This window comes from Pavona decussata, unplaced genomic scaffold, assembly GCF_977016875.1.
Source record: "Pavona decussata unplaced genomic scaffold, jaPavDecu1.1 SCAFFOLD_50, whole genome shotgun sequence".
NCBI classification, from domain to species: domain Eukaryota; kingdom Metazoa; phylum Cnidaria; class Anthozoa; order Scleractinia; family Agariciidae; genus Pavona; species Pavona decussata.
In genome coordinates, this window is record NW_028145472.1 from 463089 (window position 1) to 532937 (window position 69849).

Below are 69849 nucleotides of genomic sequence, written 5' to 3' on the forward strand. Positions count from 1 at the left end.
TTGTTTTTGACAATTATTTGCATGGTAATCGAACTTCGTGTCGAACAATTCAGGAGTAATCGTACTCGTAATTTCAAATCGGCCTCGCGTGTAAATTACTCGCCGGATTACTCCCTGAATTGCTCTCCACTTAGTTCAATAAATATACTTAACATGCTCTGTGTACATATGAAAGTGACTCTGACACCTAAACCAGCCCCTTTAGCACTTCGAACATAATTTTAGCTAGAGTGCCTGAATGATTCTTTACAAAATGGCAATCACGGGGACAATATCTTGCCTTTATTTTTTAAGTTCCTTGTCCGTCCTTTCGTTCATCTGACCGACCAATCCAACTCAATTGTATACAGCTGTTTTGACAAAAGTTATCCAAAAAAGGCGTAAAAGCGTAAGCGACAATGCCTAAAGGTAGTCTTGGAAATACCCAATAAATTTCAATAAAAAGCTCAGAATCCATAGTGCCTCGACCGTACAGCGAAGACTTGAAATGGCAGGCAATTGGATTCTGCGCTTTTATTGGAATTTATTGGGTATTTCCCAGACAACCTTTCGGCATTGTCGCGTACGCTTTCACGATTTTTTTTAACCTTTGTCGAAACAGCTGTATAAAAAATTATGCATCAAGCCGATTCCAGCAGTGCTCACACTTGGACCAACCATCTCGTATTTGTCTTCTCTAGTCGTAGTTAATCACAAATTTTGAACTTATCATCGAAAGGAAGTGACAGCCTTGCAATTACGTTGACGTCAAATGCCCCGGTTTCGGGTTATGCTCGACGTACCCTGAGCTGTTACCGATATTTATTACAGGGTTATTACTACAGATTATTACCCTGACATTCGCGTTTTTGTCTTCTCGTAAAAATTAGTACATAGGAGTGAGAATAGTGCTAAACAATTCTGGCTGAATGCTTGATGCTAACGCAAATTAAAAGCCACTCAATTTTGTTGAGAAACAGAAACAGAAAAGAGTGCTAGACTTTTTCTCGTCTCTTCATGTTTTTAGGCCACACTGCGCGAGGCACACGACTTTGCAGTAGGGGATGAAGAAAACTGACTGCGGTTCCCACCCCGCGCTTACTTCTTCGCTTGGGAGCACGCCGCGCGAGGGAACGCGCTCCTTTGCCGCAAAACCGCAGGTTTGTAAGCCAAGATAAACGGGCTTTATAACTCAGAAGAAAACGAGACAACACAACTTCGAGTTCGGGCTCAATTTTATTGCAGAAAAGACAAACTTAGTCTTATAATCATCATCCTTCAGTCTACAGTTGTACAAGGTCATTTTATGATTCTTCTCTTCAAATCTTCATAAATAGAGAATGCACTTTAGTTTGTACTTGGATTAAGTAATAAATCTTACATAAGTTTGATAAACTCATAAACTATTTAACATGTTGGGCAGTTTAGAGAAGCTGGGATAATAAGAACAACAAATAGCACGATATTAAATACGTTTTTCACGTGCTAAAAAGTGACTAAAAAATCCTCTCTTTTCATTACCGTTTGGTGTAATGATAGGAGATAAAACTCTTACCAATCCCATTTTTTTCTCTGTTTACTGTCGTCAGATGGACTCAGTTTTAATACTTTTTTCATAGGAAAAGAATACTGGCGGTAATACAACATTTACACGGCTTCCTGTTCCTTTTTAGAAAGTCGAGAGGATGCAAGCTTAATAGGCCATTTCTGAGTTGCTCTGAACCTCATTATGAAAGCGAGGCTACGTGCAAAGTTTTTGTTATGAAAATTTGTTTTCATTGATATGCATATTTGGAAACAGAAACGACAGAAAACAGAGAAAAGAATGGGATGGCCCAAATAATGAGAAAAATGCACTAAATATATATTAATACTTGAATAATATGCTATAACATAAAACAGATAAGGAAATCAGTAAATATACACTGATGCATATGTATATGTGTTCAACAGTAGTTAACATTGATGACACAGCATATTTATTTCTTCTTTTTTGCACCTCCCTTCTTCTTGGGTGGCTTATTCTTGCCTCCTACTGCAGGTTTCACCATCTTCAATGGTTGCGACTGCTTGCTAACTGCTGCCTGAGTAAGCTCTTGTTCGATCTTTGCTTTGATGGTTATCTCCAGACCCTACAATTGACAAAGTTGCAATAGATTGTAATTAACACGCCAAATTCATACCAGCATTTCACTGGCATGTAAAGGAATGATAATGTTGATGAAACTGTGATGAACACAAGGATGATGACAGAGCTGGAAATTACTGCTTGCCCACTTGAGAATGCGAAAATGAAGCCTGATCCAGGTGAATACAAATTATTCCCCTAGTATGTAGCTTGTTTCCAGAAATGATTTTTAATTTATCAGATGAGTTAATTGGGTTAATAATTCCCCACCACCCTTTTATCACCAGCTGTTTAAATATTCTCAAGAATATGAAATATAAAATGGTTATTTTTGGGTAAAATTGGTATAATAAGATTTTAGAACAAAGCATGGGAATTCAGTTCCCCTCCTTCCGTTTTAAACCGTAGTAATATTACCTCGGCTGACAAAGAATTATTAAACTTACCGGTAAACTTAAAATTTAACCCATACAGGCTCTCATCACTTATTTTGTGACATTACCATTTCAACTAAACACATAACAGCAGGATACTGAACTAATAATTGATTACCAAATTGAATATGTCCTTAGAACTCCAATTTTTGGGGGTTTTTTTGCTGAAAAGTCGGAGAAAGTTACATAGGTTTGCAAAGCTGCAAAATACAGTCAGTCTACTGTCCAAATTTGTTCAACTAAAATTGGCCAGTGTTGAATTAGTTCTCAACTGTGGTGCGACATGATATCCGGACAGGTACCAAAGACTAGTCAAGAGCATTTTGCAGATGGATGAAATTAACCAATTTATTAATGTTTCCACCGTAATTCAAAAAGAAAAATAAACTATACTGGCCTGACTTCATTTTTGCTTTGTCCAGGTGACATGTTCAGACATTTGTCCTTTCAAGGATAAAAAAATTATTTGCAGCCCTGGCTTAGGTTTACATCCTGTGCAATTTAGTCACTAACTCGCAAGTCAGAATAAAGGAACAACGCAGATATACAGATGCAATGCAGCCTTGACACGTAATATGCATATTTTTTCTGACTTGCCTAAAAGTGTTTGTCTTTGCCTTTTATTGTTATTCATTACCATAATTTTTCTTTGTTTGGAATTGTCAAATTATCAAAAGAACATTATAAGCAGTGTTAAATTTACAGAAAAAGAAATCTAACAGCTGATGAATTGAATATTACTGTAATGTTTAAAAAAGTTACATAGGTTTGGTTTACAGCCGGCTGTGCATTTCCTAGCCACTCTAGCTGCCATTAATAAAATTAACGACAAAGAAACCAACCTGGCAGTCTCCTACACAGCCGTTACTTCGCTCATCATAGAACGTGTAACGAGCCAACTAAAGGCTTCATAGGGGTCTTCCAACCTGATATGAAGTCTCTTAGAGTGATTTGTTTGAAGCCTCAATTTTAGCAATTGTATTAAACATGGTTGGTTTATGATTGGAATAAAGAGGTCCTATTATCAGAACCAACCACATGCATACATGCATATATATGTTGTGGTTTAATTTTTTTTTTTTTGGTTTAAAAATTTTCAAACCAGTTTAATTTTCATTTTCACTTTGTGCAGTATTCATTACCATCATCTGAGACAAAAGGAAATAAATATCAAACTGGTTCGAAAATTTTAAAACCCAAAAGAAGTTTTGAGCCACAACATTAATACATGTACACAAATAATATACAAACCACTTCAGCCTCACGGTTTTCACATTTATGGCATGTCAGTTTGCAGATTTAAGTTATATTAACCTAGCAGAATATTTGTCATCATCATCATGATAGCCCCACAACCATGAAACACAAGAAAGCTTTTGAAAAGTGCAAAAAGTATAAAAATTTTTTTAATCTTAGAATGTGAAGTTTTGCATAAAGACGCCTAGCCATGATTTCGAATTAATGAGCGTTATATACACAGTTGGGCATACGAGAAGTGGTTTAGAGGTTTTTGATACAAAATCAGTGCACTTACTAATTACTTCTTGCACTTCATTTAAATCATCTCACCTTTTTCACTTTTGCTGCCTTGATGTTCTTAGATTTCTTTGGAGCAATAGCCCTTGCTGAAATACGGAAAATAAAACGTGTAAATTTCATTTGAAATAATCTGATTTCATATCCTTGGTATTACTGCAAAACAGCTGAAGTGTAAACAAATATATTTTAAGTGTACCCTCGTGTTAGAGACGATTTGTGTACGAAAAAAAATTAAATCAAAGTGAAAACATTTTATATACTTGCCCAAAACATTTTCCTACCTAAATTTATCAGTAATTAAAAGTTAGGTGTCAAGAATTCGATTATACGGAATGGAACGTTCGATCGAACTTGCAGCTCGGAACTTGGAAGGGCGGCAAAGTTTGCATGCGTGACTTCCGTCACAATACACTCAATAACTCATTAAATCCAAACTCTGGGACATTTTGCAAATTGTGGAATACCCACCTCCCTTCTTCGGCCCTAGAGCCTTTTTCTGAGTCTTTTTAGCGGCCGCTGCCTTCTTCTTTTTGCCTTGTCCTTGCGCCATTGTGTCAAATGTTCAACCGTCGCGAACCTTCTATGTTTACTATCGAGCCCGCGACTGCGCGTCTATGGTCAGTGGAATACCACCTCGGCCCAGGCCACTCGGTCGAAATCTCGCGCCAACTTGTAGCAAAACCAAAACTATGTTGTGGATTTCTTTTGGTTAAAAATTACGGATTTTAATGAGGAAAGGGGTTGGCCAGCGTCCTTTAAATGCAACGAGAACTATCTACGTTCCCTTTGGCTCCAAATTACTTGCATAAGTTGGCCAGTGCTGGCTATATTACTGCTGATGACCTGAAAGATGTTAGTCCAACTGAATTGAGTGAAGGCAAGGTTTACACGGTCAGGCCTCAGTTGATCAAAGAGCGGATAACTTTATCCAGGGGATATTAAATTCACTATCCAGTGAATTGAATGTTCTGCAATTCATACATTTTATCAGCTGGATAGCTACTTATCCGCCAGATTAAGTTATCCGCTCTTTGAAGAACTGATGCCTGACTTTTACAGTGTAGCTTATAATATATATATTTTAAACTTAGAACTCATTATTGTAAACTTAAACTTATCGTTTATGTAAATGCTATTTAATTGCCTAAAGAAAAGGGATCAAAGACCCATAAAGATCATTTGAAACCACTCAAATTGAAATGATAAGGTCAGCTCTCACATTTCTATGTACACTTTATAACATTGTATTAGTTTTGTAAGAATTTTTAAGATAGAGGGCCACAAGTTTATTAGTTACCTCAACTATTCCGTGCCACCCTCTCTAAATAAAGTGTATTATTATTAGAAATAAGCTAAAATGTCGTAATCTTTGCAAGTTTACAGTGATCACAAAGAATTGTAACCTGGGCCCTAAAGGGAAGAGGTCACTGTTGGAGGTGGAAGGGAGGGGAGGGGGGGGGGGGTGGGGGGGTTACCCATAAGTATGTATACAGTGCTGATCCACCTGAGTCACATGTGCAGGCAAACTGTGCAAAATGTGCACATTGCATCCATGATCCTTATCTTGAAACTTGTATGAAAATGTTTTCTTGTTTCTTGCACTGAAATTACAGATGTTTCATATCCAAACTACACCTAGCCTGCATTGCTGGTGGTTGTAGTCCACCCACATGTATACCTCACTGGCTTGGTTTTTCTAGATCTCAGCATGTCTGTTAAGACTACTCCTGAAATCAAATCCTGCCTGACCAAGCAGGTTTAACAGGCTAGCCTGGGTAACTGAGTCAGCGCTTTTCCAACATTACATTGCACGTTAGAGCAAAATGGCCCACCAGTAAGTCTTACCCAACTTTCCTGTGTCTGAATAGAGTAAGGGCAAACCATAAAGCTAATTGAATTTTAAAACTAATGCACCAAAATGAATTAATGACTAACACACATTCTCCTTAATGGAGGCATTGTTTAAGGAACATCTTAACTTTTCCCATTCGGGGGAGGGGGCGGGGGGGGGAGGTTGTTAGGGGTGCGATTGACTGCTGGAAATGTTAAACCTCTAAAAGATGTGAAGATCATCCAGTCACCTTTATATGGGATGCCCCCCCCCCCCCCCCCTGCCAAACTTTCCTAGAGCTGGTCTGATGCCCAATCACATAATACTGGTCTCAAACTTAGCTTGAAACACCATCTAACCAGGCCCTGACTTGGCTGATGTAATTGGGCCATTCATCAAGTCTCTGGGTGAGGGGTGTACCTTTTTTTTTAATTTTGTGAGCTAAGTATCTTTCATTTCATCAATGAAACGTTACCCATACAGTGTAACACCTGTAATGACTGGGTAGCCTTGAGAGAACCTTGCCGTATTTAATAGGGGTCTATAATTATTTTTCTTTTACTTTTTTAATTGGGCCCTATGTTTATTCACCACAAATGCCATTTCAAAATATATTGAAATTCTAAGGCTGTCATCAGTAATAATATTTTCAGCGTTTATTCTAGACTACGTTTTTTTGAGATTTCCGCGTCATATGGGCTGCATAAAATTCAGTGCCCAAGGATAAGTACCTGTTTTCTGAAAAAAACGTCACTGACGTTAAGATTGATATGATCACTGCTCTAGTCTATACTTCTCTTAATGTCGCAATTGTCTTTCTCTTCTTCGTTTGTTTCTGTGTTCGTATTGTGCACTTTCTTTAGTTTGCTTCTGAGTTATTCTTTTTTGTTCCGTTTATATACATGTATACTGTAACAATAATAAATGTAAAACAACAAAAACAAAACAACAGGGAATTTACCATTTTCAAGCAATGAGAGGCATTATTTTACAAGTCAAACATCCCAGGTTCTACATTTACATGTACTCACATCCAGTCCTTCTCAGTCACTCAGAATGTTCCAAAATAGCCGCAAACCATCCGGCCCACGTGGAAGGTCAAAAAGCACTCACTCTTTTTGGATTTGGCTGAATAGACTGTACAAAGAAGTTCAAATATCTTTTTGGGCCCCCCTTTCTTTGGCCCCCTTTCTTGAAAAAGGGCCCCCTAAATTTACAGAAGGGGACCCACTGGACCCTTCTTGGCCCAATTTCTAGAATAAACCAGGCTGTATTTAGCCTGCGAACAGGCTTCCCTGGCTAGGCTGTACTTTGAATATGAATGCTCATCCCTTTATGTTGAATATCCTTGCAGGAGCTCAATATCCTTGCATGAGGTCATTGCTCATTCTGTGTAACATAACTAAATTAAATGCTACTACTACAGTACTGCTTATTTACCCTTAATCAATGGTCCAGTCCAAGACTCCTTTTTCAGCTTCCCTTTGAATTTGCTCTCCACAGACATACAGTACATCGTAAGAATGAGAAATCTCTCAATTATATTTTAAATAGACCTTAGGGTGGACAGAGAAGAAGCCCTGAAGATCATTCAAACAGTCAGAAGCTCTACTGGGTCACTGCAGACATCAAATTCAAAGTCACCATCAAATGTAGAAACTGTGTCAAATTGTATTCCTGGAAGTAAGAATGCCTATGACCTTCTACAACAAGAGCAATCATCTGGAAACATTGTCACATTCTGTGAGCAGCTTGATGACATGTTAGGAGGAGGGGTGCCAGTGGGAAAAATCACTGAGTTCTGTGGTGCACCAGGAATTGGAAAAACTCAGATAGGGTATGTTTACAGGAAGAAATAGAAAATGGTAGCACTTGTAAAGGTTACATGACAGTTTATCTATAAATTGCATGGAAAAAGTTCAAGAACTGGTGAACTCCAACTTGCAACAAACAATCTATCACACACTCACTTTTATTTGCATTATTTCTCATTCTACATTCCGTCTATCTAAAATAAGCTACATAACAAACAATCTATCACACACTCACTTTTATTTGCATTATTTCTCATTCTACATTCCGTCTATCTAAAATAAGCTACATAACAAACAATCTATCACACACTCACTTTTATTTGCATTATTTCTCATTCTACATGTACATTCTTTCTATCTAAAATAAGTTACATAATAATAAAAAAATTATTATATCCTACATCATCCAAGCATTACATTTGATGTATCAAAATGCGTACATGTATGTATATTGGCTTTAAGCATAATTTATCACAGCTTACTTAATGTTTCCTAAATTTAGACCATTTCACCCATTTCTTATTCATTGATAAAGAGCCTTTAACTAAGAAAATAATAATAATAATAATAATAATAATAATAATAATAATAATAATAGTGTTAATAATAATAATAAATAATTAAAAAATCTTCTCTTTTCCTAAGCCTGTGGAGAGGGTTCATGTACTTCTTCCACATAGATCCGGGACACTGAGTTCCAGCCCATGTATGCATGAGCTGATTTTGCACCAAGACAATTACCAACCCCGAATCCACACGTACAATGGCCTTGAGGACTTTCTCACAGACTCCTCCAGTTTGCCATTCTCGGTGTACATCTTTTCTTTGGCTACTTGTTATTGCCATATACATGTAGACTTAACACCATCAATGGCTGCTGGAGATCAGAGCACTCTGAAATACCATCTTTTGCAGCAGTCAGGTTGCAGTGATAGAACTATTTGAAGATTCCCATTCAAGAAAACAGGCAATCCAGTTTTGTGTGACATCTCCTTGAAAACACATTCTTGTGGAAATGGAAAAGAAAGAGAGAAAAAAAAAAGGACAATTAACAGCAATTGAAACCATCAGCAATTTCAAACAAACACATGAGGGACTGATGTGATCTGATCTTGAAGCTTGGTTTCAATAGAATGCAATATCCCAAAAGGTGTTAAAGGTTTTTTTTTTATAATTTTGGAGTCCAGTTTTTCTTCTAGAAGAAGCAATCCTGTTGGAGTTTCATTACTCATACGTACGCATAATTATATACATAGCTAGACTTACTTCACCAAAACATTGTCTTGAGTATGAAGTCAGATTTTAGTCTTACAGCTGTACAGTAATTTGTGTAAGGATTTTTAGAATATATCTACCTTTTTTTATATACCAAAATTTATTATTTGATTGTTAATATGCATGGTACTATTTTGATTTATAACACCATAGTGGCGTTTAAAGTTTTAGCTTCTGGTAATTGTGAAATGAAGCTACAAGCTCAATATTTCCCTTGATCAATCCACTGTCCCTTCCATCATTCAGATGAATTCTCAAAATCACACTGATTCCAGTTATGCATAAAAGGCCCTGGAGCTCCTTTAGGACCTGGTAGACATTGACTGCCACAAGAACCCTTGAGGCCGGGAGACCTTGTCTTCCACATGGGCCTTCATCACCTTTGTTTCCCAGTGAACCTGTGGGTCCCTCAGGCCCATGATCTCCATGTGACCCTGATGCACCTGCCGGTATAGGGCTTCCTGGAATGCCTGGAATTCCTGGTGTAGAGAAACCTACACTGCCACAAGACCTCCAAAAATTGAATTTGTGTACAACCTTGTTATGTAACTTAGCAACAAGATTTGTCAATGGACCCTTAATCTATTATTTAATATATTTATTTATTTAATTATGATTTATTCATTTGCTCTTAGTATGCAGCTTGCAGTGGATGTTCAAATTCCCGATGAGTTTGGAGGACTTAATGGGGAGGCCATTTACATTGGTAGAGTCATATTCTTTGTCTTTTTGAGTCTTTTTGTTTCGCATTTCATTTTCTGCCATTTTGTCTGAATATCTCGTTAGAATTCATGTCAAACAAACCATGTCACACCAATCAGAATGAGACTACTATCCACTGAAATCATTGCTTCTAAAACCTACACCTGAAGGTCAACAAGGAGAGATGAATGCATCCTGGGACTAATATTATTATGCTTTCTTGTTATAGAATATTAAAATCTCTCATTTTGAATCATTTTGAAAGCCCTGCTTGTGATGTACTTGATTAAGCTTAATAAAGTAGTTAACGTCAGTTACCAGGAATGTTTTCTTGTTTTAATTTTGTTCTTAGACCTGTTTTTGCCTAGCCTCCCACGCAGACGTTCTTAGAGGTTCGTCACGCGTTCCTGCCCCACGAACGTTCGTGGGACTGGAACGCGTGACGAACCCCTAAGAACGTCTGCGTGGGTGGCTAGTTTTGGCACCGTGAACAGTTAAACTATTTTAATTCTTTGTTTTGACATGCAGATACAGAGGGAAGCTTCATCGTGGAGAGAGTCGTGGACATAGCAGATGCAGCAGTGAAACACATGGAGCATGTTATTCAGTCTTCTGACATGGATGAAACAGGTACAGTGCTGTGCAAGCGACGGAAACGAATCTCGATATTCTTAACTATCTGCTGAAAAAAATATTTTCTTTTTCAACTAAAAAGATTATTTTCCTGCTCTAAAAAACATAATGATTAAAAAATTTCTGTCTCGGAGCAAATAGTTTTTCGGAACGAAATATTTCAAAGTGTTCAGTACTTTGATCTTGTTAATCGATCACGTGATTATCCATCCATCACGTGACCATTGTTTAGCGTCGTATACCGGTGGTCGGTCCAGCCATTTTGGATTTTATGACGTCACACGATTGCTGCTATTATTAGTAAGAAGAACTTCCCTTGTGTAAAACAATCCACTGTAAGGAAAAGATGGCGGATGTATATTTTATCACAATTTCTTCCTAACCTAACTAGCCAATAGGCACACAGGAGCCATATTTTTTTGCCGAAATTTGTCTCTGCACTAACAACATTGTGTATGCTAGGTTTGAAGTTTTTAGAACTTTTATATATTTCAAGAGGGGAGATGTCCTTTAAAGGAGGTCTCTGCGGATATAACAGACTTACTTCTGCAACCTAAGTATATATTTTGTTTTGTTTTCTGTGAACAGAAAGAGCTCTTCAAACCGAAGCCATGAAAAAGTTCCAAGTGGAAAACATTTTATCCAAGATCTACGTGTTTAGATGCCACGACTACATGCAGTTAATAGCGTTGTCGCATGTTTTACCAGACTTCTTGATAGAACACTCCGGAGTAAGCTAGAAAGCTACCTTCTAGCATTTCAGGTTCACTTAGTGGTCCACAGTTGTTGTTAGTTTGAAGGGCCATACAGTAGAGCCTACACAACTTTTTCTGGATGTAAATGCGTTATATGATAAAATGCTAAAAGTTATAGTAACAGGGTTCGTGCTACTCCTTGAAGTCGTTGAAAAGCCCTGGAATTTAATTTTAGATTTCAAGGGCGCTTGAAAAACCCTTGAAAAGAAGAATTTTTGCTGAAAGTGCTTGAAAATAAGAAAACTCCTTGAATTTTTGTTCGGATGGGAAATAATGTAGGATTGTATCAAAGTAATTCAGGGATTAAGCACAGATTTCAAAATCGGGGACAGATTATATCAGGGGGGGCTTTTTTAAGGTTGCTATTGACCAATGAAAACATTTCGAAACATAGTGCAAGACAATTAGTAAACTTGCTTTGAATACTCCTTGAAAACTCAGTTTTTAGTGCTTGAATACTCCTTGAATTTTATGTCCAAAAACCAGCATGGACTACGTAGTAAGATCAGTTTTCAAGATGCAGTGTCGCGACCTCGGAGTATTTCTTGGTTTGATAGAGTGATAAATTTGGGTAAAATTCTAAAACAGGGGAAATGAACGGTGGGTTGGTATGGGTGATAGGTGAAGACGACGACGAATTATGATGATAATCTCTTACACCAAATTCTCAAGGCTATCTTCAAATTGAATGTTTGCTAACTCTACGAGGAGAATTAAGATTTTAAGCTTGACACGTAAAGGATTGCTAAGTATTTTCTTTCTTTCTTTTAATTTTTTTTATCACAGGTAAAACTCATCGTTGTAGACAGTATTGCGTTTCAATTCCGACATGATTTTGATGACCTCGCTTTGAGGACGAGGCTTTTGAACGGTTTGGCTCAAAGCTTCATCAAGATGGCGTGTGAAAAACAGTTAGCCGTAAGTGCGCACACAAAGTTATATTAACCGTAATATTTACATGTGAGGCATGAACCCAACTTATCTTTATATATAATAGGGCTGTTTGAAAAAGAAAAAAATAGTGTCTTTTTCCAGGACACACGAACTGTCCAAACATCGTGAGACGTGTTGGTATAAACAGTGAAAGCTATTTGTTCAACCCAATATTACAGGGCATTTCTAGAGAAGCAGGGCTGGTTTCAGTCCAGTCCAGTCCTGTATATTAGATAAATTAATATTGATAATGACGTTAAGCGAACGTCGAAACGTCGTCGCATTTTAAACTTTTTACCAAGATGGTTTTAAGCTTTTCAATTTTATCTTTTCTTCTACGTAAATTAATATTGATTGCAAAAAAGAAATTTATAGAGACAGTTAGTCCAAATGAAGCTGCTCTTTGTACAAATCACCATCTACTTGAATTTAAATGGTCATCATCGCCTCGTGAAGACATGACTATTTACAGAATTTGCTAACTATGAAGGAATCTGAAGAAGTCCGAGACTGTTCACAGTCCCCCTATTTTTCCGTGGGATTCTCGAGACCGGTATGCTTCGATGGAACCGCCGCCATCTTGGTTTGTAAAAGCGAGCGCGATCTGGGGAGAGTGTCTAAACTACCGAGGGGAGCAGGAGTGGGTGTTAGTATAATGAGGGAGGGGAAGCGAAAAAATAGGGGTTAGCCTCACTGCATGTGTTCCGCTTGTATTGAAATTCACTTCAATAGCTGATGCACTGTACTGTATTTTCATGCCTATCCTCACTCGAAAGACTTTCGCAACTTCATTTTATTTCGCAACTGTACTTTGTTTCGAAATGGTACAGAAACTGTATTGTAACAAGGACTATCGTATTTCCTTCAATTTGACATGTTTATCTCTGGGGGGTATATTTTTTAGTTGATTCAATTAGTCGAGGCGACAAAGTTTTGGCACGCCCCTCGAACGCGAGACAGTGAGAAGCTGTTACAGTCTCCCTATTTTTCCCGCCGCCTCCCAACTAGACACTCTCCCCAGATCGTGCTCGCTTTTACAAACCAAGATGGCGATAGCTCCATCGAAGCGTACCGGTCTCTAGAATCCCACGGAAAAATAGGGGGACTGTGAACAGTCTAAAGAAGTCCACGAGGACACCTTTGAGTTCCGAGGGTTTAGTTAGAGATCTAACCTAAACTCTTATTTCAGATACAGCTGTAATAAGAACAGTTCGGAGCCCAGTTTTTTGTAAAAGTCGCATATTAGCTGAGAAGTGTCCTGGATAAGACGTGAAGGGAAATTTTGCCAAAAGTATTGGATCTATTGTTCATGTATTAACCGTTCAGACAGGGTTTATTAAGTTACGCAATGAAATTGTATGGTTTTCTTCAGGTTGTTTTTATGAACCAAATGACTACACGCGTCAAAACCTCGCAGCTGGGACAGACTCACCTTATCCCGGCATTAGGTAAGATTTTTCTCATGTGGCTTCAAATGTACATAAATCTTGAGAATGATGTATTATTTTAAGTGACACAGGCATACTCGCAAAAGGAAATCCGAGTGCTCCTATCAGGAGTCGGACCTAAGACCTTCCAATTATTGGTTCGGATGCTCTACCACTGAGCTACTGGAGACTCGTGGGAACTAAGGCCATTAAACTTGGTTCATGGGACAAACATCCTGCATACTGCTAGGATTTGAATGTCAATATGTGGCATATGCGCAGTGAAATAAATGTGATGGTATATTTTAAGCCTAGTGAATGAATGAGAATGATGTATTATTCAGTGAGTGACTCAAGCATACTCGGAAAAAGGAAATCTGAGTGCTCCTATCAGAATTCGAACCTAAGACCTTCCGATGACTAGTTCGAATGCTCCACCACTGAATTACAGGGGAGCTAAATAAATCTTGTTAACGAGCCAATCCGAGCCTGTGCCTTCAACAACCAGGATATTGATAAGGCTTATACCAGACGCTTGAAAGTCACGTGAGCTAGCTTCTTAGTTCATTGCATTTGAAAAGCGTAAAGCGCAAGTGAACATGAGATGGAAAAAAAGGAGAAAGATAAAAGCAAATTAGTGCCAATTTGCATGATGAAAGGAAATTTTTTGGAGCAGAGCAAACTATATTCCGTCTTGTGGAGAGAAAGTAATCCGGGAATGTTTGGTATGGAAACTTACACCGATACCAATCTCAAATATCGATACTCTATGTGTACATTAGCATCCATGTTATCGCATATTTGGTATCGTTAGCAGCTCTTCACAATGCCATGAATGCATCCCGGGAAACTTATTTACAGGCTGGGGGTTCATGATGTGGAAGTAACAGGTAATGTTAGTGAACAGAGAATAGTAAAACCAAATGATTGTTCAAGTGCTTAGCTATTAATAGCTTGACTGTGACGTTTTTGTTTCTCTCTCTTTCTTACTTATGCTCGTTATGAAATCGCCGTTCGTTTCGTTTGTTTGTTGTAGGTGAAAGCTGGGGTCATGCCAGTACCATTCGAATTGTGCTGTACTGGGAAGAGAATCAGAGGTATATAAAAGTTTCAGATGGAAAGGAACGGAATAGTTTCTCTTAGCCTCGCCCGGACTCTTTTTAGATTGGCCACGGTCACGGACTAGTCAGGAAAACTCTACCTCGAAGCCACTGAAAAAAGTCAGAGAAGTTCAGTTTTGCTTTACACTAGGTTTTAGAAGGATTTTTCACCACTAAGGTTTGATAATTGACAAGTGCTGTTTCCAAAACTATCTGAGTCAATCGATCGCTGAGACTTTACAGCCAAAGGTTTTATCACGTATGGGCGTTGAAGATTGGTTTATAGTCAGGAAAATCCTGGTGTTGCTATCCGTCCTCCCATAATAAAGCGACTTGTGTAACGCCAAAAGTTGAACTTGACCACATTTTTTACGTTTATGCAAGCCTTGAGAACTGAATACCGGGGGAAGGATTTGCCTGGGAAGTTTTTGTCTGGGAAATTTATGCATCGCATCTCGTTTTATTTATCCACTTAAAGCTGTTTTGTTTGAAGACCGTGCGCTCGTAAATAGTTTTGTTTAAAGTCCTTCTTAACTCTTTTACAAACTGAAATAAGGCTCAGAAATGGCCATCTACCAAGACAAACATGATCAGCAGGAAGAGAGAAAAAAAAGAACAGTAAAAAAAGGCAATCTTTGTGATGTTTTCATTTTGTCCTAACAGGTTTGCAAACTTGTACAAGTCGCCTTCACGACAAGAAATGACCGTTCCATTCCAGATCACGGTAAAGCCAATAATCTCTGAGTTGTTCGTTAGTGTTGTAGTAGACCTTAGTGGTGCCTCAGATAAGAGACCTGGAATTTGAAGAACCTTGACGCTTAACTCTCAATATGGTTCTCGTATTCGGGGCCCATCGATCATAACCTAACCTCGAGTAAATTTGTAAGCCGTGGGTCTATCAACTAAGGTTAAATTATGTTGTTTAACGCATGATTTGCTTCCTGGCTGGTTATATCAGGTAAAATGCGGTAAAAACGTGAATGGCATGGCTTAATGTTTCAGTGGCTTTCATTAAAGGTGGAAAAGCAGAACTGTTAGTGGTGCTTGCAAATCTGCGGTCTTGACTCTATTTCCGCACCATATTATACCTCGGATTCTCAAACTCATTAATAATTCATGCAGTCAAAAGCCAATAAATGACCTCCATTTCGGTCAGGTGGATGAATCTTGATACCCCAATGAAACACCAGATGAAACACCACCAGGTTTTCATCTGAGATGAAACATGTTTTTCATCTGAGATCAAACATTTGCATTTTAATGAGATTAATTTCTTATTGTTTCATTTGAGAAGACATGTCAAAAACTCGGGCTTCGTGCTTTATCACGGGTTCCAAATACCTCGAAACAGATGAAAGCACTCGGCCTGCGGCCTCATGCTTTCATCTGTTTCTCAGTATTTGGAACCCGTGATAAAGCACTCGCCCTCGTTTTTGACATATTACCTGAACTATGGTGAAAACGGGGTCAAGTTTACTGTTCAATATTTCGTGACAGACAACTTTGTTTGTGTTGTGTCAGTTTCTATACTTCTCTGAACACAATGAGTGTTGTCGTTTTCTTAATTTTAGGAAGGTGGAGTGCGTGACTGCTTTGCAAGTGACAAAAAACACGCGCGCTGTGAAAACGGAGACGATGTGCGGGCTCAAGAAAACCATCCCACAGGTGCTACATGTGACATACAAGTGACGTCAGAGGGAACAACTACTTCAGTTACAAGGAAAAGACGATTTGAAGAACTCACATAGAACATCCTTAATATAACATCGCTTAATCGTGTTTAAAACCTTGCTTAACATTCCTGTTGTTTTACGTGTCAAACTCTGGTTCACACACCAAACCACAAGGTCTCAAAGGGGTTTAAGCTTCGAATACCCTGCCCTCCCTCCCTCCCTCCCGCCCTCCCTCCCCTAGCTTCTCCCTAAAAAAAAGAACATTAGAAGGAGTCCAAGAACTCCAAGGACTCAGCGGGCATCGTAATCCACGGCAAAAATGTCTGGAGTCTAAGGCCCATGAGACACCTCCATTGTGATCCTGGAATTATTTTGCAGTGTAGTCGTTTTTAGTGAATTTTCACGTAAACTTCATATTTTCAAGACCACCCGGTGCGCAAGTCAAGGAGCGGCAGCTTTATGCATCACACTGGTTAGAAACTGAGGCAGATAAATCGCAAACTTTCCGTGATGCTCTTTTTTTTTTTCATCTCTTAATCCAATAAGCTACAGTGTACAACTGACTAGGGGAAGGAAATGTCGTTTCCGTCCGTAAAATCCGATTGAAAACTAATAAACAGTGGTTTTAGTGCGGTAAGAAATGCCCTTTTTTTTTGAAAAAATCACGACAATTTCAAAATACTAAGGAGCCAAGATTTTAGCTTTGGTGGACTAATTGTGTGGATGTTAAATGTGACATGGTAACCGGAGCTGAATTATGTAAAACTGGTAAACTCCAACATCTGTAGCAAACAAACTTGCACCGCAAGAAATTCACAACACAGTGTATTATTTACCCGACCTTTATTTCTATGTTTCCCGTTGTACATTACTGTAGGATAAAATTGGCTTTATTCCCTGCACCTTTCAAGCTTCAAAAATTAAACGCCTGTTTTGATAACTTCCACTTGGATATTATTTCCTTAAATTCAGATTATAATCCTTGTTAAATTAAGTGATCATTCAGTCCGCAGTGGGAATCTACAAACACCTTAAAATTAAACCATAAAAACAACAACAACGGGGGGTGGTACTTCTTCCACGTAGATCCGGGACACTGAGTTCCAGCCTGTTGCGGCGTCAGCAGATCCAAAACCAACACAATTACCGACCCAGAATCCCACACGAACAGTGCCCTTGCGGACTTTCTCACAGACTCCTTCGATTTGCCTCACTCGGTGTAAATTCTTTCTGCGACTATTTCCATGTACCATGTACACTACACCATCAATGGCTGCTGGAGCTGAACACTCTGCACCATTGAAGGTAAAATACCATCGCCTGCAGCAGTGATGGCAGTTGTAGATGCGAAGATCTCCATTCCAGAAAACACGCAACCCTGTTTTGTCTGACATCTTCTTGAAAACACATTCCTGTGAAATAAATAAAACAAACAAACAATTGAACTGAAGTGGGAACCATCATCGTTTACATAAATACTTGAAACAAACTGATCTGATCCGGCAGTTGCGCTGTCCAATAGTCAAATCCCATAAAAAAGAAAGGTTTTCCTTACACTCCTAGTTTCTAGTTTCATGGGCAAGCAGTAGTTGCTAAAGACTCTACTCTCATCAAAATGTACATATCTTGATCAGCAGACCACCAGGACTGGTTTATAAGTATACACATCAGACCTAATAGATACTGGGTAGAGGTTTGTTTGTTTTTTTAATTAACATTATCTATTTTTCTGCCAAGTTAAATAATAATGACTATTTAAGTGTCAATTCACTGTGTACTGTGGTGCGTAAATGAGGATACTCTGACCAATTGAAAGTAATAATGTAAACTAAACATAAATACCTTTAAAAGTTCAAACTGGTAGGAAACAAAGGAAATGTTAATGTTATAATGATTGTTTTTGGCTTATCATTCTGTAGTTGAGCGTTTACCTTAATCAATCCAGAGTCCTTTCCGTCCCCCAGATTCTTAAAAACGCACTGTTTCCAGTTACGCACAGCAGACCCTAGAGCTCCTTTGGGGCCTGGGGGACCTTGAATTCCACGAGCACCTGTATCACCCTTGTTTCCACGTGAACCTGGTGGGCCAGAGGATCCTTGTGGTCCCTTGGGGCCAGGAGGACCTTGGTTACCACGAGCACCTGCTTTACCTCTTTTTCCAGTAGGACCCGGTGGTCCAGGGGGTCCTTGAGCACCTTTAAGGCCTGAAGTACCTCGCCTTCCACTAGGGCCTTCATCGCCCTTGTTTCCTCGAGGGCCCATAGGTCCTTCAGGTCCGTGATTGCCGGGTGATCCCGCGGCACCTGCTGGTCCCGCGGGTCCAGGGCTTCCTGGGATACCTGGAATTCCTGGTGCGCAGAAACATGTGCTGTGACCACAGGACCCATATGATGACGTCTGTGTAGTGCCCTGAATGAAGAAGTTAGGAATATTTTTTTCATTTGATTCACTATATATCAAGTGAGTGGATAAATTGTTGGTCGAGTGCTCTCATTGGGTACTTAATTTGCTATTGACCTTACGGCAATGTCCTGTCCTTTGGCGCACTCATCAGCTTGTAGCAAATAAAATGACAAATAGGAGCTGGCTATTCAGTGTCGGTAAAACTTCCACCTCAGTGAAGAATTGCCAATAAGCCATCATGAGATGAAGGTTTTTTTTTTTTTTTTTTTCTTTTTTTAAAGACTTTGTTAAACTGGCCAAATAATAAACTTAAGCTTCACCCCAAGGAAACCTGGATAACTGCCTTTGCTGTAAATATACTTAAATATAAGGAACTGTTCAAATTTTTGCGAGACTGGATGAGCTGTTGGGATTTAAGGGAGGAGGCATACAAGAGAACTGGGTTTTTTGGTTGGGGAGGGGGGAGGTGGTGAAGATCTGTAAATAACGAATAAGCCTGATGGTCAGTTGTTCACTTCAACAATTTCCAGTACCTGATTATAATATATTGTTTAATGGAATTTAAAGTGACGTGTAACTAGTTTCTCTTTTCCTTTTTCAATCATATTTCGTTTAGTGGGCAGCAGGAAGGGAGCTGACTGTTGTCATTTTGTACCTAGAGTTTGTTCATCAAACTCACCTTATTGTCACGTGCTTTGCTGCTGCTGCTGCTGTTGTCATTCGCTGAACACAAGGTGATCAGCAGTAAGAACAGTACACACAGAGTGATGGTCAGCGGTATATTCAGGCAGCGTTTCGTCATCATTCAACCTGTGAACATTGAATTCTCGAACTCAGTTTTATTCACTACGCAAAAAGAGAAGAAACACCTTCGCAATTATCAAAGTACAAGGACCACTGCAGAAAATTGATGACACGTTGATAGTGAACTTCCTTGTTGCAATAATTAAAGTAATTAACAGACACAAAAAACTAATAACCGTATAAAATAAAATCTTCAAGTTAAAAATTTAACAAGAACTCAGTTCAATTCTCTGAAGGAAAAAAATGCAACTTAGTATAGAAACGTAAGGGGAAATTTCTAGTTCAATTACCTACCAATCTTGCTTGTGCAGCTTCAACCATCTGAAGGAAAACTGATTCACCTCTCACTGTTACAGAAGCTTTTATCATTTTTTGTTTGTTGACTTGTAAGTAAAAAACATGTTTCAGACAAGTTTTAAAGCTGACAATATGTTGGGTGCCACAATAAGCCAAGCTCTCCTATTGGTTAAACCATTTTTGTTGACTAAAGGTAACACGTTTTGAAGTTGATAACATGTTGGATGTCAAAATAAGCCGAGCACTCCTATTGGTTAAATCATTTCTGTATCCACCAATAACCTTGACTCTTCTATAATGTTCTGTTAGACAGCTTGCTACGCTAATTAGGGCAATGACATTTCCGCTTTTGATTGAGCTGTTTTGTTTTGAACATGTCTGATGACATGTATGAAACAGGACAAATATATCCATACTGGTTGACAAACAATTTTCAAAATGGCTAATGTGGCACTAAGTCTCCGATTTGTTTTTTAATTAAAATCTTGCATACTAAAACCCATTTCAAAACAGACTTAACTATTGAATAACATAAAACACAACCTACCCTCTTGGAAATATATGTCAGGAAATTTCAAAATTAATCCGCCTTAGAAAATGCGTATCACCTTTCCAAAATTATGAAAAGAAACCTTCGTTGAAAAAGACGGCTGTGGGAAGAATGTCTTCTAATGCTGAAAGTCAGCTGTGAAACAGAACATGGTTCGACGATTTTGTTCCTCTCGTTTGACTCTAAAGTGTACTTCTTTTACTCTGCTATGTGATGAAACAGACGTCGAGATTGTTTGACACGTCAGCGCCTTGATTGTGCGATGTCCTCCTTATGCATTTTTTACTGATTCCTTGCTCAATTTAATCTAATTCAATTCGCGCGAAACCCGCAACCGTAAAGTTACTTATTCCTGTCGCAAGTTAAAGCCACAACAATGAATTTAACTTGAAAGGGAAATTAATTTTTTTTTTGTCATCAAAATCGCTATTATCATGATTGCTTTACAAAATTAGTTTCCTATTGAAGTTTGCTTTCAGTTAATGGCGGTCTAACCCTGAAAATCTCAATAACGTAATGTTGTGTTTTTTTCTCAGGTTTTGTTTAACCCAGTGCTGTTAAATTCTAGTAACATACTGGAGTCATTTCTAACGTGATTTAATTTGTTAGTTTGGTCAGCAGCCATTTTTAGTTGCATCGAGAATGACATGAAAAACAGAGTACGGTCAAATTAGAGAGCGTTTCGTGTCTGAAAAACTGCCACCACTAGCTTAACTAACCCAACAAAAGTTTGTCCTCTATCGATCAGTGCATGCTTCAACGATAGTTTTAAACAAATTAGTCACCGCACTCGATACATTTTCCAACATCAAATAGAGCACCGCACATCATTGAAAACTAGTACACACACTAAGTTGTTTGATTTCTGAAAGTCACGAAGCAACCGAAAGAGAAACTGGTTTCTTTGCTGTTTTTTAAAGTCGTAAAAACAAAATTCAGCGCCACAGCTAAGCTCTGCTTAAAATGCATTCTACTAAATATCAAAACGTTTACCTTTGAAGTTTTTCAGCACTAACCCCGGGTTGTCTAAACGAGAACATGAAATCTGAAACAGAGGAAAAGAAAAAGAATTACATTTTACATCAAAATGAGTAACAAAATCCTCACAAATAACGTTCAACAAAACAGTTGAGAACTTACAGTGTCGGATTTGTCGGTCCTTTCTTGTCACTTTTGGAAAGGTTTTAGTTGATGAAGCTCTATTTTGTTTTGTTTAATTAGCTACTCGTTAGAACAAGTTCGTCCAAAACATATGTTTTAAATTTTAATTTCAAAACACTATGCCCCCCCCCCCCCCAGTTTGTTTAATCCCCGATTACTGGAATAGGAGGGCATCTTCAATGTTGTTTTGCTACGCTGTGTTCCCTCAATAGCCGTGATTCACGGTTTCTTTATTATATAAAAACATAGGAGTTAAAAGTTTTTAGCTTTTCAAATAAAATACCTGTGGACTGAGATTAATGTAATCGGTGAGATATCCTTGTTTCCCTCCGTCCAGAATCTGAGCTTTGAAAGGGCCATTAATATTTGTATATTTTATGAGCTTCACCACTCTTTCCCCCCGAGGAGGTCTTCCCACAGCCTAACCATATATCCTTCCTAACAACGGCCGATCTTTCAACTACACAAAAATGCAAATACAATTGACTGAGCTTGCAAGACTCTCATTGTCAAAAGCCTTCCCTTACCCTTATCACTTTACCTTACGGTTACCACATCAGTTGTATATTTTTTCTCTAAAAGTGGAACAATTTAGCACCATTTTAATCCATTGTCTTTTGAATTACTGCTTTTGCAACACGTTTCATCTGGCCCCTGGTAAGTTTTCTTGACGAATAAAGAGTTCATTTTGCGTGAAATGGGTAATAAAGATTGTGTTCTGGCTGTTGTACAGGGTGAACTGTTAAACTGCCACCGCTATGTAATTTTCAAAAGAGGTCTAATTTAGCCACATTTCTCAGTTCTCTTTCAAAGATATCACAAAAAGATTGAAGAAAGTGAGGTTCGATTGTTTTGTCACATGCCAATGAAACGTGCATATTAATTATTCTAATGTGTGCTCATACAAATAAACCAAAACTAACACAGATTTTATTCTATGCAAGTAAAAAACACCACAAAAAAAATTAGCTTTGGCTTAGCCTTATACCGCAATTAATTTTAACACCCTACCAGATAAACTGTGCAATATATCTTAGTGAATTCATGTTTCAAATAATTTACCTTTGTAGTACTTAAACCGCTGCATGGGTCGGTGGAGAGACAGCATTAATCTGAAGGGATTAAAAAAGGAAGATGTTAGAAAAGATATAATAACAGGCAAAGAATCCAAAATCTGAACCAGGGCGCGCTGAAATGATTCGTTTCATTGGAATTCAATCGCTTCAGATATTTCGATTTGAATTTTGTTGACAAACTTAGGCTTCAATTTTCCAAACATGAGAAAGTCAGTTGAAGACAAACGACACGTCAATTGATTTTCGAATATAAATATTCAGTTAATATTCAGCATAACGCATCCGAGCAAATCAAACTACGTTTGTTTTCCCAAATGTTTCTGAAAGCCCGCAAATGATATGGAAATAAAGAGAAACATGCCAAGTCTTCACTCTCGCTTGTTTGGTACCAGTGAAGAAAATATGAATTTTAAATACAAACTTACGCTGCCATATTCGCCAAAAATTTGTATAACTTGATGTTTTACGAAGCTCAAGTGAATCATCAGTTCGTTGTTTTGTCTTCTTTGCATATAATGAGTCTCTCGTTAGATCACGTTTTTGAAATAATAACATTTTTTTAAAAATTCTCACTGATGACAGTCATTCTAACGAGAAATATTATTGGCTAGAACGATGTGTAGAAGTCGCCAAAATGGCCAATGGAATGATTTCTTCTATTTTTGACTTGGTGTATCGTATTAATTAGAGACACAATTAATTTTAGAGAAAACCAAAGCTTGTAGCTAAAGAAACATAAAATTCCTTCCCAAAGCTTTCAGCCAACCAAAAATATTTGGGTCTGGAAAAATTGATTACAAGTATGGTGGATTGTTTCGTCGACAAATCGTTTAAACCTTTCCGCTGTGTTCGTCAAATTGGCAGCTAATTAAATTCCACTAGAAATGTAGTATATTCAACTGCCGACTGTCAGTAATACTCGCAATAGAAGTCGGCTGTGTATAGTCTTTGTTCTTATATTATGAGAGGTGAAAGCTTTGCTGCAGTATTTTATTTATTTGTCTAAATTTTTATTGACAATCTCGACTCCCAAGTTAACAATATTAAGTTTTTGCTCGTGGATGCCGAAGAGTCAGTATGACACGTCAGATTAGCAAGTAATCTCATATTAAATTTTAGCTCGTTGATGCCGAAGAGTCAGTTTGACATGTTAGAAAATGTTCATAGTGCGAGTCGTTTGCTTGCTTGAGTGATTTTAATTTGCCTAGGGTAAAGTCATGTGAAATTTGAATACAGTCGCAAAATACTGCGTGGACTTTTAGATATAAAATGTCGATTTTTTTCGAAACAAACGTCTGCCTTCTTCATGTCTGTGAAATTGAAAGTCGTCGTTTTATATCTAACACGTGTTGTAGGTTTCCTGTTGTCCAGACCTTTCGGCAATTAATGCGTCGAGCCATTGATAACAGCATTTTTCTTTGAGAATGATTTATTATTCAGTAAGTGACACAAGCATACTCGGATGCACTACCACTGAGCTACAGGAAACTCATAGCAGCTTAGGCCATTTAACTAAGTCCATGGAACAAACAACTCGCATACTGCTAGGATTGGAATGTCAATTGTAGCCCAAGCTCAATATAAGAGAACCGTTGAATTATAAGGATTTGTGTGGGAATGTAACGGATTTGTGTAAAAAGGCAGAAACTGCCATTGTTTTGTCAATAAAGTCAACTCACCCTGCTGCTTCTTGTATTGTTTGTCGTTTACCAGCATTTCAGGCCGATTTGAATCGATTTCGGCTGGTTAGCGTCATTCGGGTTTCCACTGGTAAGTGAAACGAGAGGCCGAACACCATTTCAGACATGCCCGAAGCACGAAGCGGAGCAAAATCCCTTAAAATAAATCCTAGTGTCTCAATTCATCCATAGAATCAAAGTAGGGATGTATACCTATTCTGCCAGCGCAATTCCGACTCAATTGAAGTCGTATGACGTTTGCTAGAAAGATTTTCTTTCAAGTCAGCTCGCTCCTGAAATTTCGAAAGATGCCCGGCAAGTGCGCCATGGACACATTGAACGTTCGTAAAGCACACTGGGTAACAAAAGTTCCCTGACCCAGGTGGTCAGTGGCCAGTTGTCGACAGGCAATCCGATTTGTCCCCGAGGTCATCTCTTGTCCTTTTTGTCAAGACTGTCAAGGGACCATTGTTTCCATCGACCAATCACTTCTGGACGTGTTAACAAACATTAAAGGGGCACTGTCACAGAGATTTTGCTGTATTTTGGCCAAAACTGCTCAAATATTTGACAAAGAACCAGTTTTGTAACAGTAAATTACTCTCACAACACTGGTTAGAAAATAGAAAGGTTTTTCTCTTTGGAAGACCAAACGAAATCAATTTGTTTGGCTATTCATAGGGACACTCAAGGGCCGTTTAGACGACCGAAAAAATTGGAACGGCTCGGATAAAAAGACGAACGGCTCCGACAAAATTTGACGTGTAAACGGTACTTGACCCGTTCCAGTCTTATCCGTTCCGTTCCTAAAAAGGTCCATAGGCGGCTATGGACCCCTTTCGGAACGGAACCGATAAAAAACGGTTCTGTACTCAAATTTTTGTTTTCTTTTCAACGTGTAAACGCTCGCCCTTTTTTCAGTACCGTTCTGTTACGTTTTTTCTGAGCCCGTAGTACTCCACGTCAGTTGTTTACCATACCATTGATCATCCCGGAGTAAGTGCTGAATGCATGCAAGATCAAACCAAGTGCTTACAAGTTCTTGGAATTTGCCACAAGCTCCTTCGACTGTGAAGTGCGATACAAGGGCTGTTAATAGGAAAACCGTAAGCCTTGTTTTTCTCCTAATTCGGTACATTCTCTCAGAAGCATTTCTTTGAAGAATTCGGCTCGCGCTGTCAAACGTGAATTTCGTGTTCTCTTGTAAATCTATGATAGTCGGAGATACGCTCAGTGTACTGTATGTGTAAGCCCATATGAACAACTAATCGAAGCAGTTTTGTGGTTTTGTTTAATTATTGCGGGCTCTATCGTTACCGGTCTCGAAGAAAGCAACGTGTAAACGGTCTAGTACCCGTTCCAAGGGGCTCTCAAGTACCGTGCCTTTTTCTGTTAGGTACATTACAGAATTTATACGTGTAAACGGGAGATCTCGTCTGGAACCGGTACTTGTTTCTAACGGAGCCGTTCCTTCTCTTTTAATGTGTAAACGGGCCTTTAAAATAGGAGACACTGCCCCATTAAAGGGCGCGATACATTCGACCAGAATTTCGGTACAGAATTAAATATATGGAACGGCAATTTAAAAAATCTTGGACAACATCTGGAGGTTTTCTGTTCCATTGGTCATACCATTTAGACAAATGTTCAGCCCCAGTTTCTTACGGGATTTAAAAATTACACTGGCATTTTCTGAATAAATTTGCTGTGATTTCCACTCATTTCCAAGTTAGTTTGTGTAATGTGGCCGAACTATCCAGGGGCTAACTAGCCGAAATCGCTTCGAATCGGCTTGGAAAGCTGGTAAATGACAAAGAATACAAGAAGCAGCAAGGTGAGTTGACTTTATTGACTAAACAATGTTAGTTCCTACCATTTTACACAAATCCGTTGCATTTCTATACAAATCCTGATAATTCAACGGTTCTCTTATATTGACATTGGACTGCCTGTGCCCAAGCATAATATCCGCTGAATTGGCATATCAATTACTTTGAAAAAAAATATTTATCAGTGTTAAATAAAGTAAATAAAACATATATATGGTGTTGTTGTCTTTCATAACAATGAATTGCTTTTTAGTTCAGTTTTGCGCCATTCTAAGTTTATGCGTGTTGCACGTGTATATATCAATTGACAAGGTAGGAAGAATTTGACTTAAATTCAAGAGCGAGTTTCGACACACGCCTCGTTTGGAAGCTGCCTGAAATTTTCCTAAAACTTTTTTTTTTGTCCCATTCTAACTTCAAGTCTTAAGAAAAGTGTAACATACAAATGATCTTCTGAAAACAAATCGCATATACATTAACATTCTTCAGAACTAACCCCTATACAAAATCATCAAAGCTAAATCTTCAAAATTGTCACTATGGAGTTCATGAGAGATACGGAAGTCCGCATTGATCAGTCAATACTGAGAACCAGCGTCAAATTGAGCCCTAGTGGGGGAAAGGCGAGGTGTTTTTGATCGCGCCACGATTTCTGACAACAACTACTCAAAAAGGGCAAAATTGTCACACCGCTGTCTTGTCCTCCCTAGGAAGGTGGTGCGGTATTGTTTTCGAAATTAAAACGTTTTTTTCGCTCGAACATACATAGACAAGATCAAGAAAGAGTAAGGAGACCTCGTCAGTTTGCCCTTTTATGCTTTTCTTCGAGCTTGGTAAGGCCTCATTGTTTAAGACTCCTTTAGAAGCCGATAACTTCCAACGGGCCTTGAAATTTCGATACTTGCGAGAAATTTCGGCTACTTGGACTCCTTCTCACTTGAATATTGAAGGCCGATTTTAAAACCGAAAACCAATATTTTTTCGTTTGTGAATGTGCTGCTGCAATGTTCGCGAAGGTAGAATCACATCCCTGTAAAAAATGACAAGTTCATCACCTTGTAACTACCTTGACAATTACATAATTGTTTGACATGTGGACCATTCAGAGTCTTTTTGGAGCATATGTGATAACACGAAAGGAAAGGCTTGGATGGTGACGTCACAATATCGGTATCGATCTCGATATCGAAAAAATACCAGAATCTGTACAGAACTACAAACCTGAGGGAGGGGAGGTAGAGCGTAAGCATGGAATGGGGAGCAAGGGCGAAACACTTCCTGCTGAAAAAAATATTTTGCTCATGGTGGTCAGCGGTACCACCTCAAGTGAATTAAGAAAAGGCTCTCGATGGATTTGGAGAGGGTGGTCTATTTTAAAATAACTTTTAAGCACCAACGATGTTATGTCACATGATATAGCACACCAAATTTTAAAAGTTATCTTGTTTGAAATTAAAGACAATATTCGGAAAATGAACTTTTTCTCTCAATGTCTATAGGCTTAAACTCTAGAGAACTAACTGCTTTCCTTTTATTTTTTTCTCCTTTTCATGTTTTTTACTTTATTTACTTTCAGTGTTAATTACGATGTCTTTAAATTGGAGAGAGGAACTGATGCCAGAATAGTTTTAATTAAGAGCTGATTAACTTAGGGTAATTCCCCGCCATATAAAGACTTGAAAACAGAAAGAATAAAATTTTGCGTCAAATATCAGGTTGTAATCCGAAAAGTGAAAAGTTGCATAAATTAGGGCGTAGTCTATCATGTGCCCATAGCTAACATGGTAAATCTTTCTAACATTTTGATTTGTTTCTTATCGCGAGATTATATGCTTGGCTAACTGCTAATAAAAACGCTAGAAAAGAAGAGCAAAAATAAAAGGTCAGGTTTTATGAGGACAATTCCTTTTATCACGCCAGACGGTAAACAAAGGAAATAAAGTACGTTTATAAGCTGAAATTAGTTTGACCTGTTTTCTGCATTAATAGACCGGTGTTTATCAGCCCAGCTATAACCGAGCAATTTAGACCAGCTTTGTGTCCTCTTGATGTAAGGCGCAAGAAAAGTCTCTTGCTTTCTAGGGATGGGCTTCGTAGTGTTATTGAAATGACATGCTGGTTCAAAGATATGAATTTTGTGTATGACGGAGTAAGAAAGTAAGGGAGCAGGGATGGCACAGTGGTGAGAGCACTCGCCTCCCACCAATGTGGCCCAGGTTCGATTCCTGGACTCAGCGTCATATGTGGGTTGAGTTTGTTGTTGGTCCTCGTCTCTGCTCCGAGGGTTTTTCTCCGGGTACTCCGATTTTCCTCCCTCCTCAAAAACCAACAATCCAAATTCCAATTCGACCTAGAAACATTGGACAAATAGCCACTCCGTGGATGTGCCACTGAGATTCCCATTTATTATTTTATTGTTATTTTATAAGGGGAAAGAATTCGGTCTGTAAACGCATTCGCTCAATCGGGTTTAAAACCTTGGTTAGCATTCCTGTTGTTTTAGGTGTCAAACTCTGGTTCACTCACCAATCAACAAGGTCTCAAAGGGGTTTAGAAGCTTTGAATACCTCCCCCCCCCCCCCCTTCCCTCCCCTACCTTTCCCCTTAAAAAAATGAACGATAAAAAGACTGTGGACTCCAAGGACGCAGCGGGCTTCGGAATCCACGGCAAAAATATCTGGACTCTAAGGCCCACAAGACCCCTCCTTCGTGATCCTGGAATTACCTCACAGTGTAGTCGTTTTAAGTGAATTTTCAGGTTAACTTCATGTTTTCAAGACCACGTGCGCAAGTCAAAGAGTGGCAGCCTTACGCATCACAATGGTCAGAAACTGAGGCAGATAAATCGCAAACTTTCAATGATACTTTGTTTTTCATTTCTTAATCCAGTGAGGTACAGTGTGCAACTGAAAAGGGGAAGGAAATGTCGTTTCCGTCCGTAAAATCCGATTGAAAACTAATAAACAGTGGTTTTAGTGCAGTAAGAAATGCTCTTATTTTGAAAAAATCACGACAATTTCAAAATACTAAGGAACCGAGATTTTGCTTTCGTTGACTAATTGTGTGGATGTTAAATGTGACATGGTAACCGTAGTTGAATTATGTAATTACAAGAAGAAATCGGCAAGAACTGGTAAACTCCAACTCTGTAGCAATCAAACTTGAACCGAAAGAAATTCACACAACACAGTGTATTATTTACCCGACCTTTATTTCAATGTTTTCCGCTATACATAACTTCTGGATAAAATTAACTTTTATTCCCTGCACCTTTCAAGCTTCAAAAATTAAACGCCTGTTTTGATTACTTTCACTCGGTTATTATTTCCTTAAATTCAGATTGTAATCCTTGTTAAATTAAGCGATGATTCAGTCTGCAGTGGGAATCTACAAACACCTTAAAGTTAAACCATAAAAACAACAACAACAACAACAACAACAGCAACTCTGCTTATTGTTTCATGCCTGTGGGGGTGGTACTTCTTCCACGTAGATCCGGGACACTGAGTTCCAGCCTGTTTCTGCGTCAGCAGATCCATAACTAGCACAATTACCGACCCAGAATCCCACACGCACAGTGCCTTTGTGGACTTTCTCACAGACTCCTTCGATTTGCCTCACTCGGTGTAAATTCTTTCTGGCGCTATTTCCATATACCATGTATACTACACCATCAATGGCTGCTGGAGCTGAACACTCTGCACCATTGAAGGTGAAATACCATCGCCTGCAGCAGTGATGGCAGTTGTAGAGGCGAAGGACTCCGTTCCAGAAGATACGCAACCCTGTTTTGTCAGATATCTTCTTAAAAACACATTCCTGTGAAATAAATAAAACAAACAAACAATTGTACTGAAGTGGGAATCATCAACATTTGCAAAAATACATAAAACAAACTGATCTGATCCGGCAGTTGCGCTGTCCAATAGGCAAATCCCATAAATAAAAAATAAAGTTTTTCCTTACACTCTTGGTTTCTAGTTTCATGGGCAAGCAGTAGTTGCTGATGTCTCTACTCTCATCAAAATGTACATATCTTGATCAGCACACCACCAGGACTGGTTCATAAGTATAGACATGAGACGAAATAGTTACTGGGTAGAGTTTATTTATTTATTTATTTATTTACATTAACATTACCTAATTTTTCTGCCACGTTAAATAATAATAACTTTATTAAAGTGTCAATTTATTTAATACTGCGGTGCTAGTTGAGGATACTGTAAACAATTGAAAGAAATAATATAAACTAAACATAACTACCTTTAAAAATTCTAACTGGTAGAAAAAAAAGGCAATGTTAATGTTATAATAATAATTTCCATTGTTTTTGGTTTATGATTTTGTAGCTGAGTGGTTACCTTGATCAATCCAGAGTCCCTATTATCATTCAGATTCTTAAAAACGCACTGTTTCCAGTTACGCACAACAGACCCTAGAGCTCCTTTGGGGCCTGGAGGACCTTGAATTCCACGAGCACCTGTATCACCCTTGTTTCCACGTGAACCTGGTGAGCCAGAGGATCCTTTTGGTCCCTTGGGGCCAGGAGGACCTTGGTTACCACGAGCACCTGTATCACCCTTGTTTCCTCGTGAACCTGGTATGCCAGAGGATCCTTGTAGTCCCTTGGGACCAGGAGGACCTTGGTTACCACGAGTACCTGTATCACCTTTGTTTCCACGTGAACCTGGTGAGCCAGAGGATCCTTTTGGTCCTTTGGGGCCAGGAGGACCTTCCATGCCACGAGCACCTGATTTTCCTTTTTTTCCAGTAGGACCCCGTGGTCCAGTGGGTCCTTGAGCACCTTTAAGGCCTGAAGAACCTCGTCTTCCGCTTGGGCCTTCATCGCCCTTGTTTCCTCTAGGGCCTATAGGTCCTTCAGGTCCGTTATTTCCGGGTGATCCCGCGGCACCTGATGGTCCTGCGGGTCCAGGGGTTCCTGGGATACCTGGAATTCCTGGTGCGCAGAAACATGTGCTGTGACCACAAGACCCATATGATGCTGTCTGTTGAGGAGTGCCCCGAATGAAGAAATAAGAAATATATATTTGTTACTTTGATTTACTATATATGAAGTCAGTGGATAAAGTGTTGAGTACTTAAATCCTGGCTAGTATTGCTATGCACTTCTCGCGATTGTCCTGTCCTTTAGCGCATTCATCAGTTTGTCGCAAATAAAATGACTAATCAGGGCTGGTTATCCAATGTCGGTTAAACCTCCACCTCAGTGAAGAACTGGTAATAAGTCATCATGAAATCAAGTTGCTTTTCCCAAAGACTTTGTTAAACTGGAAAGATAATAGACTTAAGTTTTACCCCAAGGAAAACTGGATAACTACCTTTGTTGTACAGATACTATATAAAAGGAACTGTTCAAATTTTTGTGAGACTGGATGAGTTGGTGGGATTTCAGGAAGGGGGCATTCAAAATAACTTTTTTTTGGGGGGGGGGGGTGGGAAGGTGGGAGCTGGTGAAGATCTGTAAATAACGAACGAGCCTGTTGGTCGGATGTTCACTTAATCAGTACCTGATTATAATATCTTTTAATGCAATTTAAAGTGACGTGTAACTTGTTTCACTTTTCCTTTTTTAATCATATTTTGTTTGGTGGGCAACAGGAAAGGAGTAAGGAGTAAGGAGTAATTGTAAGTTTGTACCTAGAGCCTGTTCATCAAACTTACCTTGTTATCACGTGGTTTGCTACTGCTGCTGTTGTCATTCGCAGAACACAAGGTGATCAGCAGTAAGGGCAGTACACACAGCGTGATGGTCAGCGGTATATTCAGGCAGCGTTTCGTCATCATTTAACCTGTGAATATTCACCACGCAAAAAAAAAAAAAATAAACAACTTTGCAATTATCAAAGCACAATAACTACTACGGAAAATTGATGACGCGTTGATATTGAGCTTCCTTGTTGCAATGATTAAAGTAATTAACAGACACAAAAACCGATTATATAACCGTCAGCAAAGAATATTTCTTAGAAAGTCATCGATAAGTTATGCATGTTTTATCAGGTAATACCTATTTATCATTCATTACCGTTGAGTTTCGTCACGAGGACATAAAATTATTTAAGCGTCATACATCCTATTTATTGCTAATTTAATTTCTTTTAATTTATACTTAAACCTTCTGTTATTATAAGAGTCATCACAGTATGTCCTTCAATACAGCTCATCTAAAATTTCATAAAAATGATTAATTGAAGTCCTGCCTAAAATTCAAATTGTTTTTGAGAAGTTAAATGAATTCTAAAAATCTTCAGAAAATCTTCAAATTAAAATAAAAATTGATCAAGAGCGCAGTTCAATTCTCTCAAGGAAAAAAATGCAATCAGTTAGTATAGAAACGTAAAGGGGAAATCTTTAGTTCTATTACCTACCAATCTTGCTTGTGCAGCTTCAACCATCTGAAGGAAAATTGATTCACCTCTCACTATTACAGTAGCTTTTATCCTTTATGTTTGTTGACTTGTAAATAAAAAGCTTGTTTCAACATGCTGGGTGCCTATTTAAGCCAAGCTCTCCTATTGGTCAAACCATTTTTGTTGACTTAAAGGTAACACGTTTTGAAGTTGATGACATGTTGGGTGCCAATGTAAGCCAAGCACTCCTATTGGTTAAATCATTTCTGTATCTACCAATAACCTTGAGTCTACTATAATGTTTTGCTTGATTAACTTGCAAGTTGAAACAAGTTTAGACGGCTTGTTATGCTAATTAGGCCAATGATGTGCGCTCTTTTGATTGAGCTGTTTTGTTTTGAGCATCTCTGATAACCTGCACGAAACAGGATAAACATCTATGTTGGTTGATATACAATTTTCAAAATGTCTACTGTGCAATAAGTCTAGAATTTGTTTTTTAAATTAATATGTTACATTTTAGTACTGAATAAGATATAAAACGAGACCCAACGATTTCCCTTGGAAATAACTATCAGCAAATTTTCAAATTAATTAATCCGCCAAAGAATAAGTCGCGTACTTACTGAATGTTTCCAAGATAACTACTGAATATTGTCTCAGTTCACTTCTTTTACTCTGCTATTTGAGGAAACAGACGTTGAGTTTTCTTGACACTTCAGGCCCTTCATTGTCCAAATTCCTCCTTATGTAGTTTTTACTGATTCCTTGCTCGAATCATTCTTATTCAATCTGCGCCTGGATCTTTGGATTATTAACAAATAGCGAAATTTGAAACCGTAAAGTTACTTATTCCTGTTGTAAGTTTAAATCACAAGTATGGATTTTATATCTAGGCGAAATTTCTTTTAAGTTATTATAATCAAAATTATCATGATTGCTTTATTAAAGTAAAGTTTCTGATTGAAACTTGCTTAAAGTTAATTGTGGTATAACCTGAAAATCACACTTTTGTCTGATCGCATGACGACTTGTTGCTTTTCGCGGATTATGTTTAACCGAGTGCTGTTAAATTCTAGAAACATACTGGAGTAATTTATTACACGTCTTGTTAGTTTGCTTAGAGGACATTTTAGTTGCAATCAAGGTCCGCGAATGACGTGCATAAATAAGGCCCTCAAACTACAGAGCGTTTGATGTCTGATAAACAGCCGCCACTAATATAAAATATCCGCAAAAAGTTTGTCCTCTATCGATGAGAGCTGAAATGATAGTTTTAAGCCACTCGATACATTTTCCAGATCTATGGGTCACCGCACATCATGAAAACTAAAACACGCGCTGAGGTATTTGGTTTCATATACCCACGAATCAGCCGAAAGAAAAAAAATACTTCTTTGTTGTTTTAAAGCGGTAAACATTAAACTCAGCGCGAAGGTGCGAGAACAAGAAATCTGAAATAGTGGAAAAGAAAAAGAATTAGATTTTACGATAAAACGAGCAACGAAATCCTTCACAAATAACATTCAAGAAAACTGCCGAGAACTTACAGTGTCGGCTTCGTCGGTCCTTCCTTGTCACTTTTGAAAAGATTTGAGTTGATGAAGCTCTATTTTGTTTTGATAATTAGGTTCTCGTTAGAGCAAGTTCTCCGAACGTTTGTTTTAAATTTTAATTTCAAAACAATAGTCGTCATCAAAGTTTGTTTAATCTTTGATTTGACCAACAGGAGGGCATCTTCAGTCTTGTTTTTGTTTCGCTGTGTTCCCTGAATTGGAAGTAATTCACAGATTCCTTTTTTTTTAGAAAAGAAAAAGGAACCAAAGGTTCTAAAATCCTAGAATGAAATACCTGTTGATTGACATTAGGGTAATGTTAGAGATCCTTGTTTCCCTCTCTTCATAATCTGAACTTAGAGGTTCATTGGAATATTTAGCAAGGCGGTACAGCCGAGGGCTTCCTCCACCCCTCTCCTCCTGAGAAGGCCTCCTCACAGACTAACTATACCTCCTTCCTAACAACAGTCGATCTTTCGCCCAAAAAAAAAAAAAATACAAATACGATTGACTGAGCTTGCAATAATCCCACTATCACTTTTACCTTACAGTTAGTACACATCAGTTGTATATTTTCTCTAAAAGTGGAACAGTTTAGCAGCTCCATTTCGTTTCTCTGTCTTTTCAATCACTGCTTTTGCAATTAGTTTGTTGTGGCTCGAGGAACTTTTTCTTGACTAGTAAACAGTCCAATGTTCCAGTAATGGGTATTTAGGTCATGTTGTGACTGTTGACTTCGGTTTGTTTGCATGCGTGGGTTTGAATTTTTCAATAGGCGCTTAATAAACTCGCTTTCAATAAAACGATTGAACATATTGAGTCATTGCCATGAATAGAACTTTTGAGTCGTGTCAGCCGATGACGGAAGAGAAGAAATGTTTTTGGAACACTTTATCATAATTTTCAAACTAATTTAAGGTTAAAGCTATTGATAAAAAAGAACATAGATGAATTTTGGTTGACGCTTCATTGCAAACGACTGCGAATTTGCAACATCTTTTGTTTATTTGGTCGATCAGTTTAAGAATGGCTGCGTTTAAATGACAAATAATCCTGTGCTTGGTTCTGACCTGCTAAAATAGTTTACTTAAGGCTAATTTCGATACGTTAAAAGCGTTTTTGTATTAGTAATTTTGAAACGCTAATATGGCTAACTTTTATCTTATTCATTTAGGTTTTGTCTTATTCAGATCGAATCTCTTTTAAATTAAACATACAGTGCCCAGTTGCTCGAAGCATGGTTAGCGCTAACCTGGGTTAAATACCATAACAACCAATAGGTTTTAATACCTCTTAACCAATGGTTAGCGCTAACCATGCTTCGAGCAACTCAGCCCAGAAAAGTAGAAATGCTTCGTTTCGAGATGATAAAATAAATTACAAAAAGTTTATTGCGACACTTTAAAAGAATGCTAAATTTTGAAACCGCAACACGGCTGTATATTGTAGAATGTTTCGTCTTTTTGAAATAGAAATTTTTATACATATAATCATGTAGCGATGTAAAAATGCTTCATTGTAATCAAAGCTAATTGTAATCACTGTAATGCAGTGTTTATATATATTTTGAAATGCTAGCATGGCTAACAGTTTTATATCGAACATAGATTCGTGTTATCGAGATTTTTTTTTTAGTTAACATGTAGTGATTTAAAAATTGGTGCGTTGTGAAATTTATAACCTAGACGGGTCATTTTAACCCAAAATTCCACTTGTGATATTAATTAAAACTCCTTTATACAGTGACTGCAGCCGCTATGCAATTTTCAAAACAGGTCTAAGGTAACCACATTTCTCAGTCCTGTTTCAAAGAAATTACACTCAATCACAAAGAGACTAAAGAAAGTGGGCTTCTTTTGTTTTGTTACATGCCAATGAGAACGTGCGTATCAACTGAATGATTCCAATGTGTCATAAAACATGGCGAGATCTACTAACAGATCTTATTTTAATGCAAGTAAAAAAGTCCGCAAATAATTTAGCTTCGACTTAGCCCTATATCGCAATGAATTTTTGGAGAATCTGTTAAATGTATCTTAGTGAATACATGTTTAAAATAATTTCTTTTGTAGTAGTTCTGAGCCGCTGCATGGCTCGGCGGAGAGAAAGCATAAATCTAAAAGGAAATAAATTATTGAAGTTGTTAGACGCGATATAATAACAGGAAAAGTATCCAAAATCTAAACCACGGCACGGCGGATATTTCGATTTGAATTGTGGTGGGGAACTTGGCCTGTAATTTCCCAAACCTAAGAAATTGCGGTTTTCTATTTTAACCGGATCAAAATAACGATTTTTGGTGGGCCAACAATACTAAGAAAAGAAAGACAAACGCCATGTAGGATTGATTTTCGAAATTGAATATTCAGCACGTCAAGCATCTGAACATTAATCAAACTCTGTTCGTTTCCCCAAATATTTCTGAAAGCCCTCAAATCTGATATGGAAAAACAGAGAAAACATGTCAAGTCTCCTCCTCAAGTCTCCTTTGGTACCTGCAGTGAGGAAAATAAAATGCAAACTTATGCTGTCGTATTCTTCTAGCAATTGTCTACTTGGTGAGTTTATGAAGCTGAAGTAATGCACAGTTTTCTTTTGTTGTTTTCCTTCCATATAATGAGGCTCTCGTTAGATCAAGTTTTTTGAGAGAACAAATATTTAAAAAGTCTCCCTGATCAGTGTCATTCTAACGAGAAATATTATTCGCTAAAACCCTGGCTAGAACGATTTGTATACGGTCGCTAAAATGTCCAAAGGAATGACATTTATTATTGGTTTGTCTAATATTTGATAGAATTCTGAGAAAACCAAAGCGAGTAGCTAAAGAAATGTCAAACCTTCAGCAAATCCAAAACAATTGGCGCCAAACCATGTCAGTTGAACCTGTATTGTGTTCCTTAAATTATTTCAATACAATAAGCAAATTAAATTCCACTTGAAATGTTTTACCTGTCACAGTAGCAGTCACAATAGAAGCAGTGTGGCCTTTGTTCTATTGTGAGAGGGGAAAGCTTTGCTGTATTCTATTAATTTTTTTCTGATGTTTTGTTGTCAATCTAGTTTTAATTAAAATGTTGTATAATAGTGAGCTTGGCTAACTTTTGTTTCGTACATTGTTTCCTCTCATTGAGATAGCATTTCTCAGTTTTAAATCAAACATGTAGCGATGTAAAAGTGCTTGGTTTTGAGTAAAAAAATAATTAACAAAAAGCTAATTGTGACGCTTCAAAACGTGTTTACTAAATCTGGAAATGCTAGCATGGCGAACAGTTTTATATCGTTCATAAAGATTTGGTTTTAAAATTGAGATCGCATTTCTTTTTAAATTAAACATGTAGCAATGTGGAAATTGGCGCCTTGTCAAATATTACCTAAAACCAAAAATGACCTGAAAGATAACGTGAATCTACTAAAACAGTTTTTATGTTATGCCGATTAAAATAGTCCACATATAATTAGGCTTTAATTTAACTTTATACCGCAATTAATTTTAACACCGCAGATTCTCTTAAACACATTTTAGTGAATACATGTTTAGCATAATTTACCTTTGCAGTACTTTAAAGGCTGCATGGCTTGGCAGGGAGAAAGTATAAATCTAAAAAGAAAGAAATGAAAGAAATTGTTAGACATGGTATACTAACGGGCAAAAAATGCAAAATCTGAACCAGGGCACCCTGAAATGAATGATTTCGATGTAATCTCGCTTCATATATTTCGATTCGAATTGCGGTGAGAAACATGGCCTTGAATTTTCCAACTGATGGGGAAATTGCGGCTTTCTATTTTAGCCGGATGAAAATGACGTTTTTGGTTCGCCAACAAAAAGAAAGAAAGACAAACGCCATGTAAGATTGATTTTCGAAATTAAAAATTCAGCCCGTCAAGCATCCCAGCAAAACAAACTCCGTTCATTTACCCAAATACTCCTGAAAGCCTCCAAATCTGATATTGAAAGACAGAGAAAATACATCAAGTCTTCTGCTTAAATCATCTCCTTGGAATACATACCAAACTACGCTGTCATATTCTCCAAGCAATCGTTCGAAGCTCAAGTAAAGCATCTGTAAGTTTTCTGTTTTGTTTTCTTTGCATATAATGAGGCTCTCGTAAGATCAAGTTTTTGAGAGAACAAATATCTAAAACTTCTTGCTGATCAGAATCATTCTAACGAGAAATGTTATTGGCTAGGACGATATGCACAAAGTCGTCAAAATGCCCAATAGAATGACTTCTTCTATTTTTGTTTTGTTGTCTAATATTAGATACAATTTTGAGGAAACCAAAGCGAGTAGCTTAAGAAGTTTCAAGGCTTCAGCAAATGAAAAATATTTGGGTTTGGAACAATCAATTACAAGTACGGTGGATTATTTCGACGATAAATTATGTCATTTGAACCTCTACTGTATTCCTCAAGTACAATAAGTAAAAACAAATTAAATTCCACTAGAAATGTTGTACCTGTCAGTAGCAGTCACGACAGAAGCTCTGTAGTCTCTGTTCCTATTGTGAGGAGATGAAACCTTCGCTGTACTTTATTAAATTTTCTGGGTTTTTTTGGTTTTTGTTTTTTGGCACCCTTAACTCCCAAGTCACCAACAATGTAAGTAATTTCGTATTATCAGTCTGGTAAATTTTTCCCCTCGTGGATGCGGAATAATGAGTTTGACACGTCAGCGAATGTTCACGGTACGAGTCGTTTGTTTGCTTCAGTGATTTTAATTTGCCTAAGGCAAAGTGATGTGAAATTTGAATATAGTCGCAAAATAGTGTGAGGGGTATATTGAAAGCAACATTCACCGTTTTCACAAATGGCGGACATTCGGAACAAACCTAGAACTAGGCATCACATTTGGGCGTTTTAAGATAAACAAAAAATAATTTTCTTGCCTTCGAGTGCAGCTCCGCAGAGAGATTAATCTGCGGATAAGTAAAGAATTCTTTAGCGTCAAATTTTTTAGATCGATGATTTTATTCTGAACGTTCTATTGTTAGTTCTATTGTTGGTTTGTTTGTTTCTCGCTGCAATTACAATGTAAAGACGGCAGTGATGGGAATATGTAATATGTTTAGTTTCCTAAGGCTTCAGATCTTGGCTACAGAGAATTCAAAATAGTCATTGCGCTAGAAGGTTTGAAATCTTAGCAAACAAAAAATTAAACTGATCTGATTTGTTTTAAAGGAACAAACCAATAATCGGTAGAACTTAAACTCGTTTGGGATTAGACTCTCTGTACTTATCGGCCGATTGATCTCTGTGTTAACTTTGCACTCGCAGGAAAAGACATATTTGTTTACCCTATAAACGTCTCGTTTTAGTGCCTAGTCCCAGTTTTTTTCGCTCGCGTCGGCCGTTTGTGAATACGGTGTATACCCCTTACACAAAAAATGCTAACTTCCATTTCCACGTCAGTTTTTTCTTATAACAACTGAGTTCTGCCTTCTTGAAATATGGCGGAAAAAATCTGGACAGTGCAAAACTGACTAGCTGGGGAAAGGTAAGGTAGAATGCAAGCATAGAACAGTGGTGAAAGGCAAAACAACAACAACAACAACCGCTCATGGTGGTCAGCGGCGTCAACCACTGGGTTTCAAAATAGCGGCGGCGCTTTTCAGTCAAAAGTATTTCTTGATCTAAAAAATATGTCTAGAATAATGCAGGAGACAGAAATTATGGTTTTAAAAGTTTTCTCTGTGAAGAAATTGTTGAAAATCAAGTTACTCCATTGCACTGAAAAATTTACACCAAATTTAAATCGCTGGGCAACTCCTCAGAGATATGCTTGTTATTAGGTTCACGAGAATGAATTCTCTGCACACGAGCTAACTGTAAATACAAGTAAATATAGTTTGGTGAAGCTGAGAAGGAGAGGGTGGGGGGTTTCTCATTGTCATTTTACAGCAAGGGTTTAATTTTCTTTCCAGAATGGAGGATGTAGGCTCGATTCAAATAATGGATGGGCTTTTTACTTTGGTATATTGATATTCCTTCCCAAATGTTTTTTTTTTTTTTTTTTTGCTTTCGAAGAACTTCTACTTCCTTTTCGTGGTATCCAGTGACACTAATATAAAATCTCGCAAAAAATCGGTTATAGCTTGCATTATACCATTAGGTAATTACCACAATTGCAGATTAAAGATTTCACGTTATTGTAAGTGAAAAGTAGTTTCATGGCATTATAAAGCTCTTTATTAAATTACTAACTATTAATAAGTAATATAACTGAACATTTCTAGTGGATGTACTCTCATTCCATGTAATTTATTTTTCATAGTTTATGTTTGCTAGCCCTATCTAGACCGGGATTTTTTTTTTTTTTTGCCTTGTCCGAGTGGGCGGGGGGTGGGGGGGGGGGGGGAAGGGACTGATGCCCCCGTAATGAATCAAATGGCGAGCAAAAATATTTGTTGCACATCTGTTTTCTCCAAATTTGTTGAATTGATCAACAGCTGTTTGTACCGTGTTCCATTCGTTTCTACGGTTGCGGGACATATTTTCATCACAGAGACGCTAGTTATTACTGTAATCTTGCCTGAAACAAATTTTCCCTTTGGGTGCTCTTGCGCAAAGGGACTGATGGCTGACCATCATCCAAGAAAACCCTGTTCAAAGGTTATTTGCTAAACTATTTAGTGTCGCAATTCTTTTTCTTTTTTCTTTTTTTTTTTTTTTTTTTTGTTGTTGTTGTTGTTTTTTCTTGGCCTTCCCATTCATTCACTCTATTACAGAGGTATTCACACGCTAGGATGAGGTGCTAGGGCGGTTTATTATTTTTTTTCTCTATATGTAGCTTGTTCTTCTTTCTTCAGGTCAAGGAAATAAAATTCTTTCATGGTCAAAACACAGCCGGCCGGGAAAATTAAAGCTCTTTGCTCAGTTTCAGCTATGATAACAATGTGAAAGGGCACGTGTACATTTTTTAACAGCCAGAAAACAGCAACGATAAAATTTTAGGCTGGACCAGATTTGTGATTTGGATTTTTTCTTGTGCGCGAAAGCTAGAATTAACTATCTTTGCCTGCAGATGGCCAGGACGGAAATGAACAGAAACTTGAAGAAACTTGAAGTCCTCCATGTCTGTTAGAAAAACTTTGGAAAAATTAAAATTTGGTGTGTTCCTATTTCGATAAATCATTGGATACCTCAGTGTTCTTCAGTCGCTCTCAGTAAAATCAATTTCATGTTTAAGGGTGATACTTTGTCAAATACCTTTTCCGTCTTAGCAATAACAAGGCAAAACACTCGAGACAATGCTTCTTTAACGAATATCTTCAAAAAGCGCAAAGATGTTGCCAAACTTTGGATCCACCAAAGAACACAAAAATGCTCCAGAATTTATGATCCCCCACAGAACATTCAAGAAAGTGATGTGACAATTTTGTCCTTATCGGATAGTTGTTGTCTGAAATCGTGGTGTGATCAAAAACTCCTCATTCCTCCCTCACTGAGGATCAATTTGACTTTGGTTCATACAAACTCTTATATTTTCTGAAGAAGTTGATATTTCATTTTTATTTATATTTTCTGCCGAGAAATATCCGAAAGTAGGGCGGGGCGATACTGAATTGTGGCGACCTCTCCGCTGTTGCTGGAAAATCTTATTAAAACGGAATAATATTACAATTTTGTTGTTTTTTTGTTTTAATCGTCAAAATCTGGGTCTGTCAGAAGACGGAAAAGGGATAAAAAAGAGGCATGCTTATGCTTAAGATTAAATAATTTGGCTAAGTTTGCCATAATCACCAGGCAAGGGTCTTCAGTGTTTTGTAAGTAAGCTAACCTATACAGTTTTCTGGCTAAAAAAAAAGGAAAAAGAAAAGACATGGAGAAACGCATGGTTTGAGAGGCAAATTTTTTGGTAAATTGGAATCCCAGTGGAACTGTATCGGTAAATGTCTTTCATATTGACTTAGACGTCGTTCTGTCACATAAACTATTTTGTCCTTTTAGGCCGCTGAATATGACCCCAGCTATAGCCGAGCGTGACGAGCAGCGGTACATACCAATTCTTCGTCCTACCGGATATAAGGCGCATGAACCTTCGCTTGCTTGAAAGTCCTTGATTTCTGGAGATGGGCTTTGCATCGTTATTTTTAATGCTGGGTGGCTCAAAGATATGGGTTTTGTGTATGACGGGGTAAGAGGTTACAATCTGGTCTTTAAACCGGAATCCAATTGATCAAGTAGTTGAAAATCTTGTTAAACATTTCTGTTTATTTACTTGTCCTGGTCATAAAAAACTATAAGGTCTAAAAGAGGTTTAGGCTTTGAGTCTAATTATCATTATATTGTGATTAAACGCCACAACAGCTTTAAAAATGGCGAGGAGATTTTTCTTTTGTGGATTAATTGTGTAAAAGATTAAGAAATCCACGTTATGGGCTTTGCTTAACTGCGTTAATTGTGTGGGTGTTAAAATTGACCAGGTAATTAACCGTCGCAGAATTATGAAATGACAAGAAAAAATTGGTAAGAACTGGTAAATTCCAACTCTGTAGGAAAAAAATTTGTACCGTAAGAAATTCACACAACACAGTGTATTATTTACTGCTACCTGGCTTTTTTTGCTTATTTCGCGTGATACAATGCAGCCGGAAAAAATTGCCCAATTACTCCCTGCACCTTTTAAGCTTGAAAAATTAAATTTCTGTTTTGATTATTATGATTTAATTCCACTTGGTTACTATTTTCTAAAATTCAGATTCTAAGCCTTTTTCAATTAAGCGATCCTTTAGTCCGCAGTTTGAATGTACGAAGAACCTTAAAGATAAAACCGAAAAAAAAAAGAAAGAAATCAAACTATGCTCGTTGTTTAAGCCTGTGGGGGAGGTACTTCTTCCACGTAGATCCGGGACACTGAGTTCCAGCCTGTTTCTGCATCAGCTGACTTCACACCAGCACAATTACCGACCCAGAATCCCACACGCACAGTGCCCTTGTGGACTTTCTCACAGACTCCTTCGATTTGCCTCACTCGCTGTAAATCCTTTTTGTTGCTATCCCCATGTACCATGTACACTACACCATCAATGGCTGCTGGAGCTGAACACTCTGCGCCATTGAAGGTGAAATACCATCGCCTGCAGCACACATGGCAGTTACGGACGCGAAGAGCTCCACTCCAGAAGACACGCAGACCTGTTTTGTGTGACATCTTCTTAAAAATACATTCCTAAAAGAGGAGAAAAATGAAATCAACAACAGGACTAAAATGGAAAACATCAGCTTTCATATAAATATATGGCTTGCGAGATGACTCGATATTGAAATTGAGATCTAAATAACCCTACTCATTGATATTTTTGAGATTTCTTCATCATTACATTATAATTATCATCATTGGTCATGATTAGTTATAGGGTACAAACTCTCTTCTTAGGAAATAACTAGTGGGGATCTGTATATATCTTGTTGCTAAGAGTTTTAATCATTAAAATACCAATAAAATACCTTAAGTTTGGTCTTAAAAATGTCATAACGGATGTTAGTATCGTTAGTATTTATATAAAATGTGAATTTTTATTTAATATGAAGTTGAAAACTAGATATTTACCTTGATTAATCCGGAGTCCTTTCTATCATTCAGATTCTTAAAAACGCACTGTTTCCAGTTACGCACAACAGACCCTAGAGCTCCTTTGGGGCCTGGGGGACCTTGAATTCCACGAGCACCTGTATCACCCTTGTTTCCACGTGAACCTGGTGGGCCAGAGGATCCTTGTGGTTCCTTGGGGCCAGGAGGATCTTGGTTACCACGAGCCCCTGATTTTCCTTTGTTTCCAGATGGACCCGGTGGTCCAGGGAGTCCTTGAGCACCTTTAAGGCCTGAAGTACCTCGTCTTCCACTAGGGCCTTCATCGCCCTTGTTTCCTCGAGGGCCCATAGGTCCTTCAGGTCCGTGATTGCCGGGTGATCCTGCGGCACCTGCTGGTCCCGCGGGTCCAGGGCTTCCTGGGATACCTGGAATTCCTGGTGCGCAGAAACATGTACTGTGAACACAAAACCCATATGATGACGATTGTTGAGGGGTGACCTGGATGAAGAAATTAGGAATATATATATTTTTAATTTGATTTACTATATATCAAGTAAGTGGATAAAATGTTGTTCGAGCGCGCTCATTGGGTACTGAAATTCTGGATAGTATTGCTATTCACCTTCCGGTGTTTTCCTGTCCTGGCTACCCAGTGTCAGTGAAACCTCCACCTCATTAAAGAATTGCTAATAAGCCTTTACGAGATCAAGTCACTTTTCTAAAAGACTTTTTTTATAACTGACCAGGTAATAAACTTAAATTTTTCCTCAAGGAACACTAGTTGCTAAACAATAACTGCCCTATTGGATTAGCTGGTGGGGTTTAAGAGAGGGGGCATTCAAAATAACTTTGTTTCGGGGGAGAAGGTGGGTGAGAAGTTCTATGAAAAGCAAAGTGGCCTTATGGTCGGGTGTTCCCTGTAACAATTTCCAGTATCTCATTATAAGTGTTTAATGGAATTTGAAGTGACGTGTAATGAGTTGCTGTCTTCTTTTTGAATCCTTTTTTGTTTAGTGGACAGCAGGAAGGGAGAGGATTGTTGTAAGTTTGTGCCTAGAGTCTAGTCACCAAACTCACCTTGTTGTCGCGTGGTTTGCTGCTGCTGCTGTTGCCATTTGCAGAACACAAGGTGATCAGCAGTAAGAACAGTACACACAGCATGGTGGTCAGCTGTATATTCAGGCAGCGGTTCGTCATCATTCAACCTGTGAACAGAAACTCTCGAGCTAAGATTCACCACAACTTCGCAATTATCAAAGTACAAGGACTACTGCAGAAAATAGATGACGCGTTGATATTGAGCTTCCTTGTTGCAATAATTAAAGTAATGAACACACACAAAAACCAGCTATATAACCGTTAGTTGACATTTTGTTACAGCACAGAATATTTCTTAGAAAGTCATTTATAAGTTATGCATGTTCTATGAGACAATACCTATTTATCATTAATTGCGGTTGAGTTTCGTCTTAAAGACACAGAATTATTGAAGCGCCATAAATCCTGTATATTGCTAATTTAATTTCTTTCTAATCTTTTACTTAAACCTTCTGTTTTCATAAGTAAAGAGTCATCACAGTGTGTTCTTCAATACAGCTCATTTAACATTTCATGAAAAATGAATAATTTAAGTCCTGCCTAAAATTCAAATTGTTTTTGAGAAGATAAATGAATTCTAAAAAATCTTCAGAAAAAATTTCAAATTAAAAATTGAACAAGAACTCAGTTCAAACCTCTCAAGGAAATAAAATGCAATTTATAGGAAGGAAATCTCTAGTTCTATTTATTACCTACCAGTCTTGCTTGTGCGACTTCAACCATCGAAGGAAAACTGATTCACCTTTCACTATTACAGAAGCTTTTATCCTTTATGTTTGTTGACTTGTAAGTAAAAAACTTGTTTCAGACACGTTTTAAAGCTGCCAACGATAAGCCAAGCTCTCCTATTGGTTAAATAATTTGTGTTGACTAGAAAGTAACACGTTTTGAAGTTGATAACATGTTGGGAGCCAAAATAAGCCAAGCTCCCCTATTGGTTAAATCATTTTTGTTGACTAGGAAGTAACACATTTTGAAGTTGACAACATGTTGGGTGCCAAAATAAGCCAAGCTCCCCTATTGGTTAAATCATTTTTGTTGACTTAAAGGTAACATGTTTTGAAGTTGATAACATGTTGGGTGCCAAAATAAGCCAAGCACTCCTATTGATAAAATCATTTCTGTATCCACCAATAACCTTGACTCTTCTATAATGTTTTGTTAGACGGCTTGTTATGCTAATTAGGCCAATGATGTGTCCGCTTTTGATTGAGCTGTTTTGTTTTGAACATGTCTGCTAACATTTATGAAACAGGACAAATACTGTATATCCATATTTGTTGACAGACAATTTTCAAAATGGCTAATCTGGCAATATGTCTCGGATTTGTTTTTTAATTAAAATCTTGCATACTGAAACCCGTTTCAAAACAGACTTTAGTATTGAACAGCATAAAACACAACCTACGCTCTTGGAAATGTTTATCAGGAAATTTCAAAATTAATCTACCGTACAACTTGAAAATGCGTATTACCTTTCCAAAATTATGAAAAGAAACCTTCGTTGAAAAAGTCGGTTTTGGGAAGAATGTCTTCTAATGCTGAAAGTCAGCTGTGTAACAGAACATGGTTGTACGATTTTGTTCCTCTCGTTTGACTCTAAAGTGTACTTCTTTCACTCTGCTATTTGATGAAACAGACGTCGAGATTGTTTGACACGTCAGCACCTTGTTTGTGCGATGTCCTCCATGTGCAGCTTTTACTGATTCCTTGCTCAATTCAATCTTATTCAATCTGCGCCTGTATCTCTAGATTATTAGCAAATGGCGAAATCTGCAACCGTAAAGTTACTTATCCCTGTTGCAAGTTAAAATCACGATGGATTAAACTTGAAAGCGAAATTAATTTTTTTTTCATTAAAATCGCTATTATCATGCTTGTTTTACAGAATTAGAGTTTCTTAATTTTATAGAAGTTTTCTTTCAGTTAATTGCGGTCTAACCTGAAAATCTCAATTTTGTAATGATGCGTAATTTTTTCGCTGGTTTTGTTTAACCGAGTGCTGTTAAATTCTAGTAACATACTGGAGTCATTTGTAACGTGGTTTAGTTTGTTAGTTTGGCCAGCAGCCATTTTTAGTTGCATCGAGAATGGCATGAAAAACAGAATAAAGTCAAACGAGAGAGCGTTTGGTGTCTGAAAAAACTGCCACGACTAAATCAACCAACCGAACAAAAGTCTCTCCTCTATCGATAACTGCTTTAATAGTTTAAAGGAAATTAGTTACCGCAATCGATACATTTTCCAACATCAAATAGAGCACCGCACATCATGGAAACTAGAAAACGCACTGAGTTTCTTATTTCTGAAAGTCACGAAGCAGCCGAAAGAGAAACTGGCTTCTTTGTTGTTTAGCGTAAAAATTAAATTAAGCGCAAGAGCGTCGCTTAAAAATACATTATTATAATAAATATCAAAACGTTTACCTTTGAAGTACTTTAGCAGTGATCCGGGTTGTCTAAACGAGAACAAGAAATCTGAAATAGAGGATAAGAAAAAGAATTAAAATTTACATCAAAAGGAGCATCGAAATCCTTCACAAATAACATTCAACAAAACTGCCGAGAACTTACGGTGTCGCATTCGTTGGTCATTACTTGTCACTTCTTGATGAAGCTCTATTTTGTTTTGTTTAATTAGGTACTTGTTAGAACAAGTTCGTCCAAAACATTTGTTTTAACTTTTTTACTTTCAAAACACTATTCACCCCTCCTCCTCCCTCCCCCCCCCCCCCCCCACAATTTGTTTTATCACCGATGCGTCCAATAGGAGGGCCTCTTCAACGTTGTTTTGCTACGTTGTGTTCCTTCAATAGCCGTGATTCACGGTTTTAACCCTTATTAAAAAAAGGACTAAAAAGTCTAAACTGCTTAAATAAAATACCTGTGGATTGAAATTAAAGTAATCGGTGAGATATCCTTGTTTCCCTCCGTCCAAAATCTGAGCTTCGAGCGGTCCATTTGTATATTTTATGAGCCTCACCACTCTTTTCCCCCGAGGAGGTCTTCCCACACTCAGCCTAACCATACATTCCGGCTTCCTCACAACGGCCGATCTTTAAACTACACAAACTGAATACAAATACAATTGACTGTGCTTGCAATACTTTCACTGTCAAAAGGCTTCCCTTACCCTTATCACTTTATCTTACGGTTAGCACATCAGTTGTATATTTGTCTCTAAGCGGAACAGTTTAGCTCCATTTTTATCCATTGTGTTTTGACTCACGGCTTTTGCAATACGTTTTATCTGGCTTTGGGTACATTTTATTGACAAAAAAGATGACAATTTTCCTGAAATGGGTAATAAAGGTTTTATTCTGGTTGTTGGTTGCAGTCTGTTGGCATAGGTTTGAATATTACAGTCAATGCTTAACTCGCTTAAATAAAACGATTGAACACATTGACACAATGCTATGTGAACAATTTTTTGCCGCGTCAACATGACGGAAGAGACGAAGGGGCGATTGATGACAAAGAACATAGATGAAGATTGTTTGATGACTCACGATTGCAAACGACCTCTAACTCCGACACATTTCCTGTTTATTTTTTCAGTTTCACAATAACTGTGTACACCCTTTGCTTGGTTTCGACCTGATAAAATAGTTTTCAGAAAGCTAATTGAGATGCCTAAAAGGCTTGTTTAATGATTTTGAAACGCGAGGATGGCTAATGTTCCTGAAAGCTCCCAAATGATATGGAAATGCAGAGAAACGTGTCAAGTCTGATGCTTAAATACTCTCGTTAGTTTGGTACTAGTGAAGAAAATAAGAATTTAAAATACAAACTTACGCTGCCATATTCGCCAAAAAATCGCCTATAACTTGATGTTTTACGAAGCTCAAGTGAATCAGCAGTTTGCTGTTTTGTCTTCTTTGCATATAATGAGTCTCTCGTTAGATCACGTTATTGAAATAATTACAATTGTTTTAAAATTTTCACCGATGACAGTCATTCTAACGAGAAATATTATTGCCTAGAACGATGTGTATAAGTCGGCAAAATGGTCAATGGAATGACTTCTTCTATTTTAAGACTTGTTGACACAATTAATTTTAGAAAAAAACAATTAAAGCTTGTAGCTAAAGAAACATAAAATTCTTTCCCAAATCTTCAGCCAACCAAAAATATTCGGGTCTGGAAAAATTTATTACAAGTATGGTGGATTGTTTTGTAGAAACACCAGTTGAAGCTTTTCCGCTGTGTTCCTCAAATTAGCAGCAAATTAAATTCCACTAGAAATATAGTATATTCAACTACCGACTGTCAGTAATACTCACAATAGAAGCTGTGTATAGCCTTTGTTCTATTATGAGAGGTGAAAGCTTCGCTGCGGTATTTATTTGTCTAAATTTTAGTTGACAATCTCGACTCCAAAGTTAACAAGTAAACATTCGCTCGTGGATGCGGGAAGGGTCAGTTTGACACGTCAGAAAATATTCACAGTGCGAGTCGGTTGTTCGCTTGAGTGATTTTAACTTGCCTAAGGTAAAGCGATGTAAAATTTGAAGAGAGTATGTGCACGACGGCCATGTTGGAGGACCAAAACAGTACAAGGATTTTTCTTTGGGAAATATATTTTATTTTTATGCAAACATCTTCCGTTGTTTTAGTCCTCCAGCATGGCCGCCGTGCACACACTCTATACAGTCTGAAAGTATAACGCGTGCAGTTTTAGATACAAAACGGAGATTTTCAATTTCACAGACATGTTTCGGCAGAAACGTCTGCCTTCTTCATGTCGGTGACTTGAAAATATTCGTTTTATATCTAAAACTTGTTGTTGGATTCTTGCTGTCCAGACCTTTCGATAATGCCTGGAGCCTATTGAGAGCACACGGCTGTACAAAAAAACAAACAAACAAACAAACAAACAAACAAACTAAATTTATAAATTATAAAAAATAACAAAGACTGTCTTCCTTTTTTCCTCCCTATTTTTCTTATGATTCCTTATTTCTCTAAAATTGCACAGGACCCTTGCTTTCATTATTTATGTATTTATTCAAAAGAGCATAAAGAAATCATGACGGCTCGGCTTCCAGCAATACGCGAAATATTCATAACAAGAATATTTTTGGCGTTCTTGATAATTTATTCAATGTTTTTTTTTTCGGCGTCTCAGTAACTGCGCGTGTGATGCAAATAGCCCGAACATACGGAGAAAATTTCAAGAAAGAGTAAAAAGACCGCGTCTGTTTGCCCTTTTATGCTTCTCTTCGTGTAAGGCGCAAGAAAAGATCTTTGGTTTCTAGTGATGGGCTTCGCGGTGTTATTTAAAGTGCATGGTGGTTCAAAGATATGGATTTTGTGTATGACAAAGTAAGGGGAAACCATTCGGTCTGTAAACACATCCGCTTAATCGGGTTGGAAACCTTCCTTAACGTTCCTGTTGTTTTATGTGTCAAACTCTGGTTCACACATCATACTACAAGGTTTCAAAGGGGTTATTAGCTTCGAATCCCCTCCTCCTTCCCCATCCCCTACTTTTCTGGGCACTAAAAAAGAACATTAAAAAAAGTCTGGACTCCAAGGACAGCGGCCTTCGGAATCCACGGCAAACATTTCTGGACTCTAAGGCCACAAGACCTCTCCTTTGGGACTCTGGAATTACCTTACAGTGTTGTCGTCTTTAGTGAATTTTCACGTAAACTTCTTCCTTTCAAGACCACCCGGTGCGCAAGCCAAAGATGGGCAGCCTTACGAATCACACTGGTTAGAAACTGAGGCTGATATATCACAAACTTTCAATGATACTTTTTTTTTTTCATTTCTTAATCCAATAAGGTACGTTGTACAACTGACTTGGGGAAGGAAATATCGTTTCCGTCCTTAAAATCTGATTGAAAACTAATAAACAGTGGTTTTAGTGCAGTAAGAAATAATCTTATGAAAAACTAACGACAATTCAGTTAAATACTATGGACCCAAGATTTTGCTTTGGTGGACTAATTGTATGGAAATTAAATGTGACATGGTAACCGTAGCTGAATTATGCAATTACAAGAAAAAATCGGCAAGAACTGGTAAACTCCAACTCTGCAGCAAACAAACTAGCACCGTAAGAAATTCACACAACACAGTGTATTTAAAATAACTGCTACCTTTATTTCTATGTTTCCTGTTATTCATTACTGCCGGATAAAATTAACTTTATTCCCTGCACCTTTCAAGCTTAAAAAATTAAACGCCTGTTTTGATTACTTCCACTTGGTTCTTATTTCCTAAACTTCAGATTTATAATCCTTTTTAAATAAAGCGATCATTCAGTCCGCAGTGGGAATCTACAAACACCTTAAAGTTAAAACAAAAACAAGAACAACAACACTGCTCGTTGTTTCAAGCTTGTGGAGGTGGTACTTCTTCCACGTACATCCGGGACACTGAGATCCAGCCTGTTACCGCATCTGCCGATCCATAACCAACACAGTTACCGACCCAGAATCCCACACGCACAGTGCCCTTGTGGACTTTCTCACAGACTCCTTCGATTTGCCTAACTCGGTGTAAATCCTTTTTGAAGCCTTTTCCATAATTCATGTATACTATACCATCAATGGCTGCTGGGGCTGAACACTCTGCATCATTGAAGGTGAAATACCATCGCCTGCAACACGCATGGCAGTTAGCGATGCGAAGGACTCCGTTCCAGAAGACACGGAGCCCTGTTTTGTCAGATATCTTCTTGAAAACACATTCCTGTGAAATAAATAAAACAAACAAACAATTGAACTGAAGTGGGAACCATCAACATTTACATAAATACATGAAACAAACTGATCTGATCCAGCAGTTGCGCAGTCCAATAGGCAAATCCCATAAAAAAGAAAGGTTTTCCTTACACTCCTAGTTTCTAGTTTCATGGGCAACCAGTAGTTGCTGAATTCTCTACTCTATAAAAATGTACATATCCTGATCAGCACACCACCAGGACTGGCTCATTAGGATAGATATCAGACCTAATAGTTACTGGGTAGAGTTTTTTTTTTTTTTTTAATTAGCGTCACCTATTTTTGTACATCATTTAAGTGTTAATTTATTTAGTACTGCGGTGCTAATTGAGGATACTGTAAACAATTGAAAGTAATAATATAAACTAAACATAAATACCTTTAAAAGTTCTAACTGATAGGAAACAAAGGCAATGTTAATGTTAATTCTTGTCCTTCAAAAGCGCGCATTGCGGCTAATATATTTTGCTGAGACAAACGACCACGCACGCCATACCATTTTTTGTTAAAGCGAAAATATTACCAGTACAATTCTTGTATTATGAATCCGTTTGCAACCTTATGTTTGATATAAACAAAAACACTGCCCCAAGAAATATTTTGAATCTGTTTTCTTGAATTTCTAGTGTCCATTCCTATAAAACGCGTTCCTCTACCTCTGATCATTTTTGTACAAAGGAATCTCGCATTAATGCCACACGAAATGCATTCTCGCGTGTTGGGGTCAAGATTTGGAATGGGATACCTGTAACTCTATAAAGAAGTGCAAAAAAATCTTTTAAAGAATCCCTAAAATGAAAGTTATTTGATATACTTGAAGCTGTAGACTCCTGTATTGAAGTGGAAACGATAATTGACCAAATGAAAAACTGATCAGCTGATTCTCTTTTTCCCTCTTCATCTCTTTTCTATTGTAAAATTGATGATAATAGAAAAATGACATATAATTTACTTTAATTTTGTTGCATAGCCTTACCTAAATCTGCGTTATTATGTAAAGTTAAGTTTTTTTCCTGTTTTCCTGCATGTTTTGTAATTTATTGCAATTTTTTTTCCATTATGTTCTCGTGCTCGTCTTGTCCCGCCTCGACTAGCTTTGTGGGTATTTGCGGGACAAGCAACTTATATCATCACAATTTGCTAATAAATTGTTGTTTTTGTTTGTTTTTAATGTTATAATAATAATTTCTGTTGTTTTTGGCTTATGATTCTGTAGCTGAGCGTTTACCTTAATCAATCCAGAGTCCCTGTTATCATTCAGATTCTTAAAAACGCACTGTTTCCAGTTACGCACAAAAGACCCTAGAGCTCCTTTGGGACCTGGGGGACCTTGAATTCCACGAGCACCTGTATCACCCTTGTTTCCACGTGAACCTGGTGGGCCTTAGGATCCTTGTTGTCCCTTGGGGCCAGGATGACCTTGGTTACCACGAGCACCTGCTTTACCTTTTTTTCCAGTAGGACCCGGAGATCCAGGGGGTCCTTGAGCACCTTTAAGTCCTCCACTAGGGCCTTCATCACCCTTGTTTCCTCGAGGGCCCATAGGTCCTTCAGATCCGCGATTGCCGGGTGATCCCGCGGCACCTGCTGGTCCCGCTGGTCCAGGGCTTCCTGGGATACCTGGAATTCCTGGTGCGCAGAAACATGTGCTGTGACCACAAGACCCATATGATGAAGACTGTTGAGGAGTGCCCTGAATGAAGAAATTACAAATATTTTTTGATTTGATTTACTATATATCAAGTCAGTGGATAAAGTGTTGGGTACTTAAATTCTGGGTAGTATATGCTATGCACCCGTCTCGGGGTTGTCCTGTCCTTTAGCGTATTCATCAGTGTGTCGCAAATAAAATTACTAATCAGAGCTGGCTATCCAGTTTCGGTTTTAAAAACCTCCACCTCAGTGACGAATTGCTAATAAGCCATCATGAGATCAAGTTGCTTTGTTAAACTGGCCAAATAATAGACTTAAGCTTCACCCTAAGGAAAACTGGTTAACTGCCTTTGCCGTACAGATACTTAATACAAGGAACTGTTCAAATTTTTGTGGGACTGGATGAGCTGGTGGGATTTAAGGGAGGGGGCATACGAAAGAACTGGTTTCGGGGGGAGGGGGGAGGTGGTGAAGATCTGTAAATAACGAACGAGGCTGATGATTGGATGTTCACTTCAACAATTTCCAGTACCTGACAAGTAACTAGTTGCTCTTTTCCTTTATTAATCCTTTCTTTGTTTAGTGGGCAGCAGGAAGCGAGCTGCCTGTTTTCACTTGGTACCTAGAGTATAGTCACCAAACTCACCTTGTTGTCACGTGGTTTGCTGCTGCTGTTGCTGTCATTCGCAGAACACAAGGTGATCAGCAGTAAGAACAGTACACACAGCATGATGGTCAGCGTTATATTCAGGCAGCGTTTCGTCATCATTCAACCTGTGAACTTTGAATTCTCGAACTCAGTTTTATTCACCACGCAAAAAGAGAAAAAACTACAAATGAACAAAATCCGAGGACCGCAAGGTGCATAAATGGAAATTGATAACGCTTTTGATGTTCAGCTTCCTTATTACCAACCACATAACTTTGTGACAGCAAAGAATATCTCATGCGAAGTCATCCATTAGTTGTGCATGTTTTATCAGATAATACCTATTTATCATTCATCACCGTTGAATTTGATAATGAAGACATAGAATTATTGAAGCGCCATACATCCTATTTATTGCTAATTTAATTTCTTTTAATGATATACTTAAACCTTCTTATATCATAAGTAAAGAGTCACCACAGTGTGTTCTTCAATTAATAGCTAATAGCTAATGACTAATTTAAGTCTTTCCTAAAATTCAAATTGTTTTTGAGAAGTTAATGAATTTTGCTAAAAATCTTCAAATTAATTGAATAAGAATTCAGTTCAATTCTTTCAAGGAAAAAATTGCAGTATAGTATAGAAAACTAAGGGAAAAATCCATAGTTCTATTACCTACCAATCTTGCTTGTGCGGCTTCAACCATCTGAAGGAAAACTGATTCACCTCTCACTATTACAGAAGCTTTTATCCTTTTTGTTTGTTGACGAAAAATTAAAATTTGGTGTGTTCCTATTTCGATAAATCATTGGATACCTCAGTGTTCTTCAGTCGCTCTCAGTAAAATCAATTTCATGTTTAAGGGTGATAATTTGTCAAATACCTTTTCCGTCTTAGCAATAACAAGGCAAAACACTCGAGACAATGCTTCTTTAACGAATATCTTCAAAAAGCGCAAAGATGTTGCCAAACTTTGGATCCACCAAAGAACACAAAAATGCTCCAGAATTTATGATCCCCCACAGAACATTCAAGAAAGTGATGTGACAATTTTGTCCTTATCGGATAGTTGTTGTCTGAAATCGTGGTGTGATCAAAAACTCCTCATTCCTCCCTCACTGAGGATCAATTTGACTTTGGTTCATACAAACTCTTATATTTTCTGAAGAAGTTGATATTTCATTTTTATTTATATTTTCTGCCGAGAAATATCCGAAAGTAGGGCGGGGCGATACTGAATTGTGGCGACCTCTCCGCTGTTGCTGGAAAATCTTATTAAAACGGAATAATATTACAATTTTGTTGTTTTTTTGTTTTAATCGTCAAAATCTGGGTCTGTCAGAAGACGGAAAAGGGATAAAAAAGAGGCATGCTTATGCTTAAGATTAAATAATTTGGCTAAGTTTGCCATAATCACCAGGCAAGGGTCTTCAGTGTTTTGTAAGTAAGCTAACCTATACAGTTTTCTGGCTAAAAAAAAAAGGAAAAAGAAAAGACATGGAGAAACGCATGGTTTGAGAGGCAAATTTTTTGGTAAATTGGAATCCCAGTGGAACTGTATCGGTAAATGTCTTTCATATTGACTTAGACGTCGTTCTGTCACATAAACTATTTTGTCCTTTTAGGCCGCTGAATATGACCCCAGCTATAGCCGAGCGTGACGAGCAGCGGTACATACCAATTCTTCGTCCTACCGGATATAAGGCGCATGAACCTTCGCTTGCTTGAAAGTCCTTGATTTCTGGAGATGGGCTTTGCATCGTTATTTTTAATGCTGGGTGGCTCAAAGATATGGGTTTTGTGTATGACGGGGTAAGAGGTTACAATCTGGTCTTTAAACCGGAATCCAATTGATCAAGTAGTTGAAAATCTTGTTAAACATTTCTGTTTATTTACTTGTCCTGGTCATAAAAAACTATAAGGTCTAAAAGAGGTTTAGGCTTTGAGTCTAATTATCATTATATTGTGATTAAACGCCACAACAGCTTTAAAAATGGCGAGGAGATTTTTCTTTTGTGGATTAATTGTGTAAAAGATTAAGAAATCCACGTTATGGGCTTTGCTTAACTGCGTTAATTGTGTGGGTGTTAAAATTGACCAGGTAATTAACCGTCGCAGAATTATGAAATGACAAGAAAAAATTGGTAAGAACTGGTAAATTCCAACTCTGTAGGAAAAAAATTTGTACCGTAAGAAATTCACACAACACAGTGTATTATTTACTGCTACCTGGCTTTTTTTGCTTATTTCGCGTGATACAATGCAGCCGGAAAAAATTGCCCAATTACTCCCTGCACCTTTTAAGCTTGAAAAATTAAATTTCTGTTTTGATTATTATGATTTAATTCCACTTGGTTACTATTTTCTAAAATTCAGATTCTAAGCCTTTTTCAATTAAGCGATCCTTTAGTCCGCAGTTTGAATGTACGAAGAACCTTAAAGATAAAACCGAAAAAAAAAAGAAAGAAATCAAACTATGCTCGTTGTTTAAGCCTGTGGGGGAGGTACTTCTTCCACGTAGATCCGGGACACTGAGTTCCAGCCTGTTTCTGCATCAGCTGACTTCACACCAGCACAATTACCGACCCAGAATCCCACACGCACAGTGCCCTTGTGGACTTTCTCACAGACTCCTTCGATTTGCCTCACTCGCTGTAAATCCTTTTTGTTGCTATCCCCATGTACCATGTACACTACACCATCAATGGCTGCTGGAGCTGAACACTCTGCGCCATTGAAGGTGAAATACCATCGCCTGCAGCACACATGGCAGTTACGGACGCGAAGAGCTCCACTCCAGAAGACACGCAGACCTGTTTTGTGTGACATCTTCTTAAAAATACATTCCTAAAAGAGGAGAAAAATGAAATCAACAACAGGACTAAAATGGAAAACATCAGCTTTCATATAAATATATGGCTTGCGAGATGACTCGATATTGAAATTGAGATCTAAATAACCCTACTCATTGATATTTTTGAGATTTCTTCATCATTACATTATAATTATCATCATTGGTCATGATTAGTTATAGGGTACAAACTCTCTTCTTAGGAAATAACTAGTGGGGATCTGTATATATCTTGTTGCTAAGAGTTTTAATCATTAAAATACCAATAAAATACCTTAAGTTTGGTCTTAAAAATGTCATAACGGATGTTAGTATCGTTAGTATTTATATAAAATGTGAATTTTTATTTAATATGAAGTTGAAAACTAGATATTTACCTTGATTAATCCGGAGTCCTTTCTATCATTCAGATTCTTAAAAACGCACTGTTTCCAGTTACGCACAACAGACCCTAGAGCTCCTTTGGGGCCTGGGGGACCTTGAATTCCACGAGCACCTGTATCACCCTTGTTTCCACGTGAACCTGGTGGGCCAGAGGATCCTTGTGGTTCCTTGGGGCCAGGAGGATCTTGGTTACCACGAGCCCCTGATTTTCCTTTGTTTCCAGATGGACCCGGTGGTCCAGGGAGTCCTTGAGCACCTTTAAGGCCTGAAGTACCTCGTCTTCCACTAGGGCCTTCATCGCCCTTGTTTCCTCGAGGGCCCATAGGTCCTTCAGGTCCGTGATTGCCGGGTGATCCTGCGGCACCTGCTGGTCCCGCGGGTCCAGGGCTTCCTGGGATACCTGGAATTCCTGGTGCGCAGAAACATGTACTGTGAACACAAAACCCATATGATGACGATTGTTGAGGGGTGACCTGGATGAAGAAATTAGGAATATATATATTTTTAATTTGATTTACTATATATCAAGTAAGTGGATAAAATGTTGTTCGAGCGCGCTCATTGGGTACTGAAATTCTGGATAGTATTGCTATTCACCTTCCGGTGTTTTCCTGTCCTGGCTACCCAGTGTCAGTGAAACCTCCACCTCATTAAAGAATTGCTAATAAGCCTTTACGAGATCAAGTCACTTTTCTAAAAGACTTTTTTTATAACTGACCAGGTAATAAACTTAAATTTTTCCTCAAGGAACACTAGTTGCTAAACAATAACTGCCCTATTGGATTAGCTGGTGGGGTTTAAGAGAGGGGGCATTCAAAATAACTTTGTTTCGGGGGAGAAGGTGGGTGAGAAGTTCTATGAAAAGCAAAGTGGCCTTATGGTCGGGTGTTCCCTGTAACAATTTCCAGTATCTCATTATAAGTGTTTAATGGAATTTGAAGTGACGTGTAATGAGTTGCTGTCTTCTTTTTGAATCCTTTTTTGTTTAGTGGAGAGCAGGAAGGGAGAGGATTGTTGTAAGTTTGTGCCTAGAGTCTAGTCACCAAACTCACCTTGTTGTCGCGTGGTTTGCTGCTGCTGCTGTTGCCATTTGCAGAACACAAGGTGATCAGCAGTAAGAACAGTACACACAGCATGGTGGTCAGCTGTATATTCAGGCAGCGGTTCGTCATCATTCAACCTGTGAACAGAAACTCTCGAGCTAAGATTCACCACAACTTCGCAATTATCAAAGTACAAGGACTACTGCAGAAAATAGATGACGCGTTGATATTGAGCTTCCTTGTTGCAATAATTAAAGTAATGAACACACACAAAAACCAGCTATATAACCGTTAGTTGACATTTTGTTACAGCACAGAATATTTCTTAGAAAGTCATTTATAAGTTATGCATGTTCTATGAGACAATACCTATTTATCATTAATTGCGGTTGAGTTTCGTCTTAAAGACACAGAATTATTGAAGCGCCATAAATCCTGTATATTGCTAATTTAATTTCTTTCTAATCTTTTACTTAAACCTTCTGTTTTCATAAGTAAAGAGTCATCACAGTGTGCTCTTCAATACAGCTCATTTAACATTTCATGAAAAATGAATAATTTAAGTCCTGCCTAAAATTCAAATTGTTTTTGAGAAGATAAATGAATTCTAAAAAATCTTCAGAAAAAATTTCAAATTAAAAATTGAACAAGAACTCAGTTCAAACCTCTCAAGGAAATAAAATGCAATTTATAGGAAGGAAATCTCTAGTTCTATTTATTACCTACCAGTCTTGCTTGTGCGACTTCAACCATCGAAGGAAAACTGATTCACCTTTCACTATTACAGAAGCTTTTATCCTTTATGTTTGTTGACTTGTAAGTAAAAAACTTGTTTCAGACACGTTTTAAAGCTGCCAACGATAAGCCAAGCTCTCCTATTGGTTAAATAATTTGTGTTGACTAGAAAGTAACACGTTTTGAAGTTGATAACATGTTGGGAGCCAAAATAAGCCAAGCTCCCCTATTGGTTAAATCATTTTTGTTGACTAGGAAGTAACACATTTTGAAGTTGACAACATGTTGGGTGCCAAAATAAGCCAAGCTCCCCTATTGGTTAAATCATTTTTGTTGACTTAAAGGTAACATGTTTTGAAGTTGATAACATGTTGGGTGCCAAAATAAGCCAAGCACTCCTATTGATAAAATCATTTCTGTATCCACCAATAACCTTGACTCTTCTATAATGTTTTGTTAGACGGCTTGTTATGCTAATTAGGCCAATGATGTGTCCGCTTTTGATTGAGCTGTTTTGTTTTGAACATGTCTGCTAACATTTATGAAACAGGACAAATACTGTATATCCATATTTGTTGACAGACAATTTTCAAAATGGCTAATCTGGCAATATGTCTCGGATTTGTTTTTTAATTAAAATCTTGCATACTGAAACCCGTTTCAAAACAGACTTTAGTATTGAACAGCATAAAACACAACCTACGCTCTTGGAAATGTTTATCAGGAAATTTCAAAATTAATCTACCGTACAACTTGAAAATGCGTATTACCTTTCCAAAATTATGAAAAGAAACCTTCGTTGAAAAAGTCGGTTTTGGGAAGAATGTCTTCTAATGCTGAAAGTCAGCTGTGTAACAGAACATGGTTGTACGATTTTGTTCCTCTCGTTTGACTCTAAAGTGTACTTCTTTCACTCTGCTATTTGATGAAACAGACGTCGAGATTGTTTGACACGTCAGCACCTTGTTTGTGCGATGTCCTCCATGTGCAGCTTTTACTGATTCCTTGCTCAATTCAATCTTATTCAATCTGCGCCTGTATCTCTAGATTATTAGCAAATGGCGAAATCTGCAACCGTAAAGTTACTTATCCCTGTTGCAAGTTAAAATCACGATGGATTAAACTTGAAAGCGAAATTAATTTTTTTTTTCATTAAAATCGCTATTATCATGCTTGTTTTACAGAATTAGAGTTTCTTAATTTTATAGAAGTTTTCTTTCAGTTAATTGCGGTCTAACCTGAAAATCTCAATTTTGTAATGATGCGTAATTTTTTCGCTGGTTTTGTTTAACCGAGTGCTGTTAAATTCTAGTAACATACTGGAGTCATTTGTAACGTGGTTTAGTTTGTTAGTTTGGCCAGCAGCCATTTTTAGTTGCATCGAGAATGGCATGAAAAACAGAATAAAGTCAAACGAGAGAGCGTTTGGTGTCTGAAAAAACTGCCACGACTAAATCAACCAACCGAACAAAAGTCTCTCCTCTATCGATAACTGCTTTAATAGTTTAAAGGAAATTAGTTACCGCAATCGATACATTTTCCAACATCAAATAGAGCACCGCACATCATGGAAACTAGAAAACGCACTGAGTTTCTTATTTCTGAAAGTCACGAAGCAGCCGAAAGAGAAACTGGCTTCTTTGTTGTTTAGCGTAAAAATTAAATTAAGCGCAAGAGCGTCGCTTAAAAATACATTATTATAATAAATATCAAAACGTTTACCTTTGAAGTACTTTAGCAGTGATCCGGGTTGTCTAAACGAGAACAAGAAATCTGAAATAGAGGATAAGAAAAAGAATTAAAATTTACATCAAAAGGAGCATCGAAATCCTTCACAAATAACATTCAACAAAACTGCCGAGAACTTACGGTGTCGCATTCGTTGGTCATTACTTGTCACTTCTTGATGAAGCTCTATTTTGTTTTGTTTAATTAGGTACTTGTTAGAACAAGTTCGTCCAAAACATTTGTTTTAACTTTTTTACTTTCAAAACACTATTCACCCCTCCTCCACCCTCCCCCCCCCCCCCCCACAATTTGTTTTATCACCGATGCGTCCAATAGGAGGGCCTCTTCAACGTTGTTTTGCTACGTTGTGTTCCTTCAATAGCCGTGATTCACGGTTTTAACCCTTATTAAAAAAAGGACTAAAAAGTCTAAACTGCTTAAATAAAATACCTGTGGATTGAAATTAAAGTAATCGGTGAGATATCCTTGTTTCCCTCCGTCCAAAATCTGAGCTTCGAGCGGTCCATTTGTATATTTTATGAGCCTCACCACTCTTTTCCCCCGAGGAGGTCTTCCCACACTCAGCCTAACCATACATTCCGGCTTCCTCACAACGGCCGATCTTTAAACTACACAAACTGAATACAAATACAATTGACTGTGCTTGCAATACTTTCACTGTCAAAAGGCTTCCCTTACCCTTATCACTTTATCTTACGGTTAGCACATCAGTTGTATATTTGTCTCTAAGCGGAACAGTTTAGCTCCATTTTTATCCATTGTGTTTTGACTCACGGCTTTTGCAATACGTTTTATCTGGCTTTGGGTACATTTTATTGACAAAAAAGATGACAATTTTCCTGAAATGGGTAATAAAGGTTTTATTCTGGTTGTTGGTTGCAGTCTGTTGGCATAGGTTTGAATATTACAGTCAATGCTTAACTCGCTTAAATAAAACGATTGAACACATTGACACAATGCTATGTGAACAATTTTTTGCCGCGTCAACATGACGGAAGAGACGAAGGGGCGATTGATGACAAAGAACATAGATGAAGATTGTTTGATGACTCACGATTGCAAACGACCTCTAACTCCGACACATTTCCTGTTTATTTTTTCAGTTTCACAATAACTGTGTACACCCTTTGCTTGGTTTCGACCTGATAAAATAGTTTTCAGAAAGCTAATTGAGATGCCTAAAAGGCTTGTTTAATGATTTTGAAACGCGAGGATGGCTAATGTTCCTGAAAGCTCCCAAATGATATGGAAATGCAGAGAAACGTGTCAAGTCTGATGCTTAAATACTCTCGTTAGTTTGGTACTAGTGAAGAAAATAAGAATTTAAAATACAAACTTACGCTGCCATATTCGCCAAAAAATCGCCTATAACTTGATGTTTTACGAAGCTCAAGTGAATCAGCAGTTTGCTGTTTTGTCTTCTTTGCATATAATGAGTCTCTCGTTAGATCACGTTATTGAAATAATTACAATTGTTTTAAAATTTTCACCGATGACAGTCATTCTAACGAGAAATATTATTGCCTAGAACGATGTGTATAAGTCGGCAAAATGGTCAATGGAATGACTTCTTCTATTTTAAGACTTGTTGACACAATTAATTTTAGAAAAAAACAATTAAAGCTTGTAGCTAAAGAAACATAAAATTCTTTCCCAAATCTTCAGCCAACCAAAAATATTCGGGTCTGGAAAAATTTATTACAAGTATGGTGGATTGTTTTGTAGAAACACCAGTTGAAGCTTTTCCGCTGTGTTCCTCAAATTAGCAGCAAATTAAATTCCACTAGAAATATAGTATATTCAACTACCGACTGTCAGTAATATTCACAATAGAAGCTGTGTATAGCCTTTGTTCTATTATGAGAGGTGAAAGCTTCGCTGCGGTATTTATTTGTCTAAATTTTAGTTGACAATCTCGACTCCAAAGTTAACAAGTAAACATTCGCTCGTGGATGCGGGAAGGGTCAGTTTAACACGTCAGAAAATATTCACAGTGCGAGTCGGTTGTTCGCTTGAGTGATTTTAACTTGCCTAAGGTAAAGCGATGTAAAATTTGAAGAGAGTATGTGCACGACGGCCATGTTGGAGGACCAAAACAGTACAAGGATTTTTCTTTGGGAAATATATTTTATTTTTATGCAAACATCTTCCGTTGTTTTAGTCCTCCAGCATGGCCGCCGTGCACACACTCTATACAGTCTGAAAGTATAATGCGTGCAGTTTTAGATACAAAACGGAGATTTTCAATTTCACAGACATGTTTCGGCAGAAACGTCTGCCTTCTTCATGTCGGTGACTTGAAAATATTCGTTTTATATCTAAAACTTGTTGTTGGATTCTTGCTGTCCAGACCTTTCGATAATGCCTGGAGCCTATTGAGAGCACACGGCTGTACAAAAAAACAAACAAACAAACAAACAAACAAACAAACAAACAAACTAAATTTATAAATTATAAAAAATAACAAAGACTGTCTTCCTTTTTTCCTCCCTATTTTTCTTATGATTCCTTATTTCTCTAAAATTGCACAGGACCCTTGCTTTCATTATTTATGTATTTATTCAAAAGAGCATAAAGAAATCATGACGGCTCGGCTTCCAGCAATACGCGAAATATTCATAACAAGAATATTTTTGGCGTTCTTGATAATTTATTCAATGTTTTTTTTTTCGGCGTCTCAGTAACTGCGCGTGTGATGCAAATAGCCCGAACATACGGAGAAAATTTCAAGAAAGAGTAAAAAGACCGCGTCTGTTTGCCCTTTTATGCTTCTCTTCGTGTAAGGCGCAAGAAAAGATCTTTGGTTTCTAGTGATGGGCTTCGCGGTGTTATTTAAAGTGCATGGTGGTTCAAAGATATGGATTTTGTGTATGACAAAGTAAGGGGAAACCATTCGGTCTGTAAACACATCCGCTTAATCGGGTTGGAAACCTTCCTTAACGTTCCTGTTGTTTTATGTGTCAAACTCTGGTTCACACATCATACTACAAGGTTTCAAAGGGGTTATTAGCTTCGAATCCCCTCCTCCTTCCCCATCCCCTACTTTTCTGGGCACTAAAAAAAGAACATTAAAAAAAGTCTGGACTCCAAGGACAGCGGCCTTCGGAATCCACGGCAAACATTTCTGGACTCTAAGGCCACAAGACCTCTCCTTTGGGACTCTGGAATTACCTTACAGTGTTGTCGTCTTTAGTGAATTTTCACGTAAACTTCTTCCTTTCAAGACCACCCGGTGCGCAAGCCAAAGATGGGCAGCCTTACGAATCACACTGGTTAGAAACTGAGGCTGATATATCACAAACTTTCAATGATACTTTTTTTTTTTCATTTCTTAATCCAATAAGGTACGTTGTACAACTGACTTGGGGAAGGAAATATCGTTTCCGTCCTTAAAATCTGATTGAAAACTAATAAACAGTGGTTTTAGTGCAGTAAGAAATAATCTTATGAAAAACTAACGACAATTCAGTTAAATACTATGGACCCAAGATTTTGCTTTGGTGGACTAATTGTATGGAAATTAAATGTGACATGGTAACCGTAGCTGAATTATGCAATTACAAGAAAAAATCGGCAAGAACTGGTAAACTCCAACTCTGCAGCAAACAAACTAGCACCGTAAGAAATTCACACAACACAGTGTATTTAAAATAACTGCTACCTTTATTTCTATGTTTCCTGTTATTCATTACTGCCGGATAAAATTAACTTTATTCCCTGCACCTTTCAAGCTTAAAAAATTAAACGCCTGTTTTGATTACTTCCACTTGGTTCTTATTTCCTAAACTTCAGATTTATAATCCTTTTTAAATAAAGCGATCATTCAGTCCGCAGTGGGAATCTACAAACACCTTAAAGTTAAAACAAAAACAAGAACAACAACACTGCTCGTTGTTTCAAGCTTGTGGAGGTGGTACTTCTTCCACGTACATCCGGGACACTGAGATCCAGCCTGTTACCGCATCTGCCGATCCATAACCAACACAGTTACCGACCCAGAATCCCACACGCACAGTGCCCTTGTGGACTTTCTCACAGACTCCTTCGATTTGCCTAACTCGGTGTAAATCCTTTTTGAAGCCTTTTCCATAATTCATGTATACTATACCATCAATGGCTGCTGGGGCTGAACACTCTGCGTCATTGAAGGTGAAATACCATCGCCTGCAACACGCATGACAGTTAGCGATGCGAAGGACTCCGTTCCAGAAGACACGGAGCCCTGTTTTGTCAGATATCTTCTTGAAAACACATTCCTGTGAAATAAATAAAACAAACAATTGAACTGAAGTGGGAACCATCAACATTTACATAAATACATGAAACAAACTGATCTGATCCAGCAGTTGCGCAGTCCAATAGGCAAATCCCATAAAAAAGAAAGGTTTTCCTTACACTCCTAGTTTCTAGTTTCATGGGCAACCAGTAGTTGCTGAATTCTCTACTCTATAAAAATGTACATATCCTGATCAGCACACCACCAGGACTGGCTCATTAGGATAGATATCAGACCTAATAGTTACTGGGTAGAGTTTTTTTTTTTTTTTAATTAGCGTCACCTATTTTTGTACATCATTTAAGTGTTAATTTATTTAGTACTGCGGTGCTAATTGAGGATACTGTAAACAATTGAAAGTAATAATATAAACTAAACATAAATACCTTTAAAAGTTCTAACTGATAGGAAACAAAGGCAATGTTAATGTTAATTCTTGTCCTTCAAAAGCGCGCATTGCGGCTAATATATTTTGCTGAGACAAACGACCACGCACGCCATACCATTTTTTGTTAAAGCGAAAATATTACCAGTACAATTCTTGTATTATGAATCCGTTTGCAACCTTATGTTTGATATAAACAAAAACACTGCCCCAAGAAATATTTTGAATCTGTTTTCTTGAATTTCTAGTGTCCATTCCTATAAAACGCGTTCCTCTACCTCTGATCATTTTTGTACAAAGGAATCTCGCATTAATGCCACACGAAATGCATTCTCGCGTGTTGGGGTCAAGATTTGGAATGGGATACCTGTAACTCTATAAAGAAGTGCAAAAAAATCTTTTAAAGAATCCCTAAAATGAAAGTTATTTGATATACTTGAAGCTGTAGACTCCTGTATTGAAGTGGAAACGATAATTGACCAAATGAAAAACTGATCAGCTGATTCTCTTTTTCCCTCTTCATCTCTTTTCTATTGTAAAATTGATGATAATAGAAAAATGACATATAATTTACTTTAATTTTGTTGCATAGCCTTACCTAAATCTGCGTTATTATGTAAAGTTAAGTTTTTTTCCTGTTTTCCTGCATGTTTTGTAATTTATTGCAATTTTTTTTCCATTATGTTCTCGTGCTCGTCTTGTCCCGCCTCGACTAGCTTTGTGGGTATTTGCGGGACAAGCAACTTATATCATCACAATTTGCTAATAAATTGTTGTTTTTGTTTGTTTTTAATGTTATAATAATAATTTCTGTTGTTTTTGGCTTATGATTCTGTAGCTGAGCGTTTACCTTAATCAATCCAGAGTCCCTGTTATCATTCAGATTCTTAAAAACGCACTGTTTCCAGTTACGCACAAAAGACCCTAGAGCTCCTTTGGGACCTGGGGGACCTTGAATTCCACGAGCACCTGTATCACCCTTGTTTCCACGTGAACCTGGTGGGCCTTAGGATCCTTGTTGTCCCTTGGGGCCAGGATGACCTTGGTTACCACGAGCACCTGCTTTACCTTTTTTTCCAGTAGGACCCGGAGATCCAGGGGGTCCTTGAGCACCTTTAAGTCCTCCACTAGGGCCTTCATCACCCTTGTTTCCTCGAGGGCCCATAGGTCCTTCAGATCCGCGATTGCCGGGTGATCCCGCGGCACCTGCTGGTCCCGCTGGTCCAGGGCTTCCTGGGATACCTGGAATTCCTGGTGCGCAGAAACATGTGCTGTGACCACAAGACCCATATGATGAAGACTGTTGAGGAGTGCCCTGAATGAAGAAATTACAAATATTTTTTGATTTGATTTACTATATATCAAGTCAGTGGATAAAGTGTTGGGTACTTAAATTCTGGGTAGTATATGCTATGCACCCGTCTCGGGGTTGTCCTGTCCTTTAGCGTATTCATCAGTGTGTCGCAAATAAAATTACTAATCAGAGCTGGCTATCCAGTTTCGGTTTTAAAAACCTCCACCTCAGTGACGAATTGCTAATAAGCCATCATGAGATCAAGTTGCTTTGTTAAACTGGCCAAATAATAGACTTAAGCTTCACCCTAAGGAAAACTGGTTAACTGCCTTTGCCGTACAGATACTTAATACAAGGAACTGTTCAAATTTTTGTGGGACTGGATGAGCTGGTGGGATTTAAGGGAGGGGGCATACGAAAGAACTGGTTTCGGGGGGAGGGGGGAGGTGGTGAAGATCTGTAAATAACGAACGAGGCTGATGATTGGATGTTCACTTCAACAATTTCCAGTACCTGACAAGTAACTAGTTGCTCTTTTCCTTTATTAATCCTTTCTTTGTTTAGTGGGCAGCAGGAAGCGAGCTGCCTGTTTTCACTTGGTACCTAGAGTATAGTCACCAAACTCACCTTGTTGTCACGTGGTTTGCTGCTGCTGTTGCTGTCATTCGCAGAACACAAGGTGATCAGCAGTAAGAACAGTACACACAGCATGATGGTCAGCGTTATATTCAGGCAGCGTTTCGTCATCATTCAACCTGTGAACTTTGAATTCTCGAACTCAGTTTTATTCACCACGCAAAAAGAGAAAAAACTACAAATGAACAAAATCCGAGGACCGCAAGGTGCATAAATGGAAATTGATAACGCTTTTGATGTTCAGCTTCCTTATTACCAACCACATAACTTTGTGACAGCAAAGAATATCTCATGCGAAGTCATCCATTAGTTGTGCATGTTTTATCAGATAATACCTATTTATCATTCATCACCGTTGAATTTGATAATGAAGACATAGAATTATTGAAGCGCCATACATCCTATTTATTGCTAATTTAATTTCTTTTAATGATATACTTAAACCTTCTTATATCATAAGTAAAGAGTCACCACAGTGTGTTCTTCAATTAATAGCTAATAGCTAATGACTAATTTAAGTCTTTCCTAAAATTCAAATTGTTTTTGAGAAGTTAATGAATTTTGCTAAAAATCTTCAAATTAATTGAATAAGAATTCAGTTCAATTCTTTCAAGGAAAAAATTGCAGTATAGTATAGAAAACTAAGGGAAAAATCCATAGTTCTATTACCTACCAATCTTGCTTGTGCGGCTTCAACCATCTGAAGGAAAACTGATTCACCTCTCACTATTACAGAAGCTTTTATCCTTTTTGTTTGTTGACGGGTAAGTAAAAAACTTGTTTCAGACACGTTTTGAAGCTGACAACATGTTGGATGCCAAATAAGCCAAGCTCTCCTATTGGTTAAATCATTTTTGTTGACTAGAAAGTAACACGTTTTAAAGTTGATAACATGTTTGGTGCAAAAGTAAGCCGAGCACTCCTATTGGTTAAATCATTTCTATATCCACCGATAACCTTGACTCTTCTATAATGTTTTGTTTTTATAACTGACAAGTTGAAACAAGTTTTGACGGCTTGTTATGCTAATTAGGCCAATGATGTGCGCCCTTTTGATTGAGCTGTTTTGTTGTGAACATCTCTGATAACATGTATGAAACAGGATAACCATCCATATTGGTTGACAGACAATTTTCAAAATGTCTAATGTGCAATAAGTCTGGAATTTGTCTTTTAGTAAAATTTTGCATTTTAGTATTGAATTAGATAAAACGATATACCTACACCCTTGGAAATAACAATCAGCAAATCTTTAAATTAATCCGCCAAAGAAAATGCTTATCACGTTTCCAAAATCATGAAAAGAAAATTTTGAAAAGTCGGTTTTGTGAAACAGAACATACTTATGCGATTTTTTTTCCTTCTCGTTTGAATCTTAAGTTGCGTACTTAGTGTGTTTCCAAGATAACCACTGAATATTGCCTCAGTTCACTTCTTTTACTCTGCTATTTGAGGAAACGAACGTTCAATTTGTTTGACACGTAAGGCCCTTGATTGTCCAAATTCCTCCTTTATGCAGTTTTTACTGATTCCTTGCTCGATTCAATCTTATTTAATCTGCGTCTGGATCTTTGGATTATTAACAAATCGCGAAAAAATTTAAAACCGTAAAGCTACGTATTCCTCTCGTAAGTTCAAATCACAAGCATGGGTTTTACTTCTAAGCAAAATTACTTTTAAGTTACTATAACCAATATTATCACAAGTAAAATTTCTGATTGAAACTGGCTTAAAGTTAATTGTGGTGTATTCTGAAAATCACACTTTTGTCTGATGACTTTTTTTTCCGCTGGTTTTGTTTAACCGAATGTTGCTTAATTCTATAAACGTGCTGGAGTCATTTGTAACATGTTTGTTCAGTTTGGTAAGCAGCCATTTCAACTGCATCGTGATCCGCGAATGACATGAATAAAGTCAAACTATAGAGCGTTTGGTGTCTGAAAAACAGCCGCCACTGAATTAACCGAACAAAAGTTTGTCCTCTATCGATGAGAGCTGAAATTATAGTTTTAAGCCACTCGATACATTTTTCAGATCTATGGGTCACTGCACATCATGAAAACTAAAACACGCACTGAGGTATTTGGTTTCACAAACCCACGAATCAGCCGAAAGAAAACAAAATAACTTCTTTGTTGTTTTAAAGTGGCAAACATTAAATTCAGCGCGAAGGCGCTAGCTGCTAAAAGTGAATTCTGATAAATATCAAAATTTACCTTTGAAGTAATTCAGCACTGACCCGGGTTGTCTGCAAGAGAACAAGAAATCTGAAATAGTGGAAAAGAAAAAGAATTAGATTATACAAGAAAACGAGCAACGAAATCCTTCACAAATAACAATCAACAAAACTGTCGAGAACTTACAGTGTCGGATTCGTCAGTCCTTCCTTGTCACTTTTGAGGACTTTTCAGTTGATGAAGTTCTATTTTGTTTTGTTTAATTAATTTCTCGTTAGAGCAAGTCCTTCCAAAAGTTTGTTTTAAATTTTAATTTCCCAACAATAGTCGTCCTCAAAGTTTGTTTAACAGTTGATTCGACCAACAGGAGGGCATCTGCAGTGTTGTTTTGCTGCGCAGTGTTCCCTGAATTGGAAGAAATTTACAGTTTCCTTTTATTTATTTATTTTTTAGGAAAGAAAAAGGAACCAAAAGTTCTAAAGTTCTAAAATAAAATACCTGTTGACTGAGATTAGGGTAATGTCAGAGATCCTTGTTTTCATCCCTCCGTAATCTGATTCATTGGTATATTTAACAAGGTGGCACAGCCGAGGCCTTTCCCCACCTCTCCCCTCCTGAGAAGGCCTCCTTACAGACTGACTATACCTCCTTCCTAACAACAGTCGATCTTTCGACTAAAAAAAAGATACAACTACAATTGAC

General features: G+C 37.8%; 6 protein-coding genes, 1 long non-coding RNA gene and 2 pseudogenes across 11 annotated transcripts in view; 2 read left to right on the forward strand and 7 right to left on the reverse strand.

Annotated features, from left to right (window-relative positions):
* Positions 1–1196: 1196 nt before the first annotated feature.
* Positions 1197–4681, reverse strand: LOC146481362 (uncharacterized). The gene is made up of 3 exons (XM_085108406.1): positions 4549–4681; positions 4111–4166; positions 1197–2111 (listed from the first exon to the last, which is right to left on the reverse strand). The coding sequence occupies exons 1-3, from the start codon at positions 4628–4630 to the stop codon at positions 1959–1961; spliced, it is 291 nt and encodes a 96-aa protein (XP_084964532.1). The 5' UTR covers positions 4631–4681; the 3' UTR covers positions 1197–1958.
* A 53-nt stretch (positions 4682–4734) lies between these two features.
* On the forward strand, positions 4735–28595 carry LOC146481363 (DNA repair protein RAD51 homolog 3-like). Of its 2 annotated transcripts, XR_014864471.1 has the most exons (11): positions 4735–4957; positions 7466–7748; positions 9636–9706; positions 10231–10332; positions 10924–11066; positions 11877–12008; positions 13396–13471; positions 14487–14547; positions 15214–15274; positions 16122–16363; positions 28525–28595. XR_014864471.1 is itself a non-coding variant. In XM_085108466.1 (10 exons), exons 1-10 carry the CDS (start codon positions 4840–4842, stop codon positions 16296–16298), a joined length of 1224 nt encoding a protein of 407 aa, XP_084964592.1. In that variant the 5' UTR covers positions 4735–4839; the 3' UTR covers positions 16299–17169. The 2 variants fall into 2 exon arrangements, 1 of the variants encoding a protein (XP_084964592.1); XM_085108466.1 differs by lacking the exon at positions 28525–28595 and having other exon boundaries at positions 16122–17169.
* Positions 17050–31824, reverse strand: LOC146481364 (uncharacterized). The gene is made up of 5 exons (XM_085108485.1): positions 31715–31824; positions 30691–31023; positions 30383–30501; positions 29444–29840; positions 17050–17253 (listed from the first exon to the last, which is right to left on the reverse strand). Exons 1-4 carry the CDS (start codon positions 31821–31823, stop codon positions 29481–29483), a joined length of 921 nt encoding a protein of 306 aa, XP_084964611.1. The 5' UTR covers position 31824; the 3' UTR covers positions 17050–17253; positions 29444–29480.
* LOC146481365 (uncharacterized) lies at positions 17261–24510 on the reverse strand. Its single transcript, XM_085108410.1, has 6 exons — positions 24193–24510; positions 22500–22549; positions 21270–21321; positions 19305–19435; positions 18155–18631; positions 17261–17635 (listed from the first exon to the last, which is right to left on the reverse strand). The coding sequence occupies exons 4-6, from the start codon at positions 19428–19430 to the stop codon at positions 17261–17263; spliced, it is 978 nt and encodes a 325-aa protein (XP_084964536.1). The 5' UTR covers positions 19431–19435; positions 21270–21321; positions 22500–22549; positions 24193–24510.
* Positions 31825–40621: 8797 nt separating the features above from the next.
* The window catches only part of LOC146481366 (uncharacterized), a 50088-nt gene continuing 20860 nt past the window's right edge, over positions 40622–69849 (forward strand). Inside the window, exon 1 of the long non-coding RNA XR_014864477.1 lies at positions 40622–40711. This is a non-coding gene — a long non-coding RNA (uncharacterized LOC146481366). The remainder of the gene's footprint in view (positions 40712–69849) is intronic.
* Positions 42327–58729, reverse strand: LOC146481367 (uncharacterized). Of its 2 annotated transcripts, XM_085108472.1 has the most exons (5): positions 58668–58729; positions 54297–54343; positions 44562–44689; positions 43503–43982; positions 42327–43121 (listed from the first exon to the last, which is right to left on the reverse strand). In XM_085108472.1, the coding sequence occupies exons 3-5, from the start codon at positions 44682–44684 to the stop codon at positions 42762–42764; spliced, it is 963 nt and encodes a 320-aa protein (XP_084964598.1). In that variant the 5' UTR covers positions 44685–44689; positions 54297–54343; positions 58668–58729; the 3' UTR covers positions 42327–42761. The 2 variants fall into 2 exon arrangements, with proteins under 2 accessions (XP_084964598.1, XP_084964597.1); XM_085108471.1 differs by lacking the exons at positions 54297–54343; positions 58668–58729 and adding an exon at positions 47009–47062.
* LOC146481368 (uncharacterized) lies at positions 50505–54288 on the reverse strand (annotated as a pseudogene). Its single transcript, XR_014864472.1, has 3 exons — positions 53615–54288; positions 52544–53008; positions 50505–51283 (listed from the first exon to the last, which is right to left on the reverse strand). The product of XR_014864472.1 is annotated as an uncharacterized LOC146481368 (transcript).
* Positions 55670–60403, reverse strand: LOC146481369 (uncharacterized). The gene is made up of 4 exons (XM_085108470.1): positions 60353–60403; positions 57905–58032; positions 56846–57325; positions 55670–56464 (listed from the first exon to the last, which is right to left on the reverse strand). The coding sequence occupies exons 2-4, from the start codon at positions 58025–58027 to the stop codon at positions 56105–56107; spliced, it is 963 nt and encodes a 320-aa protein (XP_084964596.1). The 5' UTR covers positions 58028–58032; positions 60353–60403; the 3' UTR covers positions 55670–56104.
* LOC146481370 (uncharacterized) overlaps positions 63857–69849 on the reverse strand; it is a 9451-nt pseudogene continuing 3458 nt past the window's right edge. The window contains exons 3-6 of the transcript XR_014864473.1: positions 69187–69237; positions 66962–67089; positions 65891–66355; positions 63857–64635 (exon numbers count right to left, since the gene is read on the reverse strand). The product of XR_014864473.1 is annotated as an uncharacterized LOC146481370 (transcript). The remainder of the gene's footprint in view (positions 64636–65890; positions 66356–66961; positions 67090–69186; positions 69238–69849) is intronic.

Coding starts and splice junctions, on each gene's coding strand:
- LOC146481362 (XM_085108406.1), bottom strand. CDS start 4,630: ATGGCGCAAGGACAAGGCAAAAAGAAGAAGGCAGCGGCCGCTAAAAAG. Junction 4,167..4,548: donor TCTAGGGCCGAAGAAGGGAG/GTGGGTATTCCA, acceptor TCCGTATTTCAG/CAAGGGCTATTGCTCCAAAG. Junction 2,112..4,110: donor AGGCAGCAAAAGTGAAAAAG/GTGAGATGATTT, acceptor TGTCAATTGTAG/GGTCTGGAGATAACCATCAA.
- LOC146481363 (XM_085108466.1), top strand. CDS start 4,840: ATGCAACGAGAACTATCTACGTTCCCTTTGGCTCCAAATTACTTGCAT. Junction 9,707..10,230: donor TGGGGAGGCCATTTACATTG/GTAGAGTCATAT, acceptor TTTGACATGCAG/ATACAGAGGGAAGCTTCATC. Junction 12,009..13,395: donor CGTGTGAAAAACAGTTAGCC/GTAAGTGCGCAC, acceptor GGTTTTCTTCAG/GTTGTTTTTATGAACCAAAT.
- LOC146481365 (XM_085108410.1), bottom strand. CDS start 19,430: ATGATGACGAAACGCTGCCTGAATATACCGCTGACCATCACTCTGTGT. Junction 18,632..19,304: donor GCAAAGCACGTGACAATAAG/GTGAGTTTGATG, acceptor TTCTTCATTCAG/GGCACTACACAGACGTCATC. Junction 17,636..18,154: donor AGGACTCTGGATTGATTAAG/GTAAACGCTCAA, acceptor TTTATTTCACAG/GAATGTGTTTTCAAGAAGAT.
- LOC146481364 (XM_085108485.1), bottom strand. CDS start 31,823: ATGACGAAACGCTGCCTGAATATACCGCTGACCATCACGCTGTGTGTA. Junction 30,502..30,690: donor AGGTTCACGTGGAAACAAAG/GTGATACAGGTA, acceptor AGGGTGATACAG/GTGCTCGTGGAATTCAAGGT. Junction 29,841..30,382: donor GGGACTCTGGATTGATCAAG/GTAACCACTCAG, acceptor TTTATTTCACAG/GAATGTGTTTTTAAGAAGAT.
- LOC146481367 (XM_085108472.1), bottom strand. CDS start 44,684: ATGATGACGAACCGCTGCCTGAATATACAGCTGACCACCATGCTGTGT. Junction 43,983..44,561: donor GCAAACCACGCGACAACAAG/GTGAGTTTGGTG, acceptor TTCTTCATCCAG/GTCACCCCTCAACAATCGTC. Junction 43,122..43,502: donor AGGACTCCGGATTAATCAAG/GTAAATATCTAG, acceptor CTCCTCTTTTAG/GAATGTATTTTTAAGAAGAT.
- LOC146481369 (XM_085108470.1), bottom strand. CDS start 58,027: ATGATGACGAACCGCTGCCTGAATATACAGCTGACCACCATGCTGTGT. Junction 57,326..57,904: donor GCAAACCACGCGACAACAAG/GTGAGTTTGGTG, acceptor TTCTTCATCCAG/GTCACCCCTCAACAATCGTC. Junction 56,465..56,845: donor AGGACTCCGGATTAATCAAG/GTAAATATCTAG, acceptor CTCCTCTTTTAG/GAATGTATTTTTAAGAAGAT.